The following is a 72,089-nucleotide window of genomic DNA, read 5'->3' on the forward strand; positions in this document are numbered from 1 at the left end:
TTGAAACACAAAATATTTATAATAAATGATGATAAATGATCATTCTCAGCAGTCTGTGAATTAGCCACATGAGAAAACCACACATGATCATATTAAATTGCCCTAATGTGGTACACCTAGGCCTAAGCTCCAGTGGGTATGGCTCTTCCCCAAACTAATGAATGTCAGTGAAACTATGGGAAGGCCAAAGTTGGATAGTCCTGTGATCAAAATTGGATGTGGATTTAATGTGTTGCCCTCACATTGAAGCCTAATAAAAACCTACTACAGAAGTATGAAAAGGAAAAAAAAATATCCCACATTAGGGCAATCCACTTATCCTATAATTTATTAGGCCTATGTGATATGATTGCCACGGTGCCCATATGTAGGCCTATCCAAATGCTAATTTCAGATATGACTTTTATTTTGACACAATTAAAGAAATTGTTAACACTTATATATTTATATAACCTATATAAATATACATATTATATCTCTGTGTATGCTATTATATTGATATATATATATTGAGTTTTATAATGTATAATATAGGCCTAATTCTCTTCACTCCAGCGGACGAATTCAGAGTTTTTTTTTAGTCCATGCTGACCCGGAAGAACTTCTCCCAGCTTCAAACCAAACACTTCAAAGTAGTCTGGTTTTAGGCTCTTCTCCCTTCGGTGTACGTTAGCTGAAGTTTGCTGTAGTCTAATGAAGCGAAAAGAAACCTAGTAACATTGGCGCATAACCATTGTATATCTCCGCTAATGTCACCATAATGTAGTCGTCCATTTTAGGCTACTGCAGGACAGTTGTACAGGATATCTCAAAAATTGACCGCATGTCATTCAAAACATAGCCAGCATGGGGACGTTAGGTAGGTCAGTGATCATCGTTTGTTAATCTTCACAAATTTTGATGGCACGCTGAAATGTTTACGATGACGCTGACATTTTACTCACTCAGATCGTAGCCCAACAGGAAGGGAACGATCAGAGGTTTAACCAACATGTTTGCGAGAAGTCTTAGCTGACATAAGATTCAAAACACAAGTTGTTTTGGATTGTAAACGCAGAATGGTCACATTAGTGTGACATATTTTTTCTAATCTTGAGCAATTCGTCTTTTCATTGTCGACACGACAGTAAAAGGAGTTTAACTACCCTCCTTAAAAGTTACGAACGTTCTGGTTCCGAGAAGTGTCATAGCGAGATAGCTGGGTGGCTACAGATCCTCGACTGTTAGGGCAATGGGTGCCCTGCGTTTATTTACCGGCATAATGGGCAGGATCAGTACTTTTAGATCCTACCAAATCGTCCTCCTCCTCGCAGCTGCCTTGGCAGTTGTTGCATTCTATTATTTCGGTTCAGAGAGACAGAATTTCTCCAGCACGACCAAGCGCATCAAACAGACCCAGGCAAGCCACAACGCCAATCGCAACGATGCTGACCTGTCGCTGGACACCAGGTTGTTGCACGCCGAGGAAAAAGCGGGGGCTGCTGGGGAAGGCGAGGAAGGTAGGGCGAGGAGGACGCACAGCCAGCCCGAGGAGATGCAGCGTTACCATGCGCTAATGATGTTCACCAAGGTGGACAAGAACAGGGGCCTTCAGGCCAAATTCCAGGTGGCGATGCGTTCAATGGCCAAACACGGGCGCTTTCTGGAAGAGGAGGTACTCGTGCTTCACTTTGTGAGTGATGAGGCGAGCCAGGAGCTGGGCAAGCAGTTGCTCCCTGAGCTGCTTCTGGATGCCTCCTTCAAGTATGAGGTGAGTAGATCCAGTCTGATCCAAATAGGTTTATTCACACAAACACATACTGGTGCAATTTCAGTTGTCTGTTGTCTTTTTCCTTTGCTCAATATTGTCTTTTGTCTTTCTGTGGCCAGGGCACTTGAAAAAGAGATAACAATCTCAATGTGTTCTTTTTCCCTGGTTAAATAAAGGTAAAATAAAAATGAAATAAAATAAAACTTTTCATTATGTTTTAGATGGCAGTGCTGTTTAGAAAGTCACTGTACAGTCGCCATTAAACTCAGTGTCTATCAGGATTAATCTTTGACTTTAGAAGGTCCTGACAACATTCGAGACTAGGGAAATATTCCATATTTCCATATATCCACTGAAACCATGATCCCTGTAGGCTACATGGACAGACCACACAGTCTGTTTCACCCTTCATCCCACTTGATCTATATACCTCTACACTGTAGGTTCACATTGGTCCACTTTCTGTAGATTCACATGGCTGTATGCTGATGTTGTCTGTCTATAAAATGGTAAACTAAGCATTTCAGTGCTCTAGATAATCTGTGACAAATATGGAAAGATGTGCACACTTTCGTACTCTACAGTATAACATAAAGTTGTCTATTTATTAGACTATTATTTTCTTTTGCTCTAATTTCATTTCACTCTGCCATAAATTGATACGATAGCAATATGGTTTTGTTATTGGCAGAGGTCAAGAAAGTTGTATCAGTCTTGGATATGGGAAGGGTAGGCCTAGTCCTAATCAACACACGGGGGCAGTATTGGCCTTTGCAACATCTTTCTGTCTGCTCCTCTTGCTCATACCCTCATAAGCACAGGGTTTGTTTCACCATGGCCGCTCAGCTGTGCAAAGAATGCCATGATGCTGTAGAGTAGTTGTCAATTAAGATGCCATGAATGGTAGAATTAGAACACATTGGCTTTCAGTTTGGACAGGTATCTCAGGAATGTGTCCACAACCCAGAATGTTCTTCTATTCTTCTGCAGTGATCTCAGTGCTCTTTGATATATGCCTAACCATTTGCCTATGGACAGAAATAACCTAGAGCACAATTCTGGAATGTTTTCTCAACATAAATTTTAGATTCTCGTGCCACATTGGGCCCCTGTCCATGGCTGCCATCTTTGCTTGAGCTCGGGCTGATCCCTAGCTCAGGCCTGGATCTATGGGGCAGTTTGTGTGGATTAGCAAAGGTGGCAAGGAGCCAGAGAGGCAGATTACCGACCCATATAATCCAGCCCTTTCATACCCGTGCACCCCCCCCCCCCCGATCAGCAGACACACTCTATAGGAAGAGTGTGGAGCTGACAGTGACATCCTGTTTGATGTAATCCACTCCAAGCGTGCCACCATGTGTTGCCAATGCATTTTGATTAATCCCACTTTTATTTCATAGTCCACAGTCCTGGGGTTGTTTTAAGATGGATACACTAACAGGATGATTGTTTACCAGTAGACATTGGATAAAACAAGCATTTGTTTGTTTTCAGCAGTCCATATGAGTTGTAATATAGTGGTAGTGACAACAGGTCAGGATGGAAATTGGTGACCTAAAAACCAGCAGTCAGATCCCATGCATTTATTAGGGAGAGATGCATATCCACAGTGAGCATAATTTGCAAGCATGTGGGCGGTAACTTGCTCTTATGTGCTCTGTTATAGGTTATGCATTTTAGCTTTTTGATTTCGTTTCCACTGCTCTTGGAGATATTTACCATTGTTTGCAGTAGGATGACATTTTCATTTCACATATACCCCACGCATTGTTGATGAGTTCAAACTTCAGGCTTCAGATTTGGCATCTTTTCTGATTTAACTCAACAGGATATTTTAGTCCAAAGTTACAGGCTGCATTTTATTCCAATTCTAAAAAAACAAAAACAAATATCACATCTTGAATGGAGCATTCCCAAAGTAATCCTGTTCTGTACAGGTTGGACATTTGTGTATAATTCCTATTTTAGTTCACTGAACCTAGACCTAGAACTACTCCTTATGTTTTGAACTTTAATGAATTACAGTCTTTGACATTATTTTTGCAGTGGTTGAGTTTGCATGCAGTAAAACATGGAGTACCAGGATTAAAACCCACCCTTCCCTGGAACCTATCTGGGTTACAGGTGGTGGGTTAAAAGCTTAGAACTGGTTTGGCTTGATATTACTCTCTTGGGTTGATTGTTCATCCCAGCAGCTGTTTTGCTTTCTACCTACAACATGTTACATTTCTATAGCGCTTTTCTCAACACTCAAAGTGCTTCACAGTGAAGGGGGAACTTCACTAACCACCACCAATGTGTAGCACCCACCTGTGTGATGCATGGCAGCCATTGTGCAGCAGAACGCTCACCACGCACCAGCTTGAAGTGGAGAGTGAGGGAGTGAGCCAATTACACTGGGGGATGATTAGGGGGCCAGATTGAATGAGCCAGGTTGGGAATTTAGCCAGGACACTAGGGAACACCTATCGTAGGGAACCCACGATAAGTGTCATGGGATCTTTATTGACCAGAACCTCTGTTTGATGTCTCATCCGAAGGACGGTATCTCCTGCAGTACAGTGTCCCCATCACTGCACTGGGGCATTAATGTGATCGATTTTTTTGGCCAGAGGGAAGAGTGCTATCTAATGGCCACTCACCAACACCAACCTAGTTTTTTTCAAGGAGTTCTCCCATCCAAGTACTAACCAAGCCCACACCTGCTTCAGTAATTCAGCAAAGACAGGGTATCCGTTGGTCTGGCTGCTGGCCAAAGCCTAGTATGGCAGGCTAATAGGCCTTTTGGAATTGTAGAGGTGGGCCACCTCTATGTTGTAAACACCCAGCCACCCACCCCTAACCCCCCCCACGCCCCCCACAACTGCTCCTCTCCCTCTCATCTATTCCATGTCAGTAGGAGCCAAGGTGCCCAGCTGCTCAGGAAAAAGGAATCCTTGCTTAACTTTGGCTTCCTCTTCATGCACCACCTCAGATTGGTTGTGGCAGCCTAACTTCAGATGACACATGGTCTCTAGGGAGAGTGATGGAAGGGATTTATGCAGATGAAGGCAGAGGGTTTTACTGTGCATTCAAACTGTCATGGTTTAAAGGTATATTTTATATTCACAGTATATTTGTGTCTCTACAAGGAATTTGAGAAGCTGTATCTTGGATTCTTTTTCCTTTTTATGGACACAAAGTTCTCAGGTTCTTTTCAGTCATGAGTCAACAACAATGGACGCATTGGTAACTATATATGAAGCTGTTAAGTACAGATTCAAACTGGCCTTTATTGTGGCTCTCAGGAGGGATTCAGGCAGTCATTGCCTAGCCTATTATGATGTTATTAGTGACACACTGTGCATAAGTCAATCATTCCACAAGGAGTAGAAGTTCTTGCTTTCTGAGAGTTCACCATATTAAATAATGAATCTGCTATAAAACTTTCATTTATGACCCCCCCCCCCCCCCCACTCTCACCCTTCTTGGTACTCTTTGGAGAATTTGATGCAGACACCTAACTGTTCACAGTGTTCCTAGGCTGTACCCAGAAAGGAAGCTGGCTTTTATTTGAATAATCTCCTCTAGCTCTAGTATTTATTATTTCCCAGTACTCTGTGTAAACGGATCTTCGCATATCACATATTTAGTAGAAGCTTAACCCTCCCATTCACCCTGCGTTCCATTAGTGAAGTTGGTAGATCCGACAGTCGCCATTCGATAGAAGCTTTTACTGATGTTCCCCTGGCTGGCAGTCAGAGACCTGTTCTTACTGGGGTTTCTCTGGGCCTAAACTGACTGCATCCTGAGGCTGCTCACCACCACTTTCTCACTGAGTGTCACTTCAGATTAACTCACATTCATGGCTGCGCAGGGCACTCCAAATCAAGGTGGAGGGCATAACTAAAGAGGGAAACTTGGACATCCTTGCCCCCTCTCCTTGAGAGACATGAAGCAGCTGTCGCTATAGCTATAGCTTGAATTATGTCGCTATAGCTACAGCTTGAATTTCCCCTTGAGGATCAATAAAGTATCTATCTATCTATCTATCTATCTATCTAGCTACTGTTTTCATGTGGTCGTTTTTTATTCTAAGCCCCCCACCCCTTTTTTCATTCAAAGCCACAATATTTTTTCCTCTAAATATACAGCAGTGTCATCTCTACAGTGCCATCAGTTATTTATTTATTTATTTATTTATTGCTATAACCATTATTTTTTGTTGCCAACCAAATGTCCAACGGCAATGTTATGGCAGTGCCACAAAGGTAGCCTAAGGTATCTACGTAGTGTTTGCCACTGTCCACTCTCACCTACATGTTCAGTAGCTGTTCTTGCAGGTGGATGACAAACATTGGTTTCTTTGTTAAATTTGAAGTCAACATGTACTTAAACTCATTTTTGTTGGCCAATAAATTAATTATTTATGATTGCTGTTTAGATCTTGCACCATGTGGATCACGGAAAATAAACTTGGATGATTTTTTCTTTGTCAGGTCAGATTTCTATATCTGTATGGCAGACATTACATTATTTGCATAAATTGAATGGTTGTATGGTGCTAACAGTTTCTCTTTTTGGACCTACTGAAATAAATAAGCATAGATTAGCCTTTTTCCCCTGATCTGTTGGGAATAGAGGTTCTGTGTGATGGAGGTGCCACTGTTGAGCATGACCATGTTTGTATTAAATAATTTAAGTAATGTTTTTAAAGCCCATATGCACGGATATCCCCATACTGGCCTAATCCCAATTTTGAATTTTGCACAGCAGCGTTTTTCGAAGCTTTTTTGTGGGGGAAGGGGCTGGTAATCTGAGACACACTTGAACATATTTGTTTCCTCTGGAATAAAAGATTTAATGGGAATCTGTGGTTACTCTATCTCCAATCCTCTTTCTCTAATCTGGTGAGGGATCTACATTATCTGATGGGTACTCCTGCTTCATGGGCAAATCCCTGTGCTGGAGCTTGGGATTAGGGTTTAAGGGCCCATGGAGTGATTGAGAGTGTCTCTACAGTAAATGAAAGCAGGGTGTAATATAATTGGTGTTTTCAACTGTTATTCACAACCTCTTTGTTCCAGAGAATAGTTTGTCATTATCATCACACTCTCTTCAGATGCTCTGTAACATTGTGATGATTTCAGTGAGTTTTGTTAAATCGCTGTTGCCTGGGAGGGGGGGGGGGGGATTCATATTAATATTAGAAATATTAAAGATTAATTCAATTGGGATGTGTATGTTGTATTTATGAACTCTGTTGTTTGGAGCTTGTTGTGTGGTCGTGTATACTATCTGTACCATTCTGCCACAGATGGTTTATGATAGTGAGTCATCACAAAATGGTGGAATGTCACTTGCAAAGGGGAGCATACTGGTATTTAGGTAGTGTCAGAAATGTCAAGATATCATCAGCAGACGGCAATGATGTCAGTACGATACATTCACTTTTTTTTTTTTTTTTTCAGTCCATGCATTCAATCCCTAACCCTTTGTAATCAAATTGAAAGGGCAATGAAAATTCACACCTCTACCTCTGTTTCAAATAGTGGAGCAGTTTAGTGGGTCATCTACTGTACTTTAACGAAAATTGTTCTAATTGTAACTGAAAGCTTTATGTGGCAGTTCTCACTTCTCAACCACATAGCCTATATAATGATATAGTGTAGAAATGGATCTGTAATGGCAAACCTTCCTATGTCAAATTGTACCTGTTTTATGTAAATGTTATTTTATTATTTTATTATTAACATTTTCTGTATTTTTAATTTTCCCTTCCTCCTTTATAATGTTATGTATGTTATGTTATTATTTGCTTTATTTTGTTTTATTTTTTTTATACTATATCTCTTGTTATTCCATTGTTACTGTGTAATCTCGGCTTCACTGAAAACTACCCTCAATGAACCTCCGAGAATAAATAAAGATTGAATGAATGAATGAATGAATAAATAAATCTACTACTATAAATATAGTGTATGTAGTGTATGAATCTACTAGTCTATACATGTCCTGTCAAGGTAATTTGAGTGTATGGATGTGTCCTTTTGAATATTTCTTATTTCCCAAGAAATCAGATTTCTCAGAAAGCAGATAAGTTTCACATGGAGCACATTACATGTACATGATGATGTCTTGTGTCGTTTTAACCCACTTAACCTTGATGCTAGCTCAACAGAAATGATCCTATTATTTATATTCTGTCATTGATAGAGAAGGATTGTAGTGAATCTGTAAATAGGTCAACTTTGTGTTAAGATGGTCCTCATAGTCACACATTAACAATGAAAACAAAACACTCAGTGGGTTGGTTTGAAAAGCTAGCATATATTTTCTGTGTTTTCTTAAAGTGATTTTGTTATAATTGTGATGGTCCCTGTCTATAGCTTCTCTTTTGTTGATGTGCCCTAAAGAAAGCTAAAGCTTTGGTGAACTCTTTATCAGTCGACAGCTATAGCATCACTGATTTGTCTCCATGGATATTGCAGGTGGCTTTCCACAATGTGGCTGCCCTAACAGAGAGGCTCTTCCCCATTGTGGAGGCCATGCAGAAGCACTTCAGTGCTGGCTCTGGGGCCTACTACAGCGACTCCATCTTCTTCCTGTCAGTCGCCATGCATCGCATCATGCCAGCTGGTGAGGGGGCGATTCTGTTTTCTTCTGAATAACCTAAGGCACTCTTTTATACACTTTTATACAGCATTTGCATAGTCAAAAACCAGCACATTGAGCATTGTAAATGAAAAACTGTGTGTGTGTGTGTACTTGTATTTGAACTGAAGTGGAAGTTTCTTGAAAAAGTTTTTCAAATCTTCTTACATCTGTGTTCATCTTTATGATTTTCTTACCTGTCTCTTTCTCTCTGTATCTATGAATATTGTCATCTGTCTATTTATGACTGATCAGTCTTAATTTGTTCATTAAACAACCACATAGTTTGTACATCAGGGGACAGCACACAGTGCAAAAACCCAAGATAACTAGCTATAGCTCATCTCATTTGTGGGCCCTTTGAGAGTAATCCTGTTAAATTGGACAAGGTCCCTCAATTACATTTGGATTGTCCTAGTAGAATGCTAGATTTGTGCTGCTTAAACAATGCCACAACATTGAGCCTTTTTACACCAAAGTACTCAGTGGATCTGTGCTTTAACTGACCGAAAATTCTAAGTGCGTGCGTGCATGCGTCACAGTATGCGCAGTATGGGTACAGCAGTGTGTGTGTGTGATAGCTGGGAGAGCACTGCCAGGGCTGGCTTGAGGCAGTGAGCAGTGCTTGCCCTGTTTTTGCCTCTGCTGCTGCTGTGTCGTCCTGCGCGCTCCACCTTGCTCTCCCCCATGACCGCTCCTCCAGCTGCACCAGGCCACTGTCTGCGAGCCCCTTTCACACCCAGCCAGACAGTGCTGTCAGAGCAGGGGTGGTGTAAGAGTCGAGTTGGTTAAAGTTGATCAAGCTTCTCTGCAGCTCCCCCTGTCCCGATGCTGAAGCCTGTAGAACCAACAGGCAAGGTTTGAGGTTATAGAACAAAAAAAAAAAGAGTGTGAAAGCGATTTGATTGTTGGATGAAAGCCTACGACTTTCTTTGATTTTTTTTTCTTCCTTCCCTGGTGACTTGCATTCACCCTTAAGGTCAGATATGATCACAGTGTGAATTACACCATAGTTGCACCACAATAATGTGCCGTTTGGTTCGATCTTTTCCACTTCTGCTTATCAACAGTGACATGTGTAATGTTTTCCGTTTTGCTTTTTTGTGCTAATGTATGATCAGTATAGCGTAGGAGTTTGAGTTTGAGTTTGAGTTATGAGTCGAATTGGAAACAAATAGGTGTGGGAGGAGTGAGAATAGGTGGAGTTCTTGTAGGTACAAACATCATAGACGAACTGTGGAGTGGAAAGACTAAGACAGATTTGCTACAGAGATAATTTCATCCTGGCATATCTAACTGAATTTCTCTTGGCGGTGTGTTTTTGTTAATGTTTGTTGTGGTTTTGACATCCTCTTGTGAACTGGCTACCAGTTTGTAGACTTGTATTTCCTTCAGGATGTTTTTAGAAAAACTGTGTGCTGTTACAAGGCATCGTGTGCCATTTGTGCTCTGTTTCCTGTCAACCCATTTCTGCCATTCAAAGAAAAAAGACCAGCTGACAGACCAGCCCAGGAGGTGCAGAGAAGTCAGGGAAAGTTTATTTCCGACTAGACAAAACACTCTGACCAGGGAAGGCATCTTCTGTCATGTGGAGACTGTAATTAAAGTCAAGAAACATTCTCCAATACCCTTTTATGTCTGCCCCAAATGTCTATATTATGTTTGCCTTCAGCTTCAACACCAAATAAACAACAAACAGGTTGTTTGAACTAATTCTATATTTTAAAGAAATCGTCCCAACCAATAGTATGAACTGGAATCACAGCCCCCCCCCCCCCCTCCTCCCCAACCTCCCCTCCTTGCTAGGTGATAGATGTCTGTGGTTGACTTCCCAGTTTGTTTTCAGTTGTTACAAAAGCCAAAACTGACATGATTCTGAAAGTTTGCTGTGGTCTGCGTTTTACTTGGTTGGAGATCTGGGCCAGAGCAACTCCATTCAGTTTAATACAACTAACAAGTGGTGAGTCTTTTGTAAAGGGAGCACTCAGAGCCATGGGAGTCCCAGGGCCTTTGAAGGAGAAGTGTGTGTTTGTGTGTGTGTGTGTGTGTGTGAGAGAGAGAGAGAGAGAGAGAGAGGGAGGAAAAGAAAGGGAGAGAGCGAAAAAGGCAGAGAAAAGGACAGCAATGCTCTCAGACATCTAATAGCTTACTGTCAACACAAAGTGCTTGGGACCATTACAACCAAGAAATAGGTTTACACCCCCCATACTGGAAATATGTTTTACATATTTATAGGCCACCCATCATTTGGCAATGGGTAATGTATTCATCAACCCACAACACACACTTAAACTCTGTCATCTCAGTCTGATCGATATCTACTCTGTCGAACCCAAACTACCACATAAGGTGTGAAACAAGGTCAGAAGGTTTAATGACTGCATGTCTCGGCTTGGCGCTTTGTGAGTGAAGTGAGGAGCTGATGTCTGCCTTCCAGAGCAGTTGTTTGCAGACGGAGCCAGTGGCACTCAAATCCACATTGAACAGATGGCCTGCAGTGGCCAAAGCTCGGAACACTCCGGAAACTAATGGGCAAGGCTTCATGGCAGCCCCGTTTCTGCCAGGAACCTTTTTAATTCAAGGTTGAAAAGAAAATGGTCATTGTGTTTATTCGAGGTAGAGGAGAATCTCACTTTGTCTTTCTGGAATTTTCTCTCGACAGGAGATTGGAATCCTCTATTATTCATTTGTGTAAAAATTGTACGTAGGTGGGACACCCTGCCCATTTATATGCAAATCCTGGACTATCACAAATATTTGACTTCATGTTCTCTTTTTCACTGCCTGTACATATATCTACAGTATGTTCTGTGACTTGTAGACATCAGGATAAAAGAAAGCTGGTTCTCATTATGCCAATGCTACAGTTGTCAACGCACTCAACTGGAGGGGGGGTTACTTTCAACATAGCACTTCCCACTCCCCATGGTCCGTGATCAGCATAGCCATAGGTGTTTAGCGGCCCCAAAACAGCCCTCAGGCCTTCAAAAGGCCAACATTTCCCCCTCCCAGAGGCCTTCGAGGAATCCCTGTAGCCTTTCCCCGTATGGCCCAGAGGGGTCCTGTCTGCTCGCATTAGTATCCCCTTATCCCCCGCCAGGCTTGTTCCAGCGATCGAAGCCTCTGTGGCGGCTCAGTCAATAAGAGCCTGGACTGAGACTGCATTACGGTGTGGAGGCCCAGTGCTGAGTGACGTGTTTGGCTGTGGAGCATCTTGGGAAAGCCTACTTCTCTCACTCCTGGAGCTGACTTGTTTGGACACTCGAGGGGTCAGGGGTGGGGGTTGGGGAAGAGTGTTAACTGATGAGCCAAAAACAAACAAACACAAATCTCTGAAAAAAATGAAAAGTTCAAAGATTGGAATGGGCGATCTTAGTTTAGGTGATTATAAGGTACTGTCTGTGGGTAAATTAATTTAATTCTAAATCCATTTGTTCCAGTGTTCCAAAATGGCAAACACGTCTCATTTCATTGAGACCATAAATACTGAATAGACAGTTTAAATGTCTTTTTCAGGAGGTTTTAATGCTGTGTGGGGTGTGCCATACAGAATACCTCCCTCAATAATGATAAAGAAGTTTGCTTTGATTCACAGACAGTTTGCCACTATTTTGCATGCTAAAAAATATGTACATTAAAATAAATTGTCATGATGTATGGTCTTATGAAGATAAGATAAACACCTTTCATTCCAAACAAATGCTTTCACGGCATGTCCTCGCTAACCATGCTGCCCAAAGCCAGAGGTTATCATGTTGACAAGCTGCTTTAAGAATGTGCAGTACTTAAATGACCCTGAAACACTTGTCTCTGCATCCAATTCCATGTATATTTTCATGTAAAAGAACATGCCAACCAGCCCACCCACCAGTTAAATGATGCCAGTACTGCCTGTCTGTTGGCTCTTTGTGATTTTAACCTAGCTGGACGGTGGTTGTAGGTTCATCCAGTTCCTGAGATAGGCACGGTGCCATCTTTATTTTCTCACAGGTCTTCTCACAGATCTTCCAAGAAATTGGGGCCAATAGCTTTTCCCTTTAGGCAATTTGAATATCACCTTGTTGTGGGCTTCACATGGTAGAAGCAGTAACTTTCTTGATCTGCGTTCAGGAAACAGTGGGCCCTCTGTTGTTAAAGGCATTGTGGACTCTGCCTGTGGTAAAACATGGCAAGGAAGGCGCCTCTGGTCCTGTGACCTACATTCTGGCTGCTCTCATCTCAACTTCCCCACAGACCTGATGAATCTTAACAAGCACTGCTCGAGTTGAAGGAACATAAAGTTTAGCAAATCAATACATGATCAGAGTAACTGAAGTCTGTGTGCATACCATGATCGCTTGGTCCTGGAACACCATGAGATTGCCACTGATGGTGCAATATTAAAACTTTTTAATATTGCAGCATTTATGTCATAGATATTGAGTGCTCTGTAATACTATGCTGGATATGTATAATTGAATATCATAGACAAAACCAGAACCATCTGAATTCTCAAAACAATACTGCCTGGGAAAGATTTTTTTTTATCTAATGCATCTGACCATATAAGGAAAGGAAAGCACTGCAAAACTTGCCACATCATCAATTTGGAGTACCTGCTTAGGTGCTGAGATTTACAAAACACAAACTGTGTTTACACTACAGGAAAGTGTAGTTTTTTCCAAATGAGGTTGTACAAAAAAAACTGTATGCTAATGCTAATGGCATGTGAGCTATATTCCTATATTATGTGTATATATATATATATATATATATATATATATATATATAAGAAGAAATAGTCAATTTACTATATATGTCTTCTCATAAAGCTTCCGGAGAATGCTCTAAAAGAGCAAACATAAGCCACAGTATTAAGGACATGATGATGTTGACCTACTTTCATTTCCACCTGTTAAGTAAGACTTGTTTTTATACTCTTTTTCTCTCCAAAGCGAGAATACAGTAGAGCAGGATACAGCTCATACAGATGGGAACCATGGGAACCATCTAGGACCAGCAAAGCCTCTGGGCTCGTTCAACACATTCACATTTAATACTTAATCTATTCAGTTTTGATGTTTTATTAATGCCAAGACATGAATCAGTGACTTTGTTCTCTCTTTTTTTCTTAACCTGGTGGTTCTAGGAAGTCATTGTGCTTTTGCCACAGACGATGGGAAGCTAGTTAGCGGAAGTGGTCCTTCAGTCACCATACCCTCTCTGCAGTCTTGTAGCCTGAAATTCAGAGCACCCCTCTGTTGTATGTTATCTTAGCCTCAGCACTCTGTACTGTTGGCTTTGTGGGGCAAAGACAAATATTTTTTGTTGAAGAATTCAACAGTGTTGGAAATTACTAATTTGAAACTCCTGAATCTTGTAATGCTTGTAAAGCTTGTAATGGAAATGCTTAGAACAAATCGTGTTCAAATATGAAAAGTGCAGATTGAAATGTTGATATTTTATCATCATCTCATATCACTTGGTCATCAGTTTAAATAAATCAAAACATAATTTTGAGATTTTTTTAATGGGGCAAATTGAAGCAACGATCCTCAGTCAAGATCTAAAAAAATGCTCTAATGTTCTAATCCTATTTCTTGAAGCTCTAATGTTCAAATCCTATGACGTCAAGTGAGTTTGCTTTAAATGTACAGTGTGGATTTTGCCTCCACCCAAAAGCAATCACAAGGGAAGTCACAGACATGACAGTGTACTGTAAACAGAAAACTGTTTCGGGGTGACTAGTCTTTAACCGAGCTTATGTGCTATCTGTATGCTCTAGCTGTTCAACACATTCACATTTAATACTTCATCTATTCCGTTTTGATGTTTTATTAATGCCAAGACATGAATCAGTGGCTTTGTTACTGACAGTCAGGCTTCAACCAGCTAAGCCAAGGGTACCTTCATGATTACTCTTAAGATCTCCAAAAAGTAATTTTCCTCTACTTGAGCACTCCTGTGTGAGCAGTACATTGAGCAGCAGGCTCATTACCACAGGAGTGTGCTGCATGCCCTCATTAAGGACCTGCCACAAACCATGTTGTGGAGTGGGTGGGTGGGGGTATATGTCTCTCTCTTTTTTACCTGGTGGTTCTAGGAAGTCATTAGTCCCTTTGGCACTGGAGGGATTCTTACAGTTCCTAGAACATAACATTCCTAGAACCCTTTTTTTCTCGTGTTTGGACTGGACCAATTTGGGCATTATTAAGTTCCTCTGACCGCAGTTCCTATAACTCTTTCAGCTCCTACCTCAGGGCAGGGTATTTTCCCTTTTCTCGCATAGGAACCCTTAGTGACCTAGGTCTACGTGATTGGTCTAACTCATAAGCCAAACCCACTGTCAAACCGCTCAGTCTTTAAAAATCATAAATGGGTGTTCAAATATGAGAAGTGCGGATTGAAATGTTGTAATAATATTTTATCATCATCTCATATCGCTCGGTCATCAGTTTAAATAAATCAAAACAAAATTTTGAGATCCTCAGTCAAGGTCATTAGGACATGCCACAAACCATGTTGTGGAGTGGGTGGGTGGGGGTATAAAGTATGTCTCTATTTTTTTTTTTTTTTTTTACCCTGTGGTTCTAGGAAGTCATTAGTCCCTTTCGCACCGGAGGGATTTTTTACAGTTCCTAGAACATAACATTACCCTTTTTAGAACCCTTTCTTTTGGGGCAAATTGAAGCAACGATCCTCAGTCAAGATCTGAAAATGCCAAGCGTCATTGAAGCTCCAATGTTTAAATCCTATGACGTCAAATGAGTTTGCTTTAAATGTACAGTGTGGATTTTGCCTTTTGAAAAGCAGTCACAGGGGAAGTGACCGACATAACAGTGTACTGTAAACAGAAAACAGTTTCGGGGTGACTGGTCTTTAACCCAGCTCATGTGCTATCTGTATGCTCTAGCCGTTGTCTTTTATCTTTGACTGTGAAACTCATGTAATAGCATTGTGCGGGGGACTTCCTTGTTTTTAATGGGGCTGGGGAAGAGAGGCGATTGACACTCTGCGGGTTTAGTTGATTTCCGGGCGCCTGTTTGGACAGACATCAGTCCGAAATCCTCCCGAGGCGAAATGCTGCGGTCTCGCCTGTGCTTGTGTCAGGTCAGTCCTCATTGTTCTAGGTTCAACAAGCTTAGTTTGTGCTGTGTGTTTTCCTTTCCAAGTCAACAGCATTGTCTGAATGGTCAGACGTCACAATGGCTGTACTCGGGAGAGGGCTTTGAGTGCTTAGTTTTACCCAAGACCGGTGATTTGGACTTAGACGCTCTTGATTATAGGCCCTTGGAGGGTCAGTTGACATCACCAAACAGCCTTGTAATCATATTTCGCTGTTTGATGCTGGTGACCCCAAGATCTGGATCTGGTAGTTTTGCCTCGAGAAATAAACTTAAACTTTATAAATAGCATTCGTTGAGTTAGCAGAGAATTTCCCCCTGAGGGTGGCGTCATTGGCTCTTAAACTTGCCTCGCAGTGCTCCCTAATTGATACATTGACCTAAATCATAAAGATAATAAATGTTAATTTATTGTTTATTTTCTGTTAATAAAACCCCCTTAGTTTTGTATGGTAATTGTTTTCATCACAATACATGTGTGAAATAACTTCTACTTAGATCTGATTATCAGCATTTCTTGTCTTGAGTGACGGCCAAATCAAACTTCCTTCTCTTGTTTTTCTCTTAACAGATATGAAGCATATTGTCCAGCTGGATTTGGACCTGAAATATCGATGTAATATCAGAGACCTCTTCCAGGAGTTCAACCAGTTCCAACCTGAAGCTGTTATTGGAATTGCCCGGGAAATGCAGCCTGTGTACAGGTAAAAAGAAAAGACATTTGGAAACTTTTACACTAAGTGAAGTATGAATTAATGATTATCCCAAAAAGTAATTTAAGGTGTTCTTTGAATTGCATTCATTTGAATCCATGTGTAGGTTATAATATGTTTGGATATCTACAGTTCTACGCAATGCTTAAAAATGCTGCAAGACATAGTTTTTGTTACACTGGCATAAGACCAGAAAAATGTGACGATGACCTGGAGTCCTAAAGGGCTGAAAGCTGACTTTCAGTACATGTACACACACACACACACGCAGACACACACATTTTGCACGTCGTTGTAACAGTTGGATACGACAGCACATGTGATGTGCACTAGCTCTCTATGTATTAGGATAAACCTAAAAGCAAAAGGCATGTCAGCACTGCATAGCACTAATAGTTCAGAATAGATTTCCTCTTTCCTGAGATTCTCTTTCCAGTGGATAGGTGAGGATTTATTTGAAAAACTGTCTTTTACATTGAAATAAATAGTATTCCAGTCCCTGTATCCCCATGACTTGACAAGTGTAGAATGGACTTAATGGTAAATAACAAATGTGTATAATGAGAAATAGTCAATTTACTATATATCTCTTCTCATAAAGCTTCCTCAGAATGCGTGAATGTGTATGTGACACCGAAAATGGAATAAGCCATTAGCATGCTAGTTGTTAGTGCCATGGGTACATCGACTGGCCTCAGGAGCACGTGCACGTGCATGAAGGCCGCACACGTGCTAAAGCAAATCAATGGTAGCCTGTGGTGGAGCAGCACACTGTTCCGTAACTTTGGGTAATGCTAAAAGTCCACATGATGTACGCTCTGTTCTTCTCTCTTGGGTCTACCATCACCATCAGCATACCGTATATGACTTTATTTAACAGTACATATAAGGAAAGGATGCCCAAGCATAGGTAGAGATCAATATATTTTGTATTTGTACATTTGCATAGTATTTTGTATTATTTTTTGGGGGGAATGCATTCCCTTATTCCCTATATAGCCACTCTTCAAACAGAATGGGGCCTTGGAGGTGTGGCTGGGTGTAAAAGCCATGAGGGGGAGTCAACAAAGGGATGCTCCTCCTCTTTGTGCTCAGTAGGTCAGGGTCATGTCATCAACAACCGGATGCCTGCACTGGCTATGTTTGTCCCTCTCGAGGCCACTGTAGTTTTCCAGCATGCTGTCTGACGGTGGAAAAAAAATCACCCCGTCAGGTGTGTGTCTGTTGTAAGTCAGATGTCAGATGAAGAACATACTGTAACTCAAAATCAGCTGATTGTTGACAAACTTTCAGCATCCACTTTCATTCACTGTATAATCCTACACTATAAACCAGTGGTGTAGTCTACGTGATACGCATGACTACGCAGTATACCCACTTAAAAAGCATCACCATCTCAGTATACCCACTTAAAATAGGCAAGGATACGTATTAACATTTGGGGTTGATCACAGTATACCCACTACAGCTAACTAGACTACACCACTGCTATAAACGTACTCTCATCCTACAGTGAAGCACTTCTCAGCACCTCCGATTTGTTAGTGGGAGTTGCCAGCAGTTATTAAACTGCTGTGTAAATCTCATTGTTCTCAAGTGTGCACACGTTATTTTTTAGCCCAACACTAGATGGCACTAGAGATGCCTTATCCCCCCCTCTTTCCTTTTTGGGCTGGCACTGCAAACCAGACTTGGTCACTAATCCTGAAAAATTAAATTTACAAACATATATTTGAGAGATTGCTAAACAGCCTTGCTTTTTAGAATCTAGGGTAAACAAGATGACTGAGCCGGAGTTCAGAACATCCAGTCATTCATCACGTATAGCGCACTATATGTTTATGTTTACGGTGCTTAGCAGATATGTAGTGAATACTCACTGTAGAGTTATTTTCTATGTAATGCACTGTGTAGTGAATTAGTGAATGTTTAAAATGCAAGTTGAGACTCTGTCTTCTTGACCACTGTAGACCTACTACCTCAATATGCTGGAAATGACTCATGTGAGCCAGTGGTGGTGCCTTAATATCTGTCGAGTGTTGAATCACGACTGTAACTAGGAAAACCACTATTAATACTTCCTGCACCTGAAGCTGGCAAAACATTGTTATATAACAGTGGTCATGATCCCAAATCCTAAAGGTTAAAGGATAATGACAGCTGTTAAAGGGGAAGAGCCATATTTAAATCTAACCAGAGCACCATTTGCTGGGTGGCATGGGTTGAGAGTGGACGATAAGGTCAGACACCTGGTCTTGAAGCACGGTCCTGTCATCAAGTAATTAACGTTTCCCTGAGCCTCCCCCTGCGTGACTCCCTAACATGTGGCTTTGTTTGTGATCCTTCTCCCCACATTTGTGGTCCTCTTTTTTCCACTTGCCTTGTTTATTCATCACGGCCTGTCTCCCTTTGGAGTGTCAGTTAATGGTTTTGGAGATGTTCGAGATTGCCCCGCCCCAACTGAGGATATGTCTCATCACACAGCAAGGTCTGGACTGGCCTGAGGTAACATTGGGCACAGAGGGTTGGATAACTGTGCCAGCTGCGCTGCCCTTGGAAGGAAGTAGGGCCCCACTGACCTGAGGTAACATTGGGCACAGAGGGTTGGATAACTGTGCCCGCTGCGCTGCCCTTGGAAGGAAGTAGGGCCCCACTGTCTTCAGGGTTACCTGTGCGCAAAGACTCTGGTCTCTTAAGGTTGTGTAATGCTGCTGGAAAAACAACAGTGTCTCTCCCTCTCTGAAACAAGCCTACAACTCTTCCTCCTCTTCCTCTTCCTTTTTCTTGTTCTCCTCTCCCTCCCCCTTCCTGTCGTCCTTGTTTGCAGCAGCGGGCACAACATGGAGGAGGGCAGCGTGCCAAGAGTTCTGGGACCCACTAGAGAGTCCAATGGCGTGCCACTCGGATGGAGTGTAAACAGGGAGTGGGGGCGCTCGAGCTTAGAGCTTCAGCATGGCAGCAGTAATCCACTCTGCTGCCTCCCTGTAGAGAAGACGAAACAACCCCCCCTCCTCCTCCTCCTCCTCCTCCTCCTCCACCACCACTACCACGCCATGGGCCTCATGTGGTGTCCCAGAGCATAGACAAAACTGAGGTGCTGCGTTCGTTAATAGACTGCAGCGGTAACATTGATGTCTTTGTAAAAAGCAGAGACAAAGGGGAACACTAGATAGTGGTTATGCAGTGTTTCTGCACAGAGGCAGCATCATTTTGGTCTCCTTCTCTTTCTTTGAGGCGTCCAATTCCCAGCTCTGGTGAATTGTGTGTGAGAGTGTTCTTTTAATCAGTCTTTGTCCTTTTAATCACACCCACAAGGTTTGAATGTGAGGGCAGAACAGGTTAGAGTTTGGCCAGACTTGCCATTTCGCATAAGGCAGCAGTTTAAGTCGCCATCTATCATTCCTGTCCCTTGACTACTCTTAACACAAAAAATTGTCATGTACAGTAATTGGTGGACACAGGCCCTTATAATACATGCTTTGGGGAAAAAATACTTTATCTGATCTGTCAGTGATTCTTGTTCTTGTTTGGTAGCATATACACAACATTGATCGGGACAGTAATAATTCTGTCATTTAAAAAACATTAAGAAAAACACCACAAGATGAAACTGCACCTTGGTTCCCTGGTGATTCCCTGAGACAGTTTTGGCACAAAGCAAACAGAAAGTAAAGATCTAAAGGGAAGAATGATGGAGAGAGAAGAGAAGAAGTGAATTTGGAATATAGTTATGGGTGTCCCCACAACATTTCCCTCACGGCATCAAAAGAGTATGTATACTATACATGAATATAACAGTAAGCAGCTGATGCAACCATGACTCCCTATGACCACTACCAATGTGCATCTACTCTGTGTTGCACGCTGCTGAAGGATCTAAGAATCACAGGATGCTTGCTTAGTTGTCGGCAGGGAAACAGAACCCCCACCCCCCACCGCAGTCCACCGCAGAGTTGATTTCACCACGATGACATGTGGTCGGAATTTGCCAGAAGGATGTTTTTAAGCTTTGTTCTCGCCACACATCCCAATGAGGAAACCCAAACACAAACATACAGTAACTGGTCGGTTTAGACCAGTATTTCTCAAAGGGTGGTCCGGGGACCACTGGTGGTCGGCAAGCTATCCCAAGTGGTCTGCGAGCAGATGTGATGAGTTGTTTGCAATATTGAACCAACTTGTTTGTAAATCCAAACAGTTCTGTAACACTGCCTATGTAAACTATGCCAGTTTAAATTATATGAATCCTCTGACACAATAAGCAAGGTGCAAAGACTATGAGCAAGGTTCATTTAGTAGGTCTATTGGGTAATATACTGTTGAAGTAGGTCTACTTTTTCTTTTTTAGCTAGTTGGTCTGCGAGTTTTTTTTTTTTATTATTGGTGAAGTGGTCCTTGGTCTGAAAAAGTTTGAGAAACACTGGTTTAGACTGGCTTGGCTTCAGTGCAAAGGCAGAATGCCTGCCACAGGCAGTGACTGTTGATAGGGGTCACTGTTGCATGGGGGGGGGGGGGTGTTGTTTTCCTGCAAACACTTGTGCTTCATCGTGCTGCCTTGCCGATTGTTTTATCTGTTTATTTTCTCTGCTCCACATAGATTTTGAATGTCTTGTCTGCATTTAAGTTCACAAAAAAGTCTGTGTGTAACTCAATAGATGCTAAAGTTTGAATTTAGTGAAAGAATAACCGGAGAATCTCATGCCAGTATATATTTGAGGCAGCATATTTGTGAACAATACCTGTAAAATGCATACCTGTAAACTGACAGTCTAAACAGATTATTGTCAAGAAAAATAACATCCCCCTTGGTATGGTATGCCAGGAGTGAAAGTAGTCCTCTGTGATTCATCTTTTCTCAGAAAAGGTCTCTCTGGCTCTGTGAGGGGCTTAGCTCTGTGGAGACAGGTTCTCCTTAGCAACAGTCTCAGTCTTGTTGCTGAGTGAAAGGAGAGGAGTTGTAGGGAGAGGCTGCTTACTATACAGGCTTTGAAGACTTTGTTTATAGGTCAGATCATTACAACCAAAAGGAGGTCACATGTAATTATCCTTCCTCACTCTATCAGCGACAGTATGGGACAAAATTTGCAACTTTTTTGAAGCATAAGGAAGCATAGCATTTAGGAAGCTAGTGCTGGTATCATCTTTCAATATTCTCTAACTGGTAGGCATATATAGTCATATGAGTGATAAACACACCTGTCATTACAACTAGTACCTTTGGTTATGTGCTATGCAGTTCTCTGCTTCAGTGTGACAACTGGAAAAATGCAAGAAGGAAAAAAAACATGGCATCACCAACAACTGTTGTTTTTTTGTGTTGTATTGGTTTTATTAGACCTTTTTGATATTGATATTGATATTTGATATTTGAGTTGGGATTCCTAGTTTTTAAAATTAACTTAAAAAAATCTGCATTATGATTAATGGTTAATAGTGTTTTTGACACTTGCTAGATGAATGTGCTTAATATTATATGTAAAAAATATAGTTCATGAAATTAAAATATAATTGAAGAAATGATGCCAAATCATGATTTAATCTGTATTTTTCCTAGAGGCATTGTCTCCTAGCTGCCTGAAACCCTGAGAAAAAGATTTTTGCATGTGCCTTAATTGGCCTCTCAACAAGTACAATGATCAGATGCTTTAGAGTTTGGATTTGCAGATGATTGAATTGTGTAATGATCATATCTTGAGCGTGTAAGGTGGGTATTGGGGAGGGGTTTGGAATGGCTTAGATTCTCTCCGAACAAGATGTTTAATTGGCTTTAAGTCTTACGTCTGTTGGTCCCTTGAAGCCTTTGCCTCAGCCCTAGACATGAGACTGGCTTTCCCAGCAGGGTGGAGAAGGTTTAATCATCTTTTGTTCCCACTGTCTGACTCTTCATGAATATCACTGCATGTTCCACTGCACACATTTTTGCTCACATGAAACTCTCGAACAAGAAAGAAAGACTGGAGTGAGGAATTGAACGGAAGTGAACAAGGTAGCAAGCAGGAGGAAAAGTCAATTTTTGCTGAATTTGCCATCATCAATCTTTGCCTGTGCTTTGAAATCAATTTCTCTATCCTCTGTAGAACAAGATGAATGTCCTTCTGTTTGGTTTTTTCCCCTTATCCAATTGATTGTCTGTCTCAAGTGCAACTTTCACTGGTCATATTTTTCTTTTGCATGAGAGAGAAACACGGCATTATTTTCCACACCGTGACCGCAATGTTCTTTTCTGGCCCGCTGAAAGGAGATTTTCACAGGTGCTTTTGTAGTCTTTCACTCTGTCGCATGCCTGTTAATTAAAGGTGCCATGTGTAAGAATTGAGGTAAAAAATATCCAAAAAATGAGCTACACGCATCAAAAGAATGAGAGGAAATAAGGGCGATGATGTCATTAAAAAAATGACAAGGTATAGTGCTGAAGAGATATCAACCTGAATTAGCATGCTAAATTACTAGCCACAGCCCGACAAGTGTCATAATACCAGTTTCGGCCATGGGAGGCAGTATGCGGGTAACATAACCGCCAGCCAAACTGCAATACACGTGTCTCGGTTGTTACTCTAGGGTAGACAAACTCACTTTCTGGGGGTATACTGCCCCATCTTTTATGGAATGTGGAGTATGAATTGATTTTTTGGCAGACATTACACATGGCACCTTTAAAGAGCGCAGCAGTTTAGCAAAAGTGAGTTGAAGAAGGTTGTCTTCAACTCACCCCCCCCCCCCCCCCCCCATATCTTCTCCTTACTTCCTCCTCTTAGTGAAAAATCTCACCACACAATTAAGGTGTCTGAGCCGCCACAACAGTGCACTGTCCCCTTAGCATGCAGAGACAAAATAAAGGCCTTTATTTTCACTCTAGTTTGGCACTGTCACAAAAGCCTTAAAGCAGAAAGTCTTTGTCGAAAACTAGCAATGTTCTTCTGAAAAGCACAGTTGACACTGATAACAGGCTTTCTGGAATACTAACACTTAGTAGTTCACTTGTTGGCCATGTCGCGTTGTGAAATCTTTTGTTTTACATTCTCATGTGGTGGTCCAATCCAGACCTTCGATCTCCATATTGCATTGCCCAGGTGGCTAGTTAGAAGGACGTGTGTTTATCTGGCCTTCACATGACCATACACCATAAATATTCATTTGAAGATGGCACCAGTAGTTGCTTATGAAAACATGACTCAAATATATTCCTGCCTCCATACCATTGTGTCTGAACTAGGCACAATGTGTTTACGTCTATGTATGTTTATGTATGTGTCTGTGAAGTTATCCCTGGCAGCAGTTCTGTAGACTGACCTATATCATCGTTCTGTCCATGTTTGCTCTGTGCTGTTTGGCAGTGTGGACCTTGCATTGTTTTGGTGCGCTTGCAAGCATTGTGCCTGGGTGATGATGATTTCTGTGTTCTGGTGCATTTCCCTGCCCTGCATTCCATAACAGTCTTGTTTTTTGTAGAAGAATCCTGCTCTTATTTCCTGAATTCCACTCAGGGGTAGTTATTTGTCTGTCTGCCCTGCCAAAATTCACAAATCAATCTCCCCCCAAAGATTTGTCTGTATTTGACGGTTAAACATTTATCTGCGGTATAGACCCAATGTCACCAACATAGTTTCGGTCTGTGTTTGGTCTGCTCTGTTTGTTTGTTTAGAATCCCTGTGTCTGTGGAAATACACAAAAACGTGATTGTTTTCACGTTGCGTCCTGTGCTTTTGCTTTCCTGCTGGGAGGCTGTCTGAGCCAGGCTTTTTCATTCACACAGGAAGTGATTACAGAAACAGCCGGCTTTACTGGCAACTCTTGGAGGGCTCTAGTTTCTGCAAACAGATCTGTATCACGGCTCAAGTCCTGCTTCACTCTTCCTCTCTCTCTCCCCCTCTCTCTCTCTCTCTCTCGCTCTCTCTAGCTCTGGCTCTTTCTCTACCCCCCTCTCTCGTCCTCACCACCTATAGCTGTGAAGGGGAAGCCCCCCCCCCCCATCGGTGGGTGAGTGCTATCTTGCATACATGGACCTGTTGCTCACGTCACTTACCGCAACAAACCCCTCCTCTCTGGACTCTTACTGACCATCCCACTGACCCCCTGCACGTCATCCTTGCTACCACGGACCTGGCCTGGCAAGGGGGTGTGTGTGTGTGTGTGTGTGTGTGTGTGTGTGTGTGAGAGAGAGAGAGCGAGATGTCCGGACCAGAGTGGCATTGTGTAAATGTTGACCAAAGAATGAAGTGTTTGCCATCTTGATTGCTTGAGACACAAGTGAGTCAGAATTCTTCTCTCCAGAAGGGAGATTTTGTTGAGAAATATGCTCTTGCAGTGTTTTGTTAGTTATTATCATCTAATTTATCTGTCTTGGATAAACAGAACTGTATGCATACAGCTGATAACTTGCCGTATGACTTAATGGAACTGAGCATACTGTTGCTTTAGGACCTGTTACTTGATTTATATTATTATATTGCAGTGAAAAAATAACTAATTCCTTTAGTGTTGCTAACATCATCTACCAGGTTAACCACCGTGTCAACAGTTATAGCCAGTCTGTGCTGACACATTATGGTATAACAGTTCAACAGTTGAAAAGGCCAAGTTTCCATAAAAGGGGCTGTGTGCACCTCAAACTGAAACAGTTTGTCGTTAACTACAGAGTCATGAAAATCAGTAAGAACTGAGCTATTTAGAATGGAGAAAGAACAGTTGCAGCACAAACTGCGTCATGCAGGACTGAAAATGATCGTCATTATAATTCATCAATCATTAAAATAAATGATTACTTTGATTACTTCGATTACTGAACCTTGATTACTTAGGTTTACCTTGCAGTTACCTTGCAATTTGTTTGTGGGATCTGAATTCCCCCTTTGCTTCTGTCAATGTTCTGTTTAGTGCAGCCAGAGGATAAGTGTTCTACTCTCACCTTGGGCTTGGTTTAGGCCTTCAGGCCTAGTGATGCATTTGTTTTGCATTGTGGGATATAACTGCTGTGGGGGACTTGAATATTTGTTTTCTAGGCATTCGTTTGAAGAAGGTGGCGCTCACCCACACTCCCTGGTGTGCTGTGGGTGACGTGTCACTGTGCCAGGGGGAGAGTAGGTGGCCTGTGCCCGGCTTTAGCACTGCATGAACGGTAGTAGCGCCGCGTTTCTGTGCCGCGCTCTGCGTCTGAGCTGCGAGAAGCTTTGCTTTGCTTTGCAAGGCCTACAGCCCACTGCACCACCCACACGCCATAAACACTGCTGCCGAATCTCATCGAACGAGAACAGAAAATACAGAAAGAAAGAAAGAAGGAGAAAAAAGCCTCCTACAAGAGGAGTGGAAAAGCCATTGAAATTCAGTTCAGTAAATTCACACTTCTGTTCTGCTCAGTGGCAGTAACACATTTGGAGCTAACAGACCTTGCCAACAGTGGGTGCCTCCTGGTTAATAATGACTGCATCATATTTCTATGTGTATGTCATATGTGACGTTAATTTCAACCTTGGTTGTTTATTTTTTATTTATTTTTGGAGAGCTTTTATGCCTTTAATGCGACAGGATAGTGGAGAATGACAGAAAGTATGACTTTGAAACTATGAAAGTGAGTGGGAGAGATAGTTAGGGTTGGGATCCGGAAAGGACCACGGGGCGGGAATCGAACCCTGGTCGCCGGCGTACGGTGCAGGTGCCCCAGCCAGTTGCGCCACGGCCGGGGCCAAGCTTGGTTGTTTTTTGAGGTCTTTGCTAACTTTCATTAAGGGGCTTTGATGAGTTTCTGTTGATGGCCTGCCTCTGCTTACGTCTCCACATCTCTCCAGCCCCTTGTCAAAGGGACTCAAAGCTGACTGACATTTACATAGCCATCTGCTTTTTTGCTCTGCACCTGCACACACCTTCTGTTTAATGGGCGCAACAGATTGTACGAGGTTTGAAAATGGTTCTTGGATGTCTGGTGTTTTTTTCAAGTAGAAGTTCTGGCCAGTAGGATATCAAATTAAAAACAGAGCAGCAGCACACTCTGATCTCAGGCTTTTTCAAATATGACAATGTTCCGTCGCATGCTCCACGTTAAGTTTTCCCGTTGCATGGTAATGGTATTATCTTCTCTCTCTCTCTCTCTCTCTCTCTCTCTCTCTCTCTTTCTCTCTGTCTCTCTCTCTCTGTGTGTTCAGGTCCACACGTGTGTGTGTGTGTGTGTGTGTGTGTGTGTGTGTGTGTGTGTGTGGTGTGGCAGCTTTTATGTGCTTTTCTCCTTTCCTTTCCATTGCTTCATTTGATTTCATTTTCTTATTTTATCAACATATTACACACACACACACACACACACACACATACACACACATACACACACACACACACACACTCTGGCAGTATCCTCACATGCTTTGGATTTGTATGCAGGATGTGCTTTTGGCATGGGAGAGTGTTCTGCACTTCTGGTCCAATTTATTGCTAATGGATGGAGCGCCATTGCGAGGAGAACGGACTCGCCCGTGCCCAGCATGCTGCACACGTCCTCTCAATGAAAAGTTAATTATCGGAAAAGATGTCGAATCTCACCCAGCCTGCCGCCGCCTCATCAGTAATTCACTACGGGGTGGTGTACCCCCCCCCCCCCCCCCTCCCCCACACCCCTCCCCTCGGTGTTACATAAGGGTCTGTGCTGGGAGCCAGGCACCTGATGGCTCACTCACAGGGGGCCGTGGAGAGACTCCTTGTGCGTCCCACAGCCATGGTCTGGCCAGTGTCGTCTGCATGTCCTCTTATCAGCGATGCCTGCTGACGTCGGACGAGCGCCCTGTTGAATGAAGTTAGCTAATCATCCCTGGAAAACACACACACACACAGATCTGGCTGGGGCCTGTGAGATCAGATTGTTAGGATCACATTTCCGTTCATTTGTGAATTTTAGCTGATTGGCTGTTTCATGAGCACGCTCATTTTCTTTCTCTATGCCCAATTTTAGCCCTAGGTCACAGTGCCATACCCACAGGCTGATTTTAGACTCTGTGTGTCATTGCGCTAAGTGTTGATTTCCGTGTGCCAAACATCTTTTACTGTTTAAAAAACCTGAAGAAAATATGAAGAGAAAATCAATATTTGTCATTTGTTAGTTTACTGTATATCCCCCCCCCCCCCCCCCCCCCCCCCCCCTCAACTCAAATATTTCCCAGGTTCTGTAAAGACCAAAGATTCACAATGAGATCAGCTGAAACTACTTGAAACCAGTAAATTTGATTTCAACAAAATGTTGTAGGACAGGGGGGCTCAGACCGCTGTGACTGCTGGCAGCATACAGTTCTACACTAAAACTTTCCCTTGCAAGAAACCCCCGAAACTGTAAGACCTGATGAGCCTGATTTGTTACAATCATACTAGCAATCCAACACATGCACATTTTGAGTGTGCACTAAACTGGCCTGCAATCAGGCTTATGAGACTTGGCCACTTGGGTCAGACCCAGGTGAAGGTCAGGAGAAACCCTGGCGCCTCTCTGGTACAGCTGCCAACTTTCTCCTCGTAGTCTGATTACTTAGTGCTCCAATTGGCAGGCTGTAGAAAGCCCGGGGACCAAATGAGGTAGCATGGTGGGTTGAGTTAACCAATTACCAGTTGATGTAATCCAGACGACCCAGACTGGGAGATTTTACCCCTCAAGTTGGGGTAAGGGGTATAGTAGCAAGTAAGGGGTATAGTAGCAAGACAAAAAGTATGCCTGAAATTTAAGTTCGGCATTGTTCGTCCATGAGTGAAGTGTTTGTGAAAATGAAAGTGCTTTATTTCACATTGAATTTATGTGTGTTATTTGAGATGACCGACATTTCAGAAATATGTTCAGGGAGTACTGATCTGAAAAACTAGCCCTATCACAATTTTATAAAAGGATTCCAGTCAGTCTTCAGTTTCAACCTTTTCACTGAAAAGTATGAGGAGTGGATTGAAAAGAGGTAATCTGTGGGACATTGCTTAAAACTAGTTTAGCAAAGTTCCGTTTTCTCTTTTCTAATTTTTTTTATTAAACATTACATGTCTATATATTATTATGCTGCATAATAACATAATTCAGTATAAGTATAAGTATAAGTATATATACTCTTGATCCCGTGAGGGAAATTTGGTCTCTGCATTTATCCCCCTCCGTGAATTAGTGAAACACACACAGCACACAGTGTACACACAGTGAGGTGAAGCACACACTAATCCCGGCACAGTGAGCTGCCTGCATCAACAGCGGCGCTCGGAGAGCAGTGAGGGGTTCGGTACCTTGCTCAAGAGCACTTCAGCCGCGCCTACTGGTCGGGGTTCGAACCGGCAATCCTCCGGTTACAGGTCCGAAGTGCTAACCAGTAGGCCACGGCTGCCACAATTCTGTTGGTGTTTTGAGCAATCAGTTTTTTTATAGCCTCAAAACCACTCAGGCTGATTGAATCGCTGCACAGCAGCACTAAAAATACACTCCAGAACAGCTGTGAAAGGTACATGTGCCAATTGTTGGAAGCTGTTCTGAGAGGTCTCTGGGGTTCTGTCTCCGGACTTGAAAGAAGTGGGAACACATTCCAGATCTAAGCAGTCAAAGCAAGAGGTTTTACCGGGCCTCAGTGTGCATCGGTGTCATGTCACGTTTTTCAGAGATCCTCACATGGATCAGGGCTAAATATAATCACTGCGTCAGTTTTTGTGACTCTTTTGTGGTCTGAAAACACAAAGTCAGACACTGCCAGTATCTTACAGACCCCACCACCAGGCCTATTTTTCATGGGGAAATTTGTTTCTCATCAGCACAATGGAGAACATTGAAGTCCTTGCATTAGTAATGAAACTGGCAGGAGGCCACGTGGACATCACCAATCGCAGGTGACATGGTGAATGCTAATTAATGTGTTGAGTCAGGGAGACCCGTCTCTTTTTGTGTACAAGTGGGCTCTACATCCGGCCTGGCAGCTTGTTGAATTCTTTGCTTTTTGCTCCTTAAATCACTCAGTAAAATACTGTTGATGAGCTTAGAATATTGGAAAATCATGCAACTCTGCTAGCACATTGTCACGCCCGGGTCCAGTAATCATGGCCAGGGATTTTATAGGGATAGGGATTTTAAGCTGTTATTTATGGGTAAATATTCCTCATCTAAACTTAACACTTCCAAAGTTTCCTCTTCCAAAGTTTGAGTATGCATTTGATTCATTTCTCCTTCCAGTGTGGAGCTTGACAGCAATTACAGACAGAAGCGATGACCGAGGAGTAGCTTCTGTGTGATATTCATTATAGCCTGATGCTGCTAAGTGTATTGCTTTTTCATTTATTTGCTAATGACGCCTGTTTACAAAGCCAGGATTAAATCAGGGTTATGTGAGGACGCACAGACAAGCATGAATTTACATATTCAGAAGCGAGATGCCTTTTTAAAATTGAATGGAACTTTTATGTTGGTGGAGTCGATGGATGCATATTTATGAAACCTGATGGCAGGAGAGGACTTTCTCCACACCCACCGGCTCAGTAGTGGATTTGTGTCGTAACTCAGAGAATGAGTGTCAAGGAACAAAAGGCCTCTGGCAGACATGATTGTGAAAGGGGAAGTGTGAGTGAGTCTGTCTCTGAACGCATTCTTCGTGCCCATTTGTGGGGTTTGGAAGTTGTGTACTCCGCACCAGTTTCTGACTGTGTTGTGCCCTAGTCCTGGTGCCTCTCAGACCCTCTGACCCCCCCCCCCCCCCCTCTGTTGTAGGCACACCCGCTTCAGCTCAGTGTGTAATTGTAATGCTCTTGATTCAGTTGATTCAGATCATCAGTGTGTTTAGCAGATCGGAAGTGCCACTGATGAGCTCAGTCAGGTATGCAGAACAGGGTGAGCTGAGACATGTACTCAGGAGAAGGGAGGGGGTAGGGGAGGGGCTTTTTGACAGAATCGAGAACCTCTTGGTGAAGTTCAGTTGGAATATTTTTTTTAAGGTGTATACACAATATGCATTAAAGGCTTCTGTACTCTGTAGTGGGTTGGCCAACAAAATGGTGACTCATTATTTGATGAAAACGGCGGCACTGGAAGATGCATTATGCACAGAATGATATGGTGTGGTGAGGTAATGCAGGATGTGGTAAGATCTGGTATGATGGGACGAGACAGAACATTAAGTAAGTATAAGTATATATACTCTTTTGATCCCGCGAGGGAAATTTGGTCTCTGCATTTATCCCAATCCGTGAATTAGTGAAACACACACAGCACATAGTGTACACACAGTGAGGTGAAGCACACGCTAATCCCGGTGCAGTGAGCTGCCTGCATCAACAGCGGCGCTCGGGGAGCAGTGAGGGGTTAGGTGCCCTGCTCAAGGGCACTTCAGCCGTGCCTACTGGTCGGGGTTCGAACCGGCAACCCTCCGGTTACAGGTCCGAAGTACTAACCAGTAGGCCACGGCTGCCCCCAAATCATTCTGCCAAGGCACAGAACTTCATCTGCTATTGTAGCTGCTTTCAGACCTTTGTGTAAGTCCGCATGTTCTGCGGATGTCAAGCGGTTGGGCTGTATATCTGAACAACATAACCGGCCATTTGGAATTCCGAACTTAGCCGGCTGTTAAACTACTCCCCTCCTAATATTTCCGACGGACATTATGTAAATGAGCTTGTGTCTGAACGAAGCGAAGAACATGCAGAGATTCTGTTCATGTGCGTGTTCAATTCTCTAGCTCTGAATTTGAAGTTGCAGGATATAAAAAGAGCATAAAGAGCCTTTAATTCAGCTTTTTGCCTGTGCCTCAATCTGAGGACATGCCCCAGGGCATTCAATCAATCACACCCATTCAGGTAAAGTCCAGTAGCAGCAAAACACTCTGGTTGTGGGTTTCCATGCCGTTTTTTCACTCAGATTTGTTTGGCGTCGGGGGAGCATTGCGGATGACTGATCCAGAGAGAAACGCAGCACAGATTGTCCTGTTTGCTGCACGTGAGTGAGTTATTATTTCAGAGAGGCACGGCTGGATGGGTGGCTGATGGCTGTCTGGTTGGCTGACTGACTGCAAGTGGCTGTGGCCTGGGCGTTTGGCTGCCTCTCCGACACACACAGGAAATAGCAATAGCAGATGAAGTTCTGTGCCTTGGCAGAATGATACTGAGACCAGACATATCCCCTCAAAAAATGAAGTGATTCAGGATGGCCTGAAGGTTAGAGACTTTGTTGAGGGGGAGTGGAGGGGTGTGGAGAGTACTCAGCAGACTGAATACTTTAGCAGTTCAGCCCAGGTCTTGTCGATGTGATGACTCAATCAGGTCTCCAAGTTGTTTTAGAGTATGGTTTGCCAAATCAGTTGGACTGTAGCTTATGAATCTTTGCTGTTATTATTCATAAGACAGAAGGGGGTTATTTATGTGTTGTGGTTAACACTGAATCGACCATGAATAATCTTGTCAGCTCAGTACAGGCTAAGAAACTGTCTGGGTAAGCAGGAGGTGTGTGTCACATTATTACCATTTTTCTGAGACATGTGGGTATTGATGTGTTTTTTTAGTCAGTACTCTTCATACATTCATCTGAGACACACACACACTTCATACATGAGTCAGACCTGTAAGTCCAGGGCTCTGCTATGAAATATGCTGCTGTAGAACTGTATATCTTTGCCTTCCATGTCTGCGATGGCTTATCACAGGCAGCGCATTCCATATTTATCAGCGTTGTTATTGTTGTTATTGTTGTTTCCATTCTCTGCACAGATAGGAATAGAGACAGCACATGTGGAATTCTCGATCTGCATTTATGGGCTTCGTTTTCACGTCATTGTCAACAACAGGGGCACAGTTAGGTTTTTTGTGTGCCCCCGCTCCTGTTCGGTATTTGGTAGAACAACAGTCAGGTATTTGACATGAAGGGAGGGTTTTTGCGGAGAATGTTGTTCTGGTCGGGAAATTGCGAACATCTGTCCTGGCACATCAGCTGCGCTGCTATTTGACATGCGTGCCTGAGCATCGTCATTCGAAGATTTTTCTTAGAAATCTTCCTTATCAGGTAGTTCTTCGAAAAAGAGTAGATAGATAAATACTTTATTGATCCCCTAGGGGAAATTCAAGGTCTCAGTAGCATACAGACATACACACAACATGCATTACAGCAGAAAAAGTAATATAAGTATATCAATATAAAAATGTCCACGTAGTGTGCTTAAGGATGATCAAGCACGAGGCTCTTGCAATGACAGGGCAGGGACTGAGCCTGTAGTTGTTCGGCCCCATGCTTTATTATTTAATTTATTTGAGTTTATTCTCTCAGGATTTGACTGCCTCTTGGAGATCCAGAGGAGGGTGATTCCACAGAAGGTCAAGTGGATTGATCCTCTACAGTCAGAGGGATAAAGTAGGACAGAGAAATAGATAGGCAGGCAAGCTACAGTAGAGGTGACAACACAATACACAATCAGTAAACAGGGCTGGCCCTACATTTAAAATTTGTTGATTGCATTTTCTTTGTTGTTCAGTTGTTCTTTGGGGAAATGTAGACACGAGCTGTGTCAAAGCAGCTATTGTCTCCTGTTTCTGCAAGTGTTTGTGTCTGGGAATGTTCCCCAGTTTCAATTCTATTGTTTTGGCTCCGTTTCCAATTGGAGTGTCAAGCTTTGCTTCCCGAACTCCTTGTCCGACATGAAATGTGCACTATGAAAAAAACTGCACTCAGACTGTCGTCCAACTACCCCCCACCCCCCATCCTCACTGACGAGCAGCACACGGAATGCACTAGACAAGGAATGCATGTCTGTGTGTGCTGTCTGTCTGTACAACTCTTCCAACTCCAACAGTCCCAACAATCCACCATTCACCCCCCCCGCCTCCCCTCTCTCCCTCCCTGTGTGCTGTAGAGGACAACGCTAGACGGGAGAAAAGGCTCTTTCCGTGTGTACACTGGACATACACCGCAGGCCCAGAGGAGCCATAACTTGTCCGCTCCGGGACTGGCTCTTATTTACCAGCACTCCGGCGCTCCGGCCTGGCCCATTGTGGCTCACTCTGCACCCCTTGTCTTGGTCGTCGGCTGTTTGGACAGTTCCCCCCCCCAGCTGCCCTGGAGTGGCCACATCAGCGCATTCAGCGCTTTGTTCACTGCCAGGTTGGCGGGTTCCAATTGAAGGAAAGTGAGGGTGGGGTGTGTTTTAGGTGGGGTGTTGTTGGTGGGGTTGGTGTTGCAGCGAGGTCGGGAAAACATCTGTGTGACAGCTGGTGGCGAGAACGTATGGCCGAGTACATGTCGATGTGCACGTAGCGCAGCTCGGCTGCTCAGACGAGATGGTGATGACGCGATGGAGGGTCCGGGTCTCAGGGGGAAGAGGATATGACGACGGGGGTTGACCCTGACAAGTGTGTGCTTAGCAGGCTGCCTATTTATAGGGAGGCCAGGCTCTTTTAATGAAGGGAAATGAAAGTCACAGACAAAAGAAGGCTACTAGTCTTCAAAAGGCTCTGGCCACTGAAAGCATATGGGAGGAAACCCTCACTGTGCAATAGGACATACTGTATTACTCACTAAGTTCCTCACTCAGTCTCTCAGTATGACTCTCTTTGTCTCCTTTCATCTATCTCACTCTTGAATGCTCTTCCTCTAACTCTCTCTCTAATGCCCTCCCTTTCTCTCTCTCTCTCTTTCTCTCTCTCTCTCTTTCTCTCTCTCGCTCTCTCTCTCACTCTTTCTCTCTCTCACACACACACACACACACACACACACACAATCCTTATCCTTACACTTTATAAAGTGATGTTGATTCATATGGAGGGTCTCTATAAGTGAATACCATCTGCATGAATTCTGCATGTCATTTTGGCCGGAGGGCTGGAAATAGGTAATTGTGAGGGGTTCATTTTGATGGAGCCATGGGCTGAGCCCAAGCTCCCTGACTAGCATTGGTGGAGGCAGCATGCAGCCTGCATTTCTGCAGAGCACCTTTAGATCTTGTGTCAGGCAGTTTGCCTCTTCTCCTTCATCTTTTACCGAGCAGGACATGGTTGCATGAATATTTCACACCGCGAAGAGTTGTAATGGGCTGGCCTAAATATTCCAAGTTATTTCTGCTCGGAGATTAAGTTGTTTTTCCCCTATGTACCTCTTCCTCATGTGAATGCAAATGAAAATCCTCTCGGGCCTTGGCTTACCAGCTCCCTAAGACCACCCCCCCAACGAAGACAACCTGGCCAAGAGCCTCCTCCCTCCTCCCCCTCCACACACACACACACACACACACACACACACACACACATACACATACATACACTCTCCTGAGGCCTGATCTTGGATTGGCAGCCTCACAAACATTCAAAAAACGAAATGTCAAACCATTCACACACCAAACTACAGTGTTCTGTCACAGCCACAGCCACATACTTTAGCATCTCTACCCCTCCAAATATGATGCATGTTTAGCAAAAAAAAACGTATAGACAATTCGGCGTACAAGGCATGCTCAACATACAGTAATTGTCTAGCCAAATGTATAGTCTTGAATTAGATGTAATGTTATTTGGCACATCTTGAGTGAACACGTGCATGCACCTCTTGCATTGGAGGAAATGATTGATGTGGAATAATAAGTGAAAGAAGTAGGCAAGAACAGACTAGCATCAATATATTGCTCTTCTTTTCCGTTTTTTTTTTTTTTTTTCAATTCATCCAATAATGAATTAGATGCATTGTTGAAACATCAGAGGTTTAAGCAAAGAGAAATCCATCAGGCACAGTTCTCTCACACTTAACTGCTGTGATATGTGGTATTAGCTTTTCAACCTTGGAAATACTTGAATACAATGCTGATCAATCAGTCATCAAGTCTAAAAGCCAATGTTTTATTCCAAGATGGCAACAATTTAATGAATGTGCACTGTTCTGCCATTTACAACTAGATTGGAGTCTCCGCATGTCCTTTGGGGTTTATTCAACTGATGTCAGCAGTTCACATTAAAAGTCTTTAGGCAGGCATTTCCTGAGGCTATGAGGGGGACAAACTAACATCTGATAAACCTGCTGTAGTTTTTGCTTTTCTTTTGACTTTTCTTTTTCTTTTAACCTCTCTCTCTCTCTCTCTCTCTCTCAAATTCAAATTCAAAACGCTTTATTGGCATGACAATTAGTGAAGAAAGTGTTGCCAAAGCATATAGTGTCTAGAACTCATCAAGACTAAATAAGTCATAAAACAAAATCTGTGAATACATATATATGTATAGAAAAAAACATACACACACACACACACAAGAATACACGAAACTCTCTCTCTGTCTTGTCTCTCTGTCTCTATCTTTTATCATCAGTCTAGGATCTCTCTGCTAGTGTCTCATTAATACTTCTGCCTGGAAAGATGAAGGATGTTTTCCTGTCCTCTCTGCACCTAACACAGTGGTGCCCAGTGCTCGGCCACCCTGGTGTCTCCTCCTCACTCCCAGCGGGGAAGGCCAGTGGCGGCAGCCGCAAGGCTGCCTGTCTTTGCCTCCAGGTCAGCTCCAGCTGAGCAAACAGGCGGTTAGCCCTCCAGGTTCTCTGGTTCACATTCCAGTGGTTCTGTGTGGGGGAAAAAAAAAAACACACCTCTGGCTCGAACTGGCTCGAAATATCAATTTATTTTTAATGAGCCACTTAGTCTGCTCTCGTTTTCTCAAATTTTCAGTTTTTATCTCCTCAGTCTCTCTATATCTTAGAATCGACTACTACCGTTGTGTATTTTCTATGTAAAGTATAGCATAGTGGCTAAAGAACTAGGCTAGTAAGCAGGAGCCAGAAAAGTTGACGTTTTAATTGCCGGCTGCCGCCCTTGAAACTGGCCCTTGTAAAAATTGCCATATGCAGGTCATTTTGGATAAAAGCATCAGCCAATTGAACAAGTAAGTAAGTAAGTATATTAAGTTAACCACACAGCATTTTGTCACTATAGTGAATGATAGTGAATAGATAAATAGTGCGTATCTGTCTGGCCGTCTGTGTGTGTGTGTGTGTTTGTGTGTAAGCATGCACAGCGCAGGTTGCTGAGTTGGCTGTGGCCTCTGGTGCTCCATCTGGCTCCGGCTCTGCGGCTCTTCCTGTTTTGTGCATACCTTGGTTCTTTTCCCCGTGCCCCGGCCCGCGCTCCATACCGATGCACAGCACAGCTCCAGCTCCAGCACTGCCTCGGCCCCGTGGCCCCAGCTCTGTCTGGCCCGTGGCCCAGACCTGCGGCCCTGAATAAACATCACCCCTCTCTCTCTCTCTCTCTCTCTCTCTCTCTCTCTCTCTCTCTCTCTCTCTCTCTCTCTCTCTCTCTCTCTCTCTCTCTCTCTCTCTCTCTCTTTCTCTCTCTTTCTCTCTTTCTGTTTCTTTCTCTGTGTGTGTCTCTCTCTGTCTCTGTCTCTTTTCTTCACTTTCTTTCAATTTTTCTCTTTTCCTTTTCATCAGTGAACTCTCACTCCCTTTGTGCTTTGGTTTAAACTTAATATCTTTCCTATGAGTTTGGACACACACACACACACACACACACACACACACACACACACACACAGAGTTTTTGTTTCATGGCTGTTTGCATCCCTTACGTGTCACACATTCCTCTGCATTGCTGTCTCGATCCCTCAGCTGTGCCCTGTTAGAGGGGAACTTTGTTTTCAACTCAGACGCCTCCTCCCACCGAGTGAACGAAAAATTACTGCTCTTTTCTCTTGGATCAGTCATGTGCGTGCGTGCGTGCTTGCGCGTGCGTGTGTGTGTGTACACGCACGTATAAATGTTGCTTTCCTCTCCTTTGTCCTCCTGTCCTCCTAACTTCATCCCGCATCTCTCCTGCGTCTCTCCCCTAGGCACACGTTCTGGCAGTACCGCAAGGAGAACCCCAAGTCCGTTGTGGGCGACCCTCCTCCCGATGGCCAGCCGGGCTTCAACAGCGGCGTAATGCTGCTGGACCTCGAGGCCATGCGGGCCTCGGCCCTCTACAACCGGCTGCTGGAGCCCGAGCGCGTGGCGCGCCTGGCCGAGCAGTACCACTTCCACGGCCACCTGGGCGACCAGGACTTCTTCACCATGATCGGCATGGAGCACCCGCGGCTCTTCCACCCGCTGGCCTGCGGCTGGAACCGCCAGCTCTGCACCTGGTGGAGGGACCACGGCTACGGGGACGTCTTCCAGCTCTACTACCGCTGCCCGGGGCCCGTCTACATCTACCACGGCAACTGCAACACACCCATACCGGACGACTGAACGGCCCCGGGCGGGCGTCAGGACGCCTCGGAGAAGACATCAAGACCAATCGGTAGCGTTGGGAGAATTTGGAACAAGCCTGAATGTAGTAGCGCCATTTAGAAAATGCCTAATGCAATACCAAATTAAGCACAAAAGAGGAGGAACTTTTGGTAAAATAAGTCCTTTGTGAGAGCAATGGACAAGGTACCTCACAAAATTGTTTTTTTGGTGCCAACCTGTTTTGACAGGATCCAATTTGGCAACAGTGTATTACCTTAATAAGAAGGGCTATTCTGTGATTACTTACAGTAGATTCTGCCACTGGTACAAAAAAAGGGACAGCAGGGTCCAAGTTAAAGCTGTGCATCTTTTTGCCATTGCATCATTTCAGAAATGTTTAGACAATGAACAAGCTATATTTTTTGCCAGAATGTCATATTTTGACAACAGTGTTCTAAATGTTTCTAAAATATTTGTAATTGTTTTCCATTGAATTGCTGATTGTGTAAATAGAGGTCTCTCTGTTGCCGCTTTTATTTTTTTGTCATCGTTTTAGCTCTCACCCGTCTGGTTGTAATTGAATGGCTATGATTGAGTCATTAGTTTGTTTTCTGCAGTTCTCTGACCCTCCCGGAGTCCATCCCTTATCTGTGTGTTTCAGGAGGGAAGGCAGGCGGTAGACTCCACTGGCCTCTCCGCTCCCCCTGTTAACCCCGTCACACCAGCACTGCCCCCTCCACTGGCCTCTCAGCTCCCCCTGTTAACCCTGTCACACCAGCACTGTCCCCTCCACTGAGCCACTCCACTCCACTGACCACTGAGCCATGTGACTGGTTTGTCGTGGTAAAGATTGTTCCCTTTGATCCATCCACCATGATGACGTACGTGTGTGTGTGTGTGTGTGTATGTGTGTGTACAATAGTAAACGTCTAGTAAAAGTACAGGCTAGGAATGCAGAAGAGGAGGGTACATGACAGTCGAGCAGCAGCAGCAGCAGTGGAGAGGTGATGGGGAGTGAAGCGGAGCACTGCTCTCCCCCCACACAGATATCCGCTCTGCCTTTGATGGCTCTGTTGTGTTGCTGGAGGACTCCCACACACGCGCTCTCACATATGCAGTTACATTCACATTCACTAACCTTTCTTTCTCCCTCTCTCTTTACCTCCGCCTCTCTCTCGCTCTCTCTCTCTCTCTTTCTCGCTCTCTCTCTCTCTTTCTCTCACTCACTCTCTCTCTGACCTCTCACTTCACCTCTTAAACTCTTTGCATTCTTAAGCGTGTGAAGCTATGCAGAGCAGCAGCAGGCATGTTCTGGCCGCCTGACTCCCTCATATTCTCTCGTATGGACGAGCTGCTGTGCGCACAGAGCTCCGTTCTGCCGTGACCTACTTTCGGGACTTTGACACCCTCAGCCACCCTGCGCCCGCTCGACTCCTCTCTGCTCCTCTCCTCTCCTCTCGGCTCGGCTTACGGCCGCCTGCTCAAGGTCTCCTCCAGCGCTGCACGCTCACAGGGACGCTGAATGGGATTAAATCGCTGCTCGTGGATGAATCGAGGGAGGCAGGCACTCTCAGTGGTTGGCTATCTGTAGGCAGAGGGTGGGGTGGGGTGTGGGGGGTTAATGTTTGCTGATTGGCAGATGCATGTAGCGTGAGTGTGTTCTGCTTGGAGACTAGGTGTGCCAAGGCACATTCTTGACTGCTGCAGAGAGTTCTGGCAGTTTTCAGGGGGTTGGGAGGAGGGGGGTCGGGGGGGTGAGTCGTCCCCCCCCCCCCCACTCTCCCACCCCTCCCCAACGCCGGTGTCTGACCCCCAGGGAGGATCAGGCTCCCATCAGATCAGGAGGCCGATAATGGGCCGAGAGGCAGCGTGCTGGTTGTTTTGCTTGGCTGTTGGTGGGCCTCTTATCAAGGCACAGCATGCTCCTTGGCAAGCCCTAGTCTGTCTGCACTGCCCTCATCGAAAGGACAGTGTGACTGGGCGCGAGGGAGCAGGGAAGGGAAGAATACCTCCCTTCAGTCTGACCCCCCCCATCCCCCCCCCCCCCCCCCCCCACCCCCAGTGTTGATGTGTGGAGCGGTTGCCAGGCAGTGCAAGACCCAGACCCAGTTTCCTGAGGCCAGCGGCCTGAATGCGGACTCTGAGGGACGGGGTCAGATGAAAGTGTTATCGGAGGCAGCGAGACGGGGGTGAGTGTCGCTGTGCTGTCTGGCTCCGCCTCTGGCTCTGGTTCCGGTGAACCAGATCAGTCTGTCCCCAGAGAGGTCCAATCAATACTATAAGTTGGGCCGCCACTGTTGAATCTCTGTTCATGACTCAGACAGCTCTAGCTGAGAGAGATTATAAAGGAGATTGTTTTTCTAGCCCATAATATTTTCCTTTGTTTTTACGTTAGTTTTATCACTGGAAAATGTTTCCCTCTTTTTCTTTTCCTCACCTTTTATTTTCCGTTTGCGAAGAAATTGAATAACTGTGGTCCATTGCATTTTTTGTGATTGTCCAATGAAGTACTGCACTCGTTACTGTGCTGTCAGTTATATTATGTACGTTTGTGTCACTTTATTATGGCCAAAAAGTTGCCAAGCCCTGGTCCTCTACATTGAAGCAACAACAATTAGAATTTCCATTTAGAATGATGAAGTTCGATCGATTAGTCCACTTGAAGTGTTGGAAAAGGTTACTGACTTGATGTACTGTGGTCTTAAAATCCAATCAATGAAGGCTAATCTGTCAAAAAGGGAAGCTGCAAATATGAATTTATAATATTTGTCTATTTAAAAAAAAAATTGTATTTTATTATTTGCCAGTGTTGTTAGTTGTTTTGTTCTGTATCAGTGTTTTTACATGTAAATCATAAAATGAATAATATTTCAATCTTAACAGGACACTTGTCTTTAACCTAATTGTTCTAGTTACATCACCAGTTGACACACTTCAGATGAGTGCAGCTAAGGTGCTGTAAACAAATGTGTTGTTTCATTCCCAGGATAGCTCTGTGTTGAATTGTCTCTCTCTCTCTCTTGACCTACATCTGGTTGTTTGTTTGTATTTTATTTGTTGTCATTATCAAAATAAATTGAATCTATTTGTTCAATATGAGTGGTATGCACTTATGTCTTTATTTACCACTACCGTGGTAAGTGTTACTGAAGTGTACTTTGCACTCAGCAAATTGAGGAGGCTGTTTCTTTCTGTTTCCTTCCTTTCCTTTGTGCTCATTGGAAACGGTACAGTGCAGGAGTGTGCGTTGTGTTTTCCCTCTTAACACGTCATCTTCATTGGGAGCTTGCACTGCTGAACTCCACCGCTTCTCAGTTACTTGACCCAGTTCTGTCACTCTTGCCACCTTTCCCCTGTGTTTGTCTGTTTCACACGGACGCTCTCATCATGTGCAACACAGCAATCCTCTACTCGTAATCCTCTTCGGTAACACTTTCTATGAAGGTTGTATTTATAACGCCCTATGAATGCATTCATAATGTTTTATAAGGTGTCTATAAAGCATTGTAATGCTCATTATTACCATCTATATGTATTCACAAGTCATCATAACCAACTTCATGATGCATTACGACAATTAATTATGAATGATTATAATTTTAATCTGAATAATGCATAAAATAAAGTGAACTAAATGCATTCCTTTTGTCTTTATGTCCATGTCTCTCATTTCATTGTGCCTCATATTTGCTTATAATGATCTTATATCTATATATATAACAACACCTCATTTGCTCTACTTTACCTAAAGCTGACAAATAACACCTATGACATTAACATACAGTAGTAATTTATAATATTGTGCATATGGGGTAAAGATGGCAGACTCAGTACTTAGTTCATTGCACCCTTTCATTATTCAGTGAACTTATATCTGTTAATAATAGGGTCATATTCTTGTCACTTTACTTAGAGCTGACAAATAACAGTTACGATATTGCATAGCTGTTTATAATTGTGTGCTGTAGGGAGATGTATAAATTATTATAACTTTATTACATATACTTATAGCTATAGATATATAGGACTACAGTAGAAGTCAAAACTCTTTATGCATCACTATATGCATTTAGCATAGAGAAGTAGTTATGATGCATCATAAAACTGACAAGTGAGTCGGCAGATCTTGACATATTTATAATGCATTATTCAGATAAAAATTATAATCATTCATAATTAGTTGTCATAATGCATCATGAAGTTGGTTATGATGACTTGTGAATACATATAGATGGTAATAATGAGCGTTACAATGCTTCATAGACACCTTATAAAACATTATGAATGCATTCATAGGGCGTTATAAATACAACCTTCATAGAAAGTGTTACCTAGTCTTCTTATGGCAATCTCTTTTTCTGAACCCTTTCCTGATGCTGGTATGAAGTGGTTTACAGGACCATAGATTTCCCAATCTCGTGACTGAGGCTTATTCAACTAGTATATCCAATGAGAATATTATACGTAAATGAGGGATTCAAAATGTTTTTCTAAAATTATTTGTGACTCCTTCAGCCTTTTAAAGCAGGTTTGGATCCTGCAGTCTTGTATATTAGATGCCGTAAAAATGACCATGGAGATGAGCGTTCAAGACTGTCAGACTGTCAATTGCATAAACACTGTCCGCTTCGATTTGACGTAATTGAGAGTGCGATCTTCAGAGCCAGGCAGGTCATTTTCCCCCTCATTTAACAACGCCCTGCTCTGCTCCTGTTCTGGAAGTGATCCTCTTACACTGCATGTGCTCCTGAGCCCATCACAGGCAGCGTCACTACCGAGTTTTTATAGACACATAAACCCCTGAGTGGCCGCAGAAGGGCACCCCTCTGCCCACTCTGACGTCTGCAGGTGCCCACGCGGCACTGGCATTGATAATGTGTTGGTGTTGCCCTCTGCCCCGTGGATCTGTCATTACTAATCACACGCAAATGGAGGCAGACAAGTAGCTCCTTCTCCCCATCAAGGATGGCTTTTTATGATGATGTGTATGTAAGTGACGATGCTCTGTGCCGTCAGCAGCTTATGCTCAGAGAAAACTACAATACACTTTGTCTTCTTTTTTTTTTGGAAGATTGCATGTTTGTATGGGCATTCGGAGGGTGTCCTAATGATCCTACACTTTCAAATTCGTGCAGTTTTGACCATGTCAGCCAGAGATATTGTGATGAAAACACCTAATGTTTTGCTTTTTAATTTTTAACTAGGTGGCGCTATACATGAAATAAGTGGTAATGGGATAGGTTGACATGCCCCCTTAAGACCAATATACAAAATAAAGGTGGACCTCCTAGGCCCTACGGTTCTCGAGATATTCACAGAAAACTGTCTCCGGCCACCTACAGGCCAGTTGGTGTATAGTAACATAAATTAATTTATTGTGTGGCCCCCCATGAACGGAATTTCACGAAACTTGGCGTGCATTCAGAGGGTGTCATAATGATCCTGAAAAAAAGAAAAAAGAAATCTGACTAAACCTATATGACCGCCGCTTCGCTGCGCGGTGGTCATAATTATACACCCCTATCAGATGACCCAGCCAGGGTTGATCAGGCCCCAGCTTGTGTCCAGGCAGCACTACCCCACCCGAGGCTCTCCATTCCTGATCCACTGCCATGTCAACACAACTTGTGCTGCCTCCGTGACTAACTTTATGGCCTTTTGCCTGCTGGCCTCTGCCTAACCCCTGTAAATATGCATAACTTCCAATGTGAATGCAACAGGGTTTCTCACTAATTCACGTAAGGCGCACATTTGTAAAGGCCAATGAAATGCAATTCAGTAGTTAAATAAAATCTACGATAATTCCAGAAATATATCCACACATGATTTAAAATGACTTTCTTTGTGTGTGGTTCTTACAAGTTTTACCTGGAGGCAGGAAGTAATCCATTATGTTACTGTCTTCATAAGCGCTTGTATAATGATCCTCATTCTGTGCTCCCGTAACTTAGAGTCCATTACGATTGACCTCGTTCGTTCCCACAAATTGGAGGTATCTTTGTAAAGACAGAATAATTGGACTCATAGGAGGTACAGACTCATGTTTTCAAAAGTACCGCAGGATTCCATGATTCTTGATATGAAACAAAACTAAGTAATTGTAATCTCTCATGACAAAAAAATTACAGAACACTGGAAACAGCCAAATGTACAAACAATATACCTCTGTTTGTCTGTTTCCACTTGCTCCACTCTAAAATCATCTGATCTAATAACTGAGGAACTCTGTGAGTGATCTTTGTTTAATGAAGAGCAGTGTAGACGACATCAACAGCACATGTGGGCTTTAGCCCAGTTGCTCTGTGAAGACCTCCTTTATTGGAGGGGGGTTGCGGAAATGTAGGTCAGAAGAACCAGAGCCGCAGTCTGTGTTTTGACTTCATGGCTCCTCATCTTGTATGTGAATGTGACCAACCATTTCCATCTCCCTCTCTCTCCTCCCTCCTCGTTCTGTCTCTGTGGCCCCACACCTCTCAATTACCAGCCAGTGGAGAAACAGTGACGGCGTCATTCGGCCGGGCTACTTCCAAACAGCGCCCAAGGTTTAATTGAATCAGCCGTGGCACGTCATACATGACATTTGCAAGGCTGGACTGCTGACGTGCCCGCTCAGAGATGGATGTGATTCCGCCCCCTCCCTTCACCTGCCCTGAGCACCACCCCGCCCCCGCTCCTCCTCTGATCACTGCCCCCCACTCCTCCTCAGACTGGCCCACAACCCCCATGCAGACTCAGATAAAGGTGCTTTTTGTGTCTCTCTTTGTCCGACGACAGGTGGTCCTCCCGGGCAGACGTGGCTACTTGCGGACAGCTGTGTGAGAGATGTGCAGGTGTCACTCGCGCTGACCCAGATAATTGTGAAACTCGGTGGCCTATTTCTTCCCAGCCCCCCTTTCAAGATTGCACCTTTGAATTCCCAGCCATGTTCCACAAACTTAGAGGCGTGAGTCCCTGCATCGTGATCACAACAGAGAAGCAGATACGGCCTATTTCTGTATCTAAAAAATATAACAATCTTTATTTCAGCGTGTGCTCATAAAAATACTATATTTCTGAGAAGAAGATGCGAGAACATTGTTATAAGCAACTTATTAATATGATTAGCAGGTGACATCTTCATATGTAGTTATTTAGAACTGTATACCAAGGTCATACTTGAAACTTATAATTATCCAATTAGAGAGGAAGTAAGATTTATGAAGAAAAACAAATCACTGCAAAAATATGAATAGAAGTCAAATTTAACATGCTTTTTTTAAAATGAGCATTGACATGACCCTCTCTGGCTTAATCATGTTAATCATGATGATTGATCCACAAATAGAATGGTCGGACCCCACACCTCTGTACCTTTATTTTGCCCTAAGTGAAGTGGCAGTCCCAGTGGGTTGGATTAGTTGACTCCTGTAGCTATACATTAAAACTATATAATAAGAGCTTTGTGTCAGCGCTTTAGGGAAATATATCAGCTTGGCTGCTGGAGTTCTGAGCAGCATAACCAAATCCCTTTTACAAATTGCAATTCAATGCCAATTCAATGCCTGAGTGTGAATGACAGGAAAGATGAACTGTATAAATCTCTATCTTCATCTAAAACTGTTGAAGTGTCATAATAAGTTGTGAATTCTGGAGATCGTGCACTGTGAAATGGATGTATGTCAAAACCTTGTGTGACATGCCAAGTCTGGCTTATTGTGTTGTGTCAGAATAATTATATAGAGTTTTGCTTTGATTTAGCTGCAACTGGAAGTAGCATGAAGAACAATAGTCTGGTGCGGTTGGGCTTTTGCTCGTGCCTAGGCAAAGATTCTAGAGCACAGCAGCACAACCGTGCCTGGGTACAGTTTGATGATATGCAGTGTGAGTGCGGACCAAGAATGGGAGAGAACCGTACTTCGGCACGGTACAAGTCAACCGTGCCATGTGAGTGCGCCCTAATTCTTGATCTGTGGCTGTGTCTGGCTGTTAGCTTGAGTTCTCCTTGGTACATGAAGCAGTAAGTAAGCAGTACAACAGGGCTGTGTGACTGTGAGTACATCCGACTGCCCCTCACTCCTTTGTTCCGCACGGCTGCACCCAGAGTCATGATGCGTCATGACAAGATCCAGATGATCACTATTGAACATGTATCAGCATCAGACGCCAACAGTATGTATCTCCCTTCCCCCAGGGTATTTGAGTCCAAACAATTAAACCCTGAGAAAAACACATTACAATGCGGCCTTGTGAAAGTCAATTATGCATGTCAAATGCACTGCAGTTGAGAGATATGTCTGGATAATGGCCAGATGGAAAGAAGTGAGGCATTGTGGGCCTCAAATTCAATTTCCCACTGATGTGCCAGCGAAATTACATTAAAATCACTCGGCTGCAGTGGGTGCTCGTATAAAATATTGGTGGAAAAGCATCATCTCCCCTTGTTATTACTTCTGCCTGTGGACAAGCAGAAAGAGTGCGAGACAGACAGTCCTCTGTGCTTTTAGCCAGAGTGCCTCAGGCAACTCCCCAGTGGAGAGAGTGCATACATCTCTATGGGTGGAGGAGGTCTCATAATTAATGTTGAGGCAGCAGTCAATTTCACAACTTCAGACCGTCAGGACAACTCTCTAAACCACTTACAAAGTTCAGAGCTATACTCAATCGTTTTTTTACCAAGTTCCTGTGGGGATAATAAAGCTGTGATTATCCTATTCAGAGTACAGCAAGAGTGCAGCCTTTGTGCTTTTCTTAATGTGCCTTCCTGTCCACCCCCTGGTGAGTTGCTGTCTTTCTGTTCTGTTTGGATGGGGCTGATTATAGGACGATCAAAACCTGAGCTGTTTGAACGAACACACACACCCACACCCACACACACACACACACACACACACACACACATGCCCCTAATTTCACCCAGGTCACACAGCAGAATAGTAATTGACGACTGTTATTGGGCACGGGAGGCAGAATGAGGTTTTTATCGAGCCCCTCTCCACAAGGACCTTAACAGGTTGTTCTGACATCCCCATCTCGGCAGGTAGACGAACGGCTCTAATTCACGGCGCCACTGACGCCACTCGCCACCTGACCACGGGAACAAGGCCTGAGTGGAGGCGAGAGGAAGTGTGTGAAGGTTAGCGTGGATTTCAATTCCAACTCCCCATTCCATGGACAATCAATCACTTTTACTGCAGCCACAGGAGGCTGGCGTTGGTCCCCTCTCTTTGTGTTCTATACACTCTATAAGAAAATAAGAAAATGGTGAATACAAATTTCTTAGATGATACTTTTCTTTGCTTACTGTGTTTTATGGGTTACGTGCCTATAATGACGTTCATCACCAGGTACGCAGTCGGCAGAGTTCCTCATCAAGGAAAATGTCCTCGCCAGGCTTAAAGCCTCAACCATAGGCGATTGTGCCAAATGAACCCCAAAGCCCCAACCCACCTCTTCTCAATCCCCCCCCCCCCCCCCCCCCCCACACACACACACGTACGTCATCATGGTGGATGGATCAGAGGGAACAATCTTTCCCACAACAAACCAGTCACATGGCTCAGCCTCTGAGTCTATAAAATGACTCACGCCGACATAACAGCACTATGATATACAGACATTACTGTCCAATATGCTCAACAGTGAAGCAATCTAGACGGGCCCTCTGACCATTTCAATTTTCAGTCATTCGCCTTGTTGACCAAGATTTGCGGCACAGTCGTCGCTGTCTGTCGTGTTCACGGGGCTCAGGGAAAGGGCGATTAGAGAAATATCAGAAACAGCCAGACTACGTCTTGATGAATCTGTGCTGACTGTCAGGCAGACATTCAGAAAGGCACAGGGGCGAAGAGACAACAAGGAGGAAAAGACAAGTCAGACGTCAGGACTAAATAGTAGGAAAAAGCAGCTGTCAAAATATGAAAGCAAGAATGCTTATTCAATCACAGCTCATAAATACCCATCTCTCAAAGAGAGCATTTGTGCACGGAGAGCAAGTATTACAGGCAGACGTTCAGGTTCACGGCACAAATATCTATCTGCACTGAACTTTTGAAAAGGCTTTTGTTGCATTTGATGCCTTCTCCATTTGGGTCCAGGCATTCCTTAGGTTTCTGTCTTTGCTTCTGTGAGTTCATTTATACCTGTGTAATGTGTAACAGCTTACAGCATTAAGTCATTTCTGTCACACACAAAACACAAACATAATTAAAGCAAAAAAGAGTTCTAGAAATCTGTCCCTCTAATGACTTCTCTCCATAACACACTTATGTTCTCTGCTGTTCTTCTTTAGTAATTCAATCATTTCAAGGGTGTTGATTTGCGTGGGGACCGAAGGACGTGTCCACACCAATGTCAAATTACGACTGAAATGTCCCCACCAATATTCAGGTTGAAATAGGGAAAAAAGCGCTCACAGCGCAGCGCATTTCTTGTAATGTGCAGTAGCCTATAAGGGTAAATCGCGCTGATTTGAAGTTACCTATAATAACTACCAGTGAGCCGCAGTCTCCTGCGCAGCATGCAGCGCTTCAGCTTTACTTCACTACAACAGGGGCGCCTTAATACCACCCGAGGCCCCTGGGCTATATGTTTTTTAAGGGCCCCCCCTGCCCCAATATTAATTATAATTGAATGAAACCCGGCCCGCGATCTGACCCGACACATAGCGTGCGCTTTTGGTTAATAACATGCAGTGTAGCCTATCATTATTCAGCCTATGTAAAACCTTTACATAATAAGGAACAGAAAGCCCTCGAATCACGTCCGCCTACCCATGACCTCGCTTATCAAAAAGGCTAGCCTACTGCACGAAAACAAGCGTTGAACTTTTACACTGGCTGTAGGCTAAGTTAAAAGATGGGTACACATATGGACGTTTTAAAGCTTTTCAAAAGTGCATGTGTTTGTCGTGTCGGGGGGTTCCCCAGGAGTTTTTTTGAAATTCTGTCTACTTAACACACCAGTTTAACGCAGTTTGGGAGGGACAGAAATACTTTTAGCCTACAGAACAAGCTGGCTCATGTGACGTGAACATGGCTAACTTGTGCATTATCACTACACTACATGGAGACATATCTCACGTTAACAATGGAGAAAACATAGACTATTATATGTGCGAATGGGTTAGCACAAACTTAGATGTTGGTGAACGGAGATGCAGATCACTAATTCATATTTGCGCCACAGCCTATGTTCTGCGTTCACTCCAATGAGACAAGTGAAATACATGTTTTTAAAGCCGTTTCATTTCCAGGCTATTTGCTACGATATTTACCTGCTATGCCTTCTGTTTTCATGGACAGTTACAGGAATCCACGTCATTCGTTTATCTCAATCCTACCCACATTACAGTATCTCCAGAGTTTGTATGATAAGTTTGTCAGTCAGTTTCAGCCTCTCCTCTAGCTCCTCTACACCCGTTAGGATTTAGGCTATTACGTTTTGTTACATTTTGTTACACTCTAGAATTGGAGAAGACAAAGGGGGCCTCTGCATTGATGTAATTGTAGAGCAGTACGATGTGCTCAATTATTTAGGCTAGCTCCAGAGTAGGCTAATGACGCCGCGAATACGGACACGGCGTTTATTATGTAAGGGATAATGTATAGATATATGTATGAATAATATATGTCCCGACAGGGCGAACCGGACCCCGACGCGCAGCGGAGGGGTCTTGTTCCGCCCTGAAGGGACCTATCTCCCGACAATGACCGGCGTTCTATACATTATCCCGCTTATTACACGGCTACTTACCAAAACGACACAATAAACTCCCCACGATATGACTCTTTAGCCTACATAGCCTAGGCTATAGCCTATTTGTTACCGTTTCATCATGGCTTTTGCTGAGAAACAAATAGTTCGCAACAACACACGCTGAACTTGAATCAAACATTCTTTAGAACACAGCTGATCAACCGTCTGCTTTCACTTTTGAATGAAGTTCCAATCCTTGCGTAGTGATATAAAAGAATTGACTTAGAAGCACAAAGCCCATTTTCCTTGACAGCGGTCTGTTATACTTACAGTAGCAACTGTTATTCAGAATTAGCAGACCGCCGAATGTTGGGAAGGTCCATTCAAGTGAATGGAGCATTCTGCAGCACTCTGAAGAGCCGTGTAATAATATTGATTATCATTATTATTATTAGGAGGCCCCTCATTGGTCGAGGCACCTGGGCTGAAGCCCAGGTAAGCCCCTGCATTAAGGCGCCAGTGCACTACAAGCATGAAGTGCGTCCAAATTCACCCATTCTTCTCTGTTGAACTCCTCGAGAAGTAGGCTACTCATCACACATGTGTCACATGAAAGAGCCTTTTCTCAGCTTTTAAACGGTGCTAGCTAGCCACTGTTTGCTGTGATAAACAGTTCGCGAGAAAAATAACTTCAAGAGATTTAATAATTATTCTCTGCGCCCATCTCCACATCCATTCGTCTCGGTGGAATATCTACACACTCTTCACGCAACACATGACAAACCATATATCAGAATAAACAGCAGACCTTACCGAACACAAAGGTGTGTATAGTTCCCGTGTTTCCGTGTATAGTTAGCTGTTCCAGAGTAATCCGGTTTTGAAATAAATTATAGCAAAATTCAACATGGTCTTTCGGCTGCATTTCTTAAAACTGAGCTGTGCTTACATCGCCTAGATATCTGTAAATATTAGAATCAGAGAATATACAGGCAGCTCACGGTTAAGAGTTTGTCAATGTAGCCTTAATGATTTCTTTTCACAAAATGCTAAGCATGTATTTAAGGTTCTTAAAACTGAGCTGTGCTTAAATGGGCATGATTTTATAACAGACCGAAAGAAAATAAATGTTAAATATAGCCTACATATCTGTAGCCTACATATTAAAATCAGATTATGTAGGCTACACAGTGTAGTTAGATCAAGTTGGACAGTAGCACATTTTAATCATGGATAGTAGTTGGACAGTAGCACATTTTAATCATTTTATATAGGCTATCTATAGTGGCTGGTGAAAGAGTTGACTGTTTTTTTTTTTGGGGGGGGTGGGTAGTGGGTAGTGTCCCCACCAAAGCTCAGACCAAACCTACGCCCTTGAATCATTTAAAGACATTCTAAAACAATTCAAAGTGATTTTAAAAATGTATATGTACTATGCACTGCACAGATATAGAAAACCATATTTTTTAATAAAGATGTTATAACAAAGAGGGTAACAGATGCTGTAGTCTGTGTGAAACTCGGCATGACCATTATTCCATCATATTCCATAATTTACTCTTACTCGCTTTGAATTGAAAAGCAGCTATAATGTATAATATTAAATATTTAGGTCCATATTACTGTCAGGGCTAGTCATTGACCCGTCAATGTTCTCCAAATATCTCGCAGCCCAAAACATGGCATACAGACTAGTGAGACTCTTGAGACAGCTTCATGGTATATGAATAGAGCTCCCTGTAGCTATGGACAAGGCTGGAGAGCTCTGGGCCTTGTGAGCTCCATTTCCCCACTGCGACAGTCAGGTTAATCTGCCCTCACATGAGGAAATGAGGTCTGGGCTCTTTTTGTCATGCTTGATAAAGGGGAAAAATAGATGCCTGAAACTTACATGGTGTTGTTTGATGGTCCCATCCCCTTTAGGTATTAAAAGTAAAAAATGTGTCAGCACAATCCCAAAGTTCTTTAACAAATCTCACTGGGAGTTGTAGATGTTATACAAGCATCATGGAGTTACAATATTTCAGTCAAGCAGTATTCAGAGAGTGGGAGGCCTCCATCTGGAGATTTAACTCATATATCTATCATAAGGGAAGGCTACATTTGTTGAAGAGGTACACTCATAAAACTATCAGTATTATTTGCATGTTAGCATCGCCTCATATTTGCATCTGCTTGATTTCCCTCTGTTATGCTGTTTAGATATAGAACAAATGAAAGGCAATATTGTTGGTGGTGGTGACAATGTGGGTGACAGTGCTGCATGTTTACTTTACTATCCTTATCATTGCCTGATATAGTGCTCGACTTCATTGCTGATCTTGGCTTGGCAAGAAAGCACAATTGTTACTCACGCAAAGATGAACACATATACACAACCCTTTATGGATGCTATAAAGGTTATTCTGCCGGATGTATTGTGAGTAGGCTATGTCACGTTTTTCTCTAGACAGTTTTTGCTGTGCTCTGTAAGAAAAGCATTTTAGCACTTTTTCTTTTACAAAACCACATTGGAAAAGAGCAGTATCCACAGAGTATGCCTGCCTGCGACATCAGTTGCATATCGTCCTCTTCTGCCCACTAATGTCGGTGCTGTTATGCCACGTCACGGGCTCCTCACTGCCCCCTGCTGTGCCTACTGTGTCCGCGTTGCTCTTCCTTCTCATCCCATGTCACCTCAAGGGGGCCCATCTCCGCTCTCACTGTTATTCACTGGCACTGCCGCCGAATATAATTACCACTCAGACCAACAGAAAGCCGAGCACACAGCCAAGCACAAAGCCAACACTCCCAGTCACTGTCCTCGTGGGTGAGCGGCGCATATGTTGTTGCTGGTGTGAGTCAGTAATTGTTGATAAATATGTCCAGTGTGCGGGACACCGGGACCCAGCATTTCTGTGTCCCTTCGCTGTGGGCTCACGTTTGGCCGTGCCACCTTTCTTGCCGTCCTCATCACTCACGTTGCAGGCCATTAGCCGGTGCCTCCGGTCCACATGACACCTCCGAATAGGACAAGTGAATGATCAGTCGATGACTAGTGATCAGTCTCCGTAGTGGTGGGAGGAGGGTGTGCGTGCTTGGTCTGTTTTGAAACGCCTGGCTAGTTAATCTCCCGCATTTGTATGCGCTTTTGAATGGAAATGGCCTGTTTTTGAACAAAAAACAAGGACAGTCAAGCACAGGACAAATCCATGTGATACAGATACGTACTTCGCTAGTTTTGGTAGCTCTTTCTCACTTTACTGGCGTGAGCGCAGAGCGCTCATTTGAAGTAAATTTGAAAAGAGTGTTGACAACTATCTTTACAACAAATAGCCATCAAAGATCCCACAATTGCCCAAAGAAAAAAATATTATTTAGACCCCTATTTGCAGAGATGTCATATTGATGATAAGCCTCCATACCTTGTGTGTCTACCTACCTAGTACCAACCTTTGTGTTTCAATTAGTGAAAAAGCCAGTATCAGAAAACCAGGTCCATACACACCACTCCATGTCCAAGGACGGGGATCTAGACCTACAGTAGATGGACTACACAGACAAAAAACAGCTATAGTCAGAGATGAAATTGGGTTAACCATTACCTCAAGAGCCTTTTAGTGTCCATCAGGCATGGTGTCTGGCTGTCTCATCTAACACAATACACCCCACTGCTCTGCTTTTGACATTTCAGTTGTTTTTTTTTATCAAAAGAATTCTTCAGGCTAGACCAATGAGCTGCTGCACGCTAGCTTCATAATGAAGTGTGTCAATCAGTCACCACTGCCCCTACTCTCCCATGGATTGAAGCTATTTAGATTTTATTGGTTTTCTCTAATGGCTTCTGATGTTACCATTTCATGCATGTAAATGCATGTTTACCACAGCATTCCCTCCACTGGAACTTATAGTAGGAATAGTATAAATGCAAGTATACAGTATGCATATTTTCTCTGATTTTTTTTTCCAGATGTACAGCAGAAGTGGGATAGTCTAATGTGGCTGTGTGTCTTTGGTTTCCCGATTCAATACAACAGCTGCAGAAGAGGACAAAAACAGAGCAGCTGGTGTTGTGGATATGTGGAGTGAAATTGAGATGCTTGGAACTGCCCTAGAAATCGAATTCTGTGAAGGGAGTGAGTCCATTCTGTTGTGATTGTTTTGTTTTGGGCTTAAATTAAAGGGGATGGTGACATATTGTTTTTCGGTCCAGTTTCTGTTTCTTCTGATTGTATCTTCTGATTGTATCTACTGTAAATGCAATGCTGGGGGTGAGAGGAAAAATGCATTTCAAATCTATTTTCCCCACACCTTTACAACACACATCTGTGTCTGGAAAATGTTACCACTTTATATTGACATGTGCTTCCTATTACTCCTTAATTCAGAATAATATTAATTCATTTAGCTGAATTATAAAGTTGAAATAGCCTTTGATGTGCACTAATTAGCAGGCCATTATGCACTTACAACTAAAACAGAAATGTGGTTAGTGATGTGAAGCATTAGCATTGTGGAAGTCATGAACAGTCCTGTTGTTAATGGGAGTGAACTAAGCAACCCAGTTTTTCACGCTCCCAAAACCCTGACATTGACTGACATTGAGAGTATGCGATTTCCACTCACGTGTCTAGTCGCTTTACAGAGTGATGAACTCTCTGATAATTGCTAAGTGTTCATTGGTGGAAACACTCTCATCTACTTAAAAATGAGTCATCATTTTTCCCCCTACTGTTTCAAGTGCAGGGGGGCAAATGGAAAATGTTAATACTGTATACAACAGAAGCAGATTTTTTTTGATTGCTCATATTCTCATATTATGATCAAAAGTAAGTAACTTCTCCAAGTTTTTTTTTTAATTACAGTCACTCACATTCTCTCTCTCTCTCTCTCTCTCTCTCTCTCTCTCTCTCTCTCTCTCTCTCTCACACACACACACACACACACACACACTTCAAAGAAAAGTCTCTTCCAGGCACACAATGCCTCCTCTGTTGTGCCATGAAGCCAGGGGCAGCACAGCCTTGCCCTCTCTCATTCCATGACCATAGCTGCACCAGCGCTTCATCCCTCCATTGTGCCGCTCTGGCTTCGGCTCAGCAGGCCTGGGGTCAGTGCTGAGTGAAAGCCGGCTCCATTCGGAGTTATTAGACATGCTGACTGACCGGCCCACTGAGCCCCTCTTAGCGAGCGCCGGCCAAAGCTGCCTGAGTGCTTCTCAGTGCACCTGCGAGTGTTGATTGCAGACATGTGTCCTCCCGTGGGGCCACCTGGGCCGAATCACCTGACACTGAGACTGGCTCACGGCTCGTAATGTGAGAGATCCTTACTGGCTTGTGTTTATCGGCAGGGCCGCTGGAGGAAGGGAAGGCAGTAATGTGTTTAAGCTTCTCCGCCGGTGTGCTGCTACTGCTGCTGCTGCTGCTGCTGCTGGGTGGTGTGCTGTGTGGTCTGCTTTAGCGGTCATGTTTTGACAGTCAGTGGGACATACGGCCAATCGATATCGAACACAGCCACTGGAGACCCATCCTGTTTTGAAATGGGAAAATCGATGCTCCCCATATCTCACTCTCCCTCGCTTTCCTCTCTCTCTCTCTCTCTCCATCTTCCTCTCCGCCTGTGTGCTCCGCCTGACATTGGATCACTTTCTACCTTTACTTATAATTTCTACATCTAACCAAGCACCAAATATAACATGCCGGTGATAGAATAAATGTATTAAGCATAATACATATAACACTGTTCTGTAGCCGTCGTCTTCTTCTTTTCATTTGAGACTTTTTCGTCTGTTTTTTCTGAGACCTGATTTTCTGAGACCTGACTCCACTTTTTCTGACAGCGTTTTTTCTGAGACCTGACTCCACTTTTTCTGACAGCGTTTTTTCTGAGACCTGACTCCACTTTTTCTGACAGCGTTTTTTCTGAGATCTGACTCCACTTTTTCTGACAGCATTTTTTCTGAGACCTGACTCCACTTTTTCTGACAGCGTTTTTTCTGAGACCTGACTCTGAGGATGACAGAGGTTTTTCTGAAGCTGAGGCAGTTTTGTCTGAAGATGACAGATGTTTTTCTGAGTCTGACACCTGAGTCTGGTTTTTCTGACGCTGAGGCAGTTTTGTCTGAAGATGACAGATGTTTTTCTGAGTCTGACACCTGAGTCTGGTTTTTCTGACGCTGAGGCAGTTTTGTCTGAAGATGACAGAGGTTTTTCTGAAGCTGAGGCAGTTTTGTCTCAAGATGACAGAGGTTTTTCTGACGCTGAGGCAGCTTTGTCTTAAGATGTTTTTTCTGAGTCTGACACCTGAGTCTGAGGATGTCCTAAAATGAACACCGTACATTCGGTTTTTGTCATGACAAGTTGGGGTTAGGGTTAGGGTTATGACAGTGTCATGTCACTCTTATGTATACCTTCAAGTAAAGTGTTACCGATTTTAGTTCACCTGGATCATTCAGAAGAACACACTTTCATCCATCTAAATGGGCATGTTAATCTTGCGAGTGAGACTGATCTCTAATCAGTCTGAGCTCTAATATTTATGCACTCATTTAAGAACAAGTTGATTAATCTTCCTGACAGATTGGATCTGACTGGAAGCAGCTTGAAAAGCACAGCTGCAGTTATGTACCCCCCCTCCCCCCACACACTCACACACACACACACACACACACACACACACACACACACACACACATTTAGCACCCTCAGCAACATGGCTCCACGCTCTCATCACGTGCCCTGCAGCTATTAGTGCTGGGTCTGAAGGCAAACTTCTCTCTGTACCACTCCCAACATAAGGCCCTCTCTCTCTTAAACACACACATACACACACACACATACACACAGATTGAGCCAACAGGATTAGTCTGCAACAGGTGCTGTTGATCCATCTGCCACTCCCTTAGTGAGAGAGAACAACTGGTACAAGCTCTACCAGATTGAAATGATCCAAATATTTTCGTTCAAGGGGATGACACAGGCAAAATGGAATGATAAGTTTGTTGTTCCAGACAACTACATACAGTACAGTGATTTCCATTCTGTTTAGAACTGTGTATTTTTTTGTGTGTTAACTAGCCTACATGTAAGTAGACAGCAGGGAATTCCGCACATTTCAGATGGAGGATATCTAGGTCATTCAATGCAGAATTTAGATTATATCCGACTCCGAATTTTCAAGTCTCCAAAGGGACAGCCATGCTTGGTATGATAACACAGTTGTCAACAAGTTTGCATTAGCAAATATGTATGAGAGGGCAACTCTCCAAGCCTTTGTCCTCCTTCCTTAGTGTGATTACCGTCATCAGTGACTGATTGTAGGTGTCCGTATCTTAGAGGCACCACCTTTATTACATGCTCATTATGGGTGATACTCCTGTAATGCCCACCATTAGGCAGCTGCATCGTCACCCGATAATTCACTGGGCTTTGGGGATAAATTCACTGGGCTTTGAAAATCTTTGCACCATTTGAGGTACAGAATGGCAATCCTATTCTGCCTATTAGGCTTGTAACTAATCGTGAAATGTCTGGAATTTCAGGAAAACTACACACAAAGTGTTCCCATGTGTTTTTCTTATGTGTGAAACCTTCCCATGCACACAAAGGTCTTAGTTGAATAACAACCTCTCTCATTAAATAGTGCATTTTGTTTTAAAATCATTTTCCCATTTCGTTGCAGTTCCTGTCATAATGTTGTGTGGAAAAGCTTGCCCACCAAATCTGGATGGTGGCTTTAGTTGCAATACGAGCTGGGCTACAGTGCTACTGAAGGATTAATAATTCAAGCTCACATCCCCTGGAGAAGTCACAGCACTGGAATAATAAGCAGTGGATCAATCAGAGGCTCTGCATTTCTGAACGTTTGCTTCACTGTCTCTACATTGTTTCTTCTCTCCCTTTCTTTCTATCCCTCTTTCTCTCTCTCTCTCTCTCTCTCTCTCTCTCTATCAGACACACAGTATATTTCTCCATGCTGCTGCACCTCTTTCTTCTTCTCCATCGACCCCCCCACCCCCCCACCCCCCCGCACAGACTGGGGAAAGTGCTCTCTCACGTTCTTCACACACTGACACACATTTCCTTGATGATGACCTACATTCACACACACATTATGTACTTTACACACACATTATGTGCTTTGCTCTCAGCCTACCCCACTGCATCATCAATCACCAGGTGTACGTCATAATGAGGACTACTGCAAAATAATAGCAAAAAACAATTCTGCCCCCATTCTCCCTCCAGTCTATTCTATTTTGGAGGTCTCCTTTCCAAGAATAAGGGACAGCTAATTTCCTGGATATGAGATTTGAACAGCGGGGAGCTGGGGTGGGGTTTAGGCCTTGTGATTTCTTTTTGTCCTTTTCTTGTAAGGTGTCAGAAAAGTGTGGAAGCTATAAACACAGCTATGGACCCTTTCAAGAGAGTTCCATTATCAGCATCATAGTTGGCCCCACAAGACTTCCTTTTTAACATTCCATATGTTATCTTAATGCAGAGGAAGTAGATTGGGGCCCAAATAGAACGTTCAAACATTGTTTTTGTTTTTATTGTCTATAATGATCATGTAACAGGTAGATTTTGTCCCTTTCACGTGTGGGACACAACTGTGGTTTAATGTCATGTTAGATGGTAGAAGTAAATGTGCAAAAGGTACACAAATGCTCTATAATATTTTATTTTATTATAATAATTTGTTGTCCTATCGAATGCTGTTCATTGTGTTTCTGCTCTTCTCATACAGTATGTGTCCTCATGGTATGTTTTGTGAACCCTATAGCCTACTTGCTGACAAAAGGACTGCCACTGGACAATGCAATGGGCCACGGTCACAAATGCAGCTCAAGGTTGACCATGTATGCTGTCATTGATTGAGCTCTCTCCAGGATTTGCTTTCACACGTGAGCGCTCACACACAAACACAGCATTCTCAAAAGGTGTGGAGTGGAGGCAGAAGCTATTAACCACACGTGTTTGAGAAGGACATATTTGTGACGCCATGTGCCAATTGTATGATGATAACATTAGAAAAACACTGAGAGTGCAGATTCAACAAGTTCATATAATTCAATTACCATTTAATTGTCCATTCTTTTTCTTTTGTGTTTCCTGTTTGTTTCATTACTAGCCTACTACTCCACAAGAATATTTATTAGGAGCACTCTTTTTGAACATTCATCCACCTGAGTCATTTTGAGATATCTAGGTTTTCAGGCCAACTAAAGAGTTCTCATTTTCAGTGTTGTACAAAGAGAGACTGAGGAGGTACAGTACTTCAAACCCCCTCACTAAATTGTGTCAAGGTAGCACTGCAACATTAAACCAGGTGATGAGTGCAGCATGAACCCATTACACCTAATGAGCTTGCATCTGATGTGGTACAGTAGGCCTATCACGATCAGGTTCCTGCTGTTTGTGAGGACAGAATTTCTTTCTTTCTTTGTCATGCTTCTTGATTCATCTAGAGACCTTGGTTTAGGCGAGTAGCTTTTATTATGCCCCACTAAAAAAAGTAGCTTTTATTTCTGGTCTCAAATAGCCAGATACAAAGTAGACTTTTTTTTCTCACGATCAATTTAGTGGGTCATATGAGCTTGTAGACAGTGTTCAGCTCTCTGTGTCTGTAACAGAAGCATGGCGACCTGCACTGTTCGAGGTGAAACCCCCACGCGGCTTAGAGGCTTAATATGCTAGTGCTAGCCGCCTAGCGCTGGGATTGCGTGGCTAAATAATTTAAGTCTTGGCTCTTGAGTTAAGAAACTCAATACACTTGGGCTAAAGCTTCTAAAAGGGGCTTCTTTTATCAACTGAGCTCAGTTACAGCTTCCAACAGGAAAAAAGTACCATTTTTATACCCCACCTTACACCTCCACCACCACAACCACCTCAGTAACTTAAAAGCCCTGTCCACACACTCGAGCCTCAAACCCATGAGCATGTAGTTTCAAGCCTGAACATTCAAGAGCACCTTTTGTTGTATAGCTCACATTTTCACAAGCACAGGAAGTGAAAAGAGTTTGTGTGAAAAACAAAACATATACAGCGCAGTGATTGCCTTTGAAGTCAGCATCCTGTCACAAGAAAGGGAAGTGTACAGGCAGGGGGGGAAGAGAGGCTGCTGGGCAGCATGGGTCAGGTTGATCTTAATTGAAGCGTGGAGCCATGAATTCCGGGATTAAAGGCTTTGCTGAAGATTCAGTTTCACTCCCTTAATAGCGATAAAATAAAGAAGAAAAGGAGAGCTCTGTTTCTAGGGGTCAGACACAGTAAAATGTGAGAAGAGAAGGATTGATGGTGAAGTGAAGGGGGAGAGTAACCAGAGAGAGTGATTTGCACATATGAACAAATAGGGCTATGTTTCATCCAAACCTTACTTCTAACTTACAAAGCTTCACTACCTTCCTATTTATACCATTTCAAATGTATATTCTGCATTACCCATAAATCACTGCTCCATTTAGTACCCTATTATCATAAGACACATGACACACTAAAACATATGGAGCACTACAGTCTGTTTTGTCTGTGGAGACTGAATAGCTACTTTATTTTACATACTTACTTACTTTAATTCCATTTTCTACAGCAGCACCTGATACTTCTGCTGTGATGACAGTGTTTGTTCCGCATCCTTGAATTTCACATTGTGTAATATGAGTATGTACTGTATGTGTGGTTGCGTCTCTGTGTGTGATCTCATGTCGGTATGCTAGATCATCCTTTATCTGTGTGTCTGTCTCTTTTCATTTGTCTCTTCCTCTCTCTTTCTCTCTCTCTCCGTATCTCTCCCCTGTTGCGCTGTGTAATGGACTGGGTGTGCAGCCAGCCAGCGCTCCACGTCTCTTCAGTCTATTTCCATCGACCCTGTCGGCCACATAATGCAGGCTAATGCAGAGGCCTGGCTCTGCGGCGACTAATCTCCAGCCCCATCTCCCTCTCGCTCCTGCTCATTACGCCCATTACCAGACCGCCACCCCTGCACACGGGAGCCTGACCCTGTCACCAAACTGCTGTCCTGCCTTTTACAATGGCCTACTTGCCAGGCAACGCAGCCTCCTTTGACCTGCTCTCTCTCTCTCTCTCTCTCTCTCTCTGGTGTAAGTCTGACCCATAGTTGTGCTTATTTTGGGAATGGATGAAGAAGAAAAGAGCTCTTGCTAAAACGTAGGTGGACCTAAAAACAGTGAGGTCCTTGGGCCCACTTTCTGATGTGTTTTATTATCAGTTTACATATTTCAGCCATCATTCAGTCTGTCATCTGCACCTCCATCACTGTCTGGTTTGGGTCAACCACCAAACGGGACTGGGCCAGACTGCAACGGACAATTACAGTAGGGCTGCAGAGATGATCATTGGAGCTGACCTTCCCTCCATCCAGGACCTGTACCAGTCCAGGGTCAGGAAAAGGGCATGCAGCAAAAATCTCTGCAGACCCTTCACATCCTTGTCACAAACTGTTACAGTTTTTCTCAGTCGCTTTGGTGCTTTTTTCAGATCAGAATGAAAATTCTCATAACTATTAGTACAACCTCCACAATAGTTAGTCATTTGTGCACATCATAGTAGCAATTTCTCCTTCCTTTGAACAAATTGCAAATGCTTTTGGACATGTATCAGTTGCTTTCATACAATTCTCTACTGTTTTTTAACATTATCATTTGCTTATGTGATATGTCATGTCAGTCAAAATGAACTATACTTATCGATGCTGAATAGTCGTTCCCAATAAAACTAATAGTCTTCATTTCATTGCTTGAGTCATTACATACAAAATTGTTGAACTAGTTATCAAATTCTGTCACAATGCTGTAGAATTGCAAAGAGCATACTGTAAAAATGTACGTATTCAGTATCTTGTACTCACTTACTCCCCTAATGTGTAACTTTACTGTAGTTTTCAAATGGTTACAAGTACTGTATAGTGCTGTCTTGAGCATGTTCAGGTAGTGTCACCGAGTTCTGACCTCTTTTTGCATTGGAAAACACAGAGAGAACTATCATAATGAAAACATGACAAAGCCATTTGACTATCTTGTTCATAAACGATGGTGTCAAGACTTCTCATTTTGATGACACTGACAGTTTCATTGACATAAATACTTGCTTTTGAGGAATGGACTATCCATTTTGAGCAAGTGACGTGCTTTTGCAGGTTATCCACTAGGTTTTGCAGTTTGCACTAATTGTTTTGAGAAATGCACTAACTGCTGTGCAAATGTTAATAGTGATGTGAGAAAAGCACCAAAGCGGCTGAGAAAAACTGTAAACCTCCTTCCCTTTCAGATGCAGTCACTCTGTTGAACGCTCAGAATAGCATGTGTAAAAGCAATTTCTTTTCGCATGTGTAATTTTCCGTCAAGGATTCCCGGGACACTGAAAGACCGGGGTGCACGAAACTTGGTGGGCATGTAGCCCCACAAGGATAGCATGGAACCATGTTTTTCCCCGCCAGACTGGACCCCCCGAAAGGAGGGTAGGGCGGACACAGTTTTCTGTGAATATCTCAAGAATTGTAGGGCCTAGGAGGAGCAGCTTTTTTTTTGCATATTGGTCTTAAGGGCCCATGTCAACCCATCCCATAACCACTCATTTCATGTATAGCGCCACCTAGTTGAAAATGAAAAAGCAAAAAAGAGATGTTGTAATCGCAGGTATCTCTGACCTGACATGGTCAAAACTGCACGGAATTGGAAGTGTAGGATCATTATGACCCCCAAGTTTTGCACCCCAAGTTTTTTGGAATTCCGTTCATGGTGGGGGGGGGGGGGGCATACAATAAATTCATATATGTTACTGTACACCATGTGGCCTGTAGGTGGCCGGACACAGTTTTCTGTGAATATCTCGAGAACCGCAGGGCCTAGGAGGACCACTTTTTTTTGTATGTTAAAGAAAATGATCTTTGTAATGATGGTCAAAGGACAAACCAGACGGCAGTCTCCTCCCGTCTTTCTATATATCTTAAGCTATATACTTTTTCAACTCTTACAACTCTTTTTTTACAATGTATTTTTTTCCTCTCTTTGGTTTGACCTCCCAATGACGATCCCCCTCTTTTGGCTAGAAGGATACATGGCTTTTAAGACCCCATATGGAAAATGAATATTATTTAATGAGGTTTTATCACTGAAAACGATTATTTCTGAAAACTTTGGCCAAATTTTTTTAGATGTGGGAAAACTCGTGGTTTCATTTTCATCAAGGGAAAACAGCGCTGTTGCATTGCGACATGTTCCTTTCTATATATCTTAAGCTATATACTTTTTCAACTCTTACAGCTTTTTTTATAATGTATTTTTTCCCTCTCTTTGGTTTGACCTCCCAATGACGAACCCTTCTCTTTTGATCAGAACAAAGCAAACCAAATGTACCTGCTGACATACTACCACATGCTACTACGACCTCACTTTCGTCTGACGTCGCCTGTCGTATCAGCCACCCGAACTCCCTGGGGTGACCGTTTGCCTTTCGTTGTCCCTGGGTCATTTAAGAAAATGTGCAGTTGCTCCCGATTATGCATCCATTGGTCCTCCTGTTATCCCTTTTGTGGACTGTGGCGTCAGCGCACAGTCAGATCGATCCCGCTGATACAAACCCCCTTAGGCGGTGCAGAAATTAGGTCATGAGCGTGTGGCTCAGCTTGGCCTTTCTCTCAACTTCTGTCTCTCTGACCAGTTCTGACCAGCCCTGTGGGAAAAGGGGAGAGAGACCCAACAATGATACACTGTGTAGTCTACCACTGTAGTTGTACAGTATGGTTACATGTGGATGCACGATGTTTGTCAATGCTGATTAATTTCTAAATGAGCAACATATAAGCATTTATGTTTAAACATACAACATACTATTCCTGATTTTTTTGTGTTTACATTATGAATACAATGAATACTATGAATTCATATTGATAGATTGTACTGTATATTGATATGAGGTGATAGAAGGCTACTGTGTGTGTTTTAGTGTAGTACTGGCTTTGTCTCAAATCAATGGAGACTTTAGACAAACCATTGTTATTTTCTATCTTTGGATGGATTCTCTGCACCCTATATGCAACATTCACAAACAACTGATCACCTATCCTTTCCCCATAACCTACTGTCTTTACTGCCTTGTCTTTAAACTCTCACATTCACCAATTCATAACTTATGATAGGCTCATTCACCTGTTGTATTTACAGTTAACAGACTGTTAATACTTAATACTCAGATAACTAATACTTTTCTTTGGTAAAACTCTCTCTCTAAGCCAGGGTACCTTTGACATCTGTGCTGCACAGTCTGGCTGAAGAAAAGCAACCATGAATTCGAACTCAAAAAAGCGGAGTGAACTGCACTCATGTCGGTGCCTATGTCTGGAGGACTAAAGGCGATGATTACGTGATGAGCTTCAGGTATGATAAATACCACATAAAATGAAGACGCACAGCCTGCGGTTTCTGCAGACTGGCAAAGGAACTGATTACACTGCGTTCTCAAAATGTCTTGGTATTTCATGCCCCCAACATTGTCATCAAGGCAGCGCTGCCTAGAAGGTGCTATGGTTAGGCATGGGTTAAGGTTAGGTTAGGGTTAGGTTTAGGATAAGGTGCCTTTAAGTCGACGGTAGCAGCGCTGGCTGGAAGACGACGTTGGGGGCATAAAACACCATCGAGCCTTCACAAATGTACATAAATCTGGCCCTAAAGTACTCTACACATAGCCGGCGCACTCCGCTTTCGATGCTCGATTCCATTGTTTTTAGTACAACTCTGCCACCGCTGCCATGTCGATTATACATTTCAGTTTTTTTTGTCAGTTGGGGATCATTTTCAGAGAGATTTTAAGAACCATTATTGAATCAATCGAATTTTAGATTCACATTTATCAACATTAAGAAAGGCTTTCCATATATTGTTGGTCAGGGTGGACGATGGCTGTTATTGTTAGTTACAGTTGTCTTTATAGATATCACTCTTGGTGTGAACAGCCCTTAATTCATCAGCTTTTACAACAAAGTGATCACCTTACCTATCTACTTGTGTTGTACTCTACCTCATTAAAGGGACACCAGGCAAGCCTGATGCTTTTTCTCTACGAAACTCCCCCTCACTCGGTCTGAAGCTCTTTTCCTTTTCTTTGTGTCGTCCGAAGGGTTTACGCTGCTTCTTCGCCGGCTCTGCCATTATACACACGTTTGCAACAATCTCTAGCGTTTCGTTAGCCTGCCTCTGTGCTGTAAACTGATCCTGCTTTGGTCAGCGGGTAGGATACACCGAACTTGCAAGTGGGATATTCTTCCTACAGGCAGTAGGAGCCTTCATTCGCCCCGTAATGAGTCATTTAACCATATACCGACTTACGAAGATGATTGATTAACACAAAAATGTTGCCTGGTGTCCCTTTACGAAGCCCTTTTGGATGAAACCTAATATCACTGACTAAACGCAAACTAAATTTTATTTCACCCATACAGACCACAAAGTATTTTTTTACATTTAGTGCAGTTACTCTGCTGTCTGGGCTGCCTCTGATGTATTTCTCAGTCTGTCTTTTTTCTCTATCAAATCTCAGTCTCTTTCTCTCTCTCACACTGTCTGTCTCTGCACACCTTGGACTCAAAGTCTCGTGTGGTCTAGTGTATCCCAAGGCCAGCTCCTCATCGGACTGTGAACCCTACAGATAGAGTTGCAGCTTTATCCTGCCAGCTGGCAAAGGCTTCCTGGCAGTTTGAGTTACACGGGGTCTCTGTCCCATAGAGACCCAGCTAAGGTAGGATATCTGTTACTGTATATAGCATAGATGACAGGTCTCGGGTAGAGCCTCTGTGAAGTGTACTATGGCCAAGCTCCAGGTACAGGAGGCATCATAACATCAAGGCTAATTGGCCACACTTGCTAACAGATATAATCCAGACTGGCACGTAACTGAGCATAGGCAGGTTGGATAGTGTTCCATACACACAATTACTTGTTTTTGCACAATAGAAAGTTGAGTCATTGTGTATTCAGGGAGGGAGTGAAGTTGATTGAGATAACAAATCAAATCAAATCTGCAGTAGGGCCTTAATTGAATCACTGAACTTGAACAGTCTTGATTGATAACAGAACATTGTTAAAGGAAAATTCCGGTATTTAGCACTTTGAGTCCCTTTTCTGGTTTGTTTTGGATGAACTAGAGTGGTGGACACTGAAATTTTGACGATTGGTCCTGTCTCGACTTTTCTGACTCATTTTGAATCGCCTTTGACTACTCAGAGTGGCTGCCAACAGGCATGCTCAAACATGTCTTAAAACAACCCTTAACCTTCGTTTTCAAAACTGTGCAACTCACCGAGTGGTTAGTGGTGTTCGTTGATGTTCCAAAACAAGTAGCGTAGCGAAATACAGTTTCTGTCGTGTTTTATTTGCCATTTTGTAAAATCCCATTGATTTCTGTTGGAAGACTCATTGCACGTTAATATTACTGCTCCACCGTCTATGCTTTAGGTTCAAATATTGAGCGGAAGTTTATACACGGTTGTGAGGTGTCTGAAAAAATAGTTCCACAATAGCAAATAAGACGGCTGGAAATCATACATTGCGCCGATATATTTGCACAGTTTTGAAATCGAAAGTTAAGGGTTGTTTTAGGACATGTTTGAGCATGCCTGTTGGCAGCCACTCTGAGTAGTCAAAGGCGAGTCAGAAAAGTCGAGACAGGACCAGTCGTCAAAATTTCGGTGTCCACCACTCTAGTTCATCCAAAACAAACCAGAAAAGGGACTCAAAGTGCTAAATACCGGAATTTTCCTTTAATTCAGAGGCTGCACATTGAGATAAATTACCGTCATTCAGCTTACACATAAGCAAGGCATGCACTGACACAAAATGTGAAAGCTGATGGTGTTGTTTTCATTTTAAGGTCTTTTTCATTAGTCCTTATTAATCAACATTAATTAGAAGTTAATAAGTAGTTTCAATGTTTACAACAATAGCCAGGCTTCCATCCAACTTTTTGATGTGATGGAATCACACATGATGAGAGAGTTTTTGGATTCCAGTCATATGGGCAGAGGGCAAGGTCACGGTGAGCTCCGATGGTCTGTCTAGAATCCTGAAGAGTCCCAGGAGCCCCTGAAGAACAGCATGGGCCCCGTGGCGCTGATTTGCCATGACACGTGAGCGTGCCGCAACCTAGCAACACCAAGGTGGAGTGGATAACAGGTCATGCCAGCACAGTCAGTTCAACCGCGCTTAGCGACGGTTAACGATGTTGAGTGTCTGCGGGTATCCTCGGCGAACGCCCTCCGGCACTGGAGTGTGCTGAACATGGAGGGTTGCGTGGCCAGGAGCCCAGTCACATTACCACACAACCAGACCCCGTGTTTGCTTCTGTGAGCCGTCTAGGTGTGAGCCTGCCAAATCAACCACACCACCTAAGATCTGCGGAAAAGAGACTGGAAGACAAGAAAATTGGAGGCCTGGAGGTCCTTGTAGCTCCAAAGCTCATGCTGCAAGCTGTCTTCAATATCTATCTCCAGTAACATACGTACGAACACATTTGGAGTGTCCCTAAAATGCCATTAGGTGCAGAAGGGAGCCCTATGTCCTGCCAAAAGCACACTTATCAAGGAAACAGCTGCCACCTGTTTGAGTCACACAATCACTAAAGCCCATGTGAACACTATGTCCCCATAGTTCATAAAGGGAAGTGTGTAACAGATTGCTTTCCTCTATGAACCACAACTCATGTTACAGTGATCATTCAGTGCATTGCTCAAATCAGTTTTTAATTCAACAAAACAATTGGGTACCATTATCCACATTATGGCATTTGTTTTATGCCAACACCTGTGTTTTTTAAACTCAGGATGTGAGTGTATTTTGTATCTAGCTGCTATATTTGCTCTGCTGTTTGCTAATCTAACAGCGCTGCTTTGCCTTTAAAGAAACTCATCAGTGATGTTGCCCCATTTCCCATCACGTAGTAAGCAATTACCTTCTGCAAAGCGGGACTCTATTGGGGCTCGCTACTGAGCTCTGACAAATGTCCTCTATCTTTTAGAGTGACAAAATGATGTTGTCATCAGTGGCTGGAATCACATTAGAGACACTATCAGGCTGCTAACGAGTGGGGAGGCGCAGATTGCTGTGGGATACTGGCACGTGTCTGCCTGTCCACCTGAAGCCTGACTGCAGACTGGGAATGAGGGTTTACACTCACGTGCGGAGGAGACTTATTGCCTCTTATTTTCTCAAAAAAAACACCGATGACAAATAGAACTCTCTTCAAAGAGTAATAAAAAAAATACTCTCGTAACAGAGGTGTGAGCTGAGATTGAAAAGTGAAATAGGACATTGTGGTAAAGGCAATGGCTGGGTTTAGGTAAGAACCAAAAGCAAAACCAAAACCAAAAATCTTTTACTGTGGACTTTCTCTATTTGTGGGTGTTGTAAATCATATCACAGGACATGACTCAGCTATTAATGCTGTATGGTTGATAATAATGCTTTGTTCAATGCAATGTCTTCAAATGAAGATCATTTGGGGGAGGTGCACAGCCACGACTTAAAAAACAGATATCTGCTGTTGTCATCCAGTGTGGTTTAAAAATATATCGTCATGGTGTGTGAACGCTATGACCAAGGATTCTCTGCATCATGGCAGGATAGAAAAGCCTTTTGCCCCTCTATCAATATTCCGAGTCGTTAAATGCGAGGGCTATGAACAGAGAGCCCCCTGTGACCCTGTGAAATGTATAGCGCTGTGTTGACATTCGTGTTCCTCGAGGCAGGTGTTATGTTTAGCACCACTCAGGTTTCACCTTGGAGTCTGTGTATCAGTAGCAACGGTCGGCTGCAGACACGTTGATGCTGCAAAAGGCACATGTCAGTCTCACGAGGCACGTGTTCCTTTTCATATAGGTATAAAGAGAGGACAGGACACATCAGCAAAAAAAAAAGAGAGATTCTCCCTCCATGCTGCACTGCGTCGAGATATTGCTCTCCTTCCCACACTCCCACGCTGCTGTGGGTTGTGAAGGTTTAAAGAGTGGTAAAACCATTGAGAAACCATGCTCACGTCAGATCATAAAGTTATTACGGGGGGCACAAATACTTGATCATGGAAGTTTCTTTTTTTATGCAGAGTCAATATAATTTTTTTTTCATTTCTACATTTGGTGAGTGTGGGTTTGAAAATAGATATTTTATTGGATTTGCATAGCATTGTTTTTTTTATTGGACTGAGGCAGGGAGTAATAACTGCCACACACTTGTTTTTTTATGAAGAATGCTCACAACAGACTTATTTCAAGATGAAGTGGTAATTCAAAACCATGGATCTGCCATTTCTCTGTTCTCTGCTTACATGGCAGAATTGAAAATAGTAGGCCTACCTTTAACCGGGGTATTTGCAAAATAGGTTTAGGTTGCTGCTTTCATGGGTACACACTTCAATAATTTCATGGGTACACACTTCAATCAGGAAATGTTTTGTAATGATGTATTCCCACAAACTATCTTAAGTATTAATACAAACAAAGTTACCTGCCTACCTCAAGTTTCAAAAGTCCTAGCTCATTGGGATTCCTGCAAGGACAGAGACAGAGATATGATAACTTAGAGGGAGGAAAGATGAAGGCCTGGATTTATGTTGAAGTTTCAAGATCACCTTGAGGGGTTTCGTTCAAATTCCTGGAAATCTTTTCAGAACCCCCCCCCCCCCCCCGCTGTTTTGACAGGAAAATCATCTGCAATTGCCTCAAGCCATGTCTTGTAGTCAAGGACAGGATTAACTTTCCAAAAGCACTCTGAAATGCTGTGTAGCACCTTATTATCTGCAGTTCTGTTGTTTTAGCACACAGAGCATTAGGCAAATTACTCTGAATATGCAGACGGTAATCGTTTCCTTATTATGCTAAATATATTTTTATTTATGTTAATGTGTTAATATGTTATGTGCTCTTCAATAGATTAGATTAGTTTCAGATTAGATTCAACTTTATTGTCATTGTGCAGAGTTCAAGTACAAAGACAACAAAATGCAGTTTGTGTCTAACCAGAAGTGCAAAAAAAAGAAAAATGCAATAGACAGGACAAGAAAATAGTGCAGTGTAGACAGTAGTATACAGTTGGTTTACAGAAGGTGGTTTAGAGTAATATAAATTAAATGTAAATATGTGCAGTTATATTATAAGAGCAGAATAAATATGGCTATGTGTTATGAACAATGTATAAACAACATGTACAGATATCAAAAGTCAAAAGTCAAAAAGTCAAAAGTCTGCTTTATTGTCAATTTCTTCACATGTCAAGACATACAAAGAGATCGAAATTGCGTTTCCTACTATCCCACGGTGGAGACAAGACATATTTTACCAATTAGGTCCACAGACAAACATAACATTCAAGTAAACAATATAAAAAGTAAAAATAAGAAGGCACATACAATGAAGAAATAAGAGCAGCAAAATTTGGTAGAAATTGTGCAATTGTGCATACAGTAGACAGTCAATATAATAGTGCAAAAGTCAGGTCAATAAATGGCTGAGGTAGTTTTGTTTGACCTGTATGTATGCAAGTGGCATAGTGGTGCAAGTTATGTAAGAGCAGCAGAAGTGTGTTCAGAAGTGTTCAGGACAACAGGACAACAACAACAAGTTGCAAGTGTGCAAGTGTACAAGTGGAGTAGTGCAAGTGGAGTAGTGCAAGGCAGCCATTTTGGGTCTAAAAGTCCAGGATGTTATGTAGCTGAGGGTGGAGGGGGGAGAGGGGGGAGAGAGTTCAGGATCCTAACAGCCTGGTGTATGAAGCTGTTGGTGAGTCTGGTAGTGCGGGAGCGCAGGCTTCTGTACCTCTTCCCAGAGGGCAGTAGATCAAACAAATTGTGAGCGGGGTGACTTGCATCACTCACAATTTTGGTCGCCTTGCGGGTGAGGTGGGAGGTGTAAATGTCCTTCAGGGAGGGGAGAGAAGCACCAATAATCCTTCCAGCTGTGTTCACTATGCGCTGCAGGGCTTTCCTGTTGTATTCAGTGCAGCTTCCGCCCCACACAGCGATACAGCTGGAGAGGATGCTCTCATTGGTGCCTCGGTAGAATGTGGTCATTATGGCTGGTGGAGCACTTGCTCGTCTGAGTTTCTGAGTTTCTGAGTGAGATATGGTGTTAGAGCCATGTACAGGTGTGCAGTCGTAGGTGAAGAGGGAGTAAAAGAGAGGGCTCAGCACACATCCCTGCGGTACGCCGGTGTTCAGGGTGATGGTTGAGGAGGTGTGATTATGTAACCTAACCAGTGTTGCCACAGTTACCTTGAAAACGTAATCTGATTACTGATTACTCCTTTAAAAAGTAACTTAGTTACTTTACTGATTACTTGATTTTAAAACTAACTAAGTTAGATTACAAGTTACTTTATTAGTTACATTCAGCAGCTGCCAACAACACTCCCCGCCGCCTCAACATAAATATCACAACCGGTTTTGCCAATACTCACTTTATTGGAAGTGCATTTTAACAGTAACGTGAGACATCCCAACCTGAGATGGGCTAGGACCAGCCTCTCGAAGCACTTCATGATGATGGGGTTGAGTGCAACTGGACGGAAGTCATTAAGGCGTGTTGCAGTGGAGTCTTTTGACACCGGCACGATGGAGGTGGTGATGGAGGTGGTCAATAGCTGACGCTAGGGAGGAGCATAATAAACACATGATGTTACCTATGAAGGACACTCTTCTACTCTACACCAGGTGCATTTTTCGCTGATTTATTGGGGACTTAAGCCTCAAGTTTTAAGTGATGATAGAAGTGCACAGCCTGTAATTGGAATGTCATAATTTGTGTGATTCGTCTAACTCAAACCCATTAAAGAGATTACATAACATACGTCTGTACAGGCCAGAGAGAGAGAGAGAGAAAGAGAGAGAGAAAAAAAAAGAGAGAGAGAGAGAAAGAGAGAGAGAGAAAAAGAGAGAGAGAGAGAAAGAAAAAGGAGGGGGGGGGGGTTGTGGAGGAGGGTGAGATAGGAAGGATTAATCATTTTTGCTCAGCTCTAAGGCCTCATTCACATTTTTCTTGACAGCTCAAATCTCTGTTCAGTATAATGTGATTGCCAGTGCTTTTTACTGAGTGACTCGGTCGGAGCAACGAGGCAGAGACAAGCTGTGGCAGCTGTGCCCACTTTGCCTGCATGTGGTCTTGTTGTTTGGGAGGTAGATGCTCATATGCCTCTGCTGCTGCTTTACCTGTTTTTCACAGGAGAGAGAGAGAGAGAACTGGATTGAGATTGGTTTATTCTGTCTCTGAAAGGCCCTGAAGGCTCTTTAGGGGCTGTCAAGTGCCAGTGGAAGATACAGTTAAGAGGCTGGCATTGGAGTCATACCAGGATAAGCACTGAAATTAGCCTCCATTGATGTCAGAGCTTTTATAATCCTTAAACAATGCAGCATCATGCGAAGAGGCTGACAGTGAAATAGGGGAACATTGTTTTTAAGTGTTGTGATCAGGGCTTTGAACCGGAATTTATTCCCAATTGGTTCGTTCCGAACAGAAAAAGTATTTTAATGTTTCCGGTTTTTGGTTCAATCCTAAAATTGACATTCCTGAACCAGTTAGAAAAAAAAAAAAAAAAGTTCCCAAACCAGTTAATAACGTTCCATGTCAGCTGTAGGCTGATCAATAGGATTTAAAATGATATTGTTAGTCTACATAATTTTCCTTAAGTCTCTATCCTGTCATCAAACATTAAAAAAGCACTATAGGCTACATAAGCAGCATAAATGTAATTCTTACATGCCTAAATTTTTTCAGTATTATACATGAATTAAGACAAGGAAAATGTCTGCCATGTCGTTTATCGGCAAGATGCTAGCTGTCCAACATCAGATTTTTACAACAATGCATTGGAAATTCGTAGCCTAGATAGAATTTGTATTTAAAACCAAACATTTGTGAGATATTGGTACAATATTTACCTCTTATGATTAAGCCTGAGAGACAGGCATACATACAATCTTGATTAGACTACTCTTTGGCGGCAAGCTTCTCCAGATGAGTGAACGACCGGAAGAGAACCTCACCAAGTCATATTGCACATAAATCTTGTCAAAGAACGAAAAAAATAACAGATTAGCATTTTAGAT

General features: G+C 43.1%; 1 protein-coding gene across 1 annotated transcript; it reads left to right on the top strand.

Moving 5' to 3' along the window:
* Positions 1-565: 565 nt before the first annotated feature.
* xxylt1 (xyloside xylosyltransferase 1) lies at positions 566-40,432 on the top strand. Its single transcript, XM_042056786.1, has 4 exons — positions 566-1,750; positions 8,221-8,368; positions 16,058-16,190; positions 36,960-40,432. Exons 1-4 carry the CDS (start codon positions 1,232-1,234, stop codon positions 37,354-37,356), a joined length of 1,197 nt encoding a protein of 398 aa, XP_041912720.1. The 5' UTR covers positions 566-1,231; the 3' UTR covers positions 37,357-40,432.
* Positions 40,433-72,089: the final 31,657 nt, after the last annotated feature.

The sequence above is a fragment of the Alosa sapidissima genome, chromosome 12 (genome assembly GCF_018492685.1).
Source record: "Alosa sapidissima isolate fAloSap1 chromosome 12, fAloSap1.pri, whole genome shotgun sequence".
Classification (NCBI taxonomy): Eukaryota; Metazoa; Chordata; class Actinopteri; order Clupeiformes; family Clupeidae; genus Alosa; species Alosa sapidissima.

Coding starts and splice junctions, on each gene's coding strand:
- xxylt1 (XM_042056786.1), top strand. CDS start 1,232: ATGGGTGCCCTGCGTTTATTTACCGGCATAATGGGCAGGATCAGTACT. Junction 1,751..8,220: donor ATGCCTCCTTCAAGTATGAG/GTGAGTAGATCC, acceptor TGGATATTGCAG/GTGGCTTTCCACAATGTGGC. Junction 16,191..36,959: donor GAAATGCAGCCTGTGTACAG/GTAAAAAGAAAA, acceptor TCTCTCCCCTAG/GCACACGTTCTGGCAGTACC.